Below are 65810 nucleotides of genomic sequence, written 5' to 3'. Positions count from 1 at the left end.
ACACACACACACACACACACACACACACAGGAAAAAACAGTGCACACAGAATTTACTGCCATACATGGTTTTGGGCATCCCCTGGGAGTTTTGAAGGATGACAAGAGACGATTTCAGAGGCGTTTAGGAGCCAGATCTGCCAGGTTCCCTTTGTGGAATCTTCCTCTGGGTGTCCCATTAGATAGCTGTGAAATAGAAGGTCTTCCTTCTCCACATTTGCCTTCCATTTCCCAGGAGAGCGCTGCCTTTTCCTGCGCCAGCATGTCTCGACTTTCCGAATTATAAGCACATTTATATTCCTAGGTAATTTTTGTCCACCACTGCAGGAACCTTAAATATTCATTTCTGCTTGACACATTAGCGACTATAAGTATAAAACAGTACAATTTAGTTTAAATAAACATGGTTCATTCTGGTGAATTTAGTAATTTAAAATATGAAGACACATCTTGACACCATTTAACAAATGACACATACTTCTAAACTGTTTTAATTTAATTCTTTGAGGGAAAGCGTGATTCAACCGAAATGTTTCTAAAGGATTTGATAATGCACAACCACTGCACTGGCCATGTCAGTTGTAGATTAGGCCTGACAGAAAGATTAGATTCCCCAGGTACTCTGTGGAGAAATCAGACATGGCTTCTATAAGGCAATGGGTGAGGGCCAGGGGAGTCAAGATGCCACAGAATAGCCAGAGTAAGGGGCCCCTCTAAGAGCCCTAATATTTGACGGAGAGTCATACCACATCTTCCAGAAGACCATGCTCAGCCCCCAGGAAGAAGGCTAGAGGCAGAGCCCTGATGCAGGTGCCCTAACCGGAAGTCTCCAGGCCCCGCTGTCTGGTCCAGACACCTCATCTCTCTCAGCGTTATCAACATACAACATCTGACCACAGAGTCCGGGACAAGAAGTACACCAGGCATTAACCTAGACTACTGTGCCCTGAGCTGAGCTCACAGGAAGTTAATTAAAAATCAGTGTCTCATTCATCTCCAAGAGTACTGCTAATATTTATGTTGAATGCCTATATTAAAATGTACTTTGAAATACAACCATGTGTTTCAATATTAAAAATGGTTATTAAAATGCTTTCATCATTTGAAATCATTGCCTTCATAAAATTAAACTGGATTATTTTTAAAATTTTGAGTGTTGATTATAAATAATAAGATGACACAGTTTACAGTAGACAAGCAATACATAGATTAGAAACAGGCTTCATGCTCAATTAATGAAATCATAGGAGAAATAAGATCATTATTTTACTTGCTTGTTTTTAATCACAGATTTTAAATGTTAGTAAGACCTTGCTCTATTATATAAAAATCACCCTTAGATACTTGCCATATTACAGCTTTATCACAAATTATTCTGAATTAAATTTACAGTTTTATTTACAGTCTTCAGCTCTTTATTATTCTATTCTTAAATATTAGCATAAACTGTCTTAATGTTTCATGACTGCGCCCAATGGGTCAATTATAGATGTGGATTAAACAACATATGAGTAGCTACAAATCAACTTAAATCTGAGTGATAACATCCCCTCCTGTGTGTAATTGTCTTACACATATACAGAACATACACCAGTAGACTTTGAATCTGATGCATTTAGAAAGAGAAAGTTCAAGTAAAGTGTTTATTCACTGGGACATAAACAGTCCCACCTTTTGGATGTGCTTCTGGCTGCTCTAACAAGAGGGGGCACACACAGCCCTGCATGTCACGTGGCACAAGCAGCAGTGACTAGCCCACCTCTCTGAGAGAACCTGTGACAGCCCCCTCTGTCCTCCAAACTCCCCCCTCCTCCGTCCTCGCCTGCTCTCTAACTGCTCTCTGCCTGACCTTTTCCTACAGAAACAACTGGCCATGCACAAGCATTTATTCTTGGTTGCTCCCTATAAATACTCTCCCATATATTCTTTACCTGACTCTCTGTGCCTTTGCTCTGGCTGGATCTCCTTTTTGGAGCACCTTTGCTGAACGTCTTTGCCCTGTGAACACCATGTGCTAGGGCACGAAGGCAAGAAACAAGAGGCACATCTGAAGACAGCAGGCAGCTCAGAAAATAGCACAAGTGGGTGCTTGTGAAGAGGAGATGGTGAGGCCTGAGCTGCAGACAGGCAAGAACCTTCCTGCTGTGGTAAGGGCTTTCATCAAAAACTGAGAGGCACTGAAAGTTTTTAAACAGAGGCATGATATGCTATGGATTTGGAGAAGTCTTTTTGCTCTCATTTAGCAAAAAAGACTGCAGTTAGGTAAATAAGTTACCAAAGACCAGAAAATGGGTAGTAAATGTCTGGAGTAAGAAACAGCGATACGAACAGAGAGAAGCAGGGAGTCCAGAGCTATCTTGGAGGCAGAAGCACCAATACAGGTGATTTTTTTGGTTTTGTTTTGGTTTGGGTTTTTTAGTACGCATTAATTATACAGAATAGGAGGTTTGGTTTTGATGTATTTTACATGCATGTAACATACTTTGCTCACTCTTCCCACCGCTATTCCTTTTCCCTTTCCTATTTCCCATCCCCTTATGCTTCTCTGACGGTCTCCCTCTATTTTCATGCATCTCTCTTTTATTCATTTGTTAACTTTTTCTTCTAGATTCTGAAGAAAGTGTTTGAATCTTTTTCTTAATTGACACATAATACTTATACATGTGTCTGGAGCACAGCACGGTAGTCTAACCCACAGCTACAGTATGTAACTATCAGATCAGGAAAGTCGGCACAACTACCACCCCAGACACCTGTCACATCTTTATGTTAGAAACCTTCACCATTCCTCTCTGCAAGCTAGCTTGGAACAGTTAATGAATTGCTGTCAACCATAGCCACCTTACTGTGCTTTAGAATGTTAGAAGCTACGCCTCCTATCCAACTGTACCCCTGTACTACTCGTCATCCTCTCTTCACTCCTCCTCCCTCCCAACCTTCCAACGTTCTGATAACCACAGTGTTACTCTCTGTTCTGAGATTGCCATCCTTAGCTTCCAGACAGGACAACATGAGCTATTTGTCTTCCTATGCCTGGCTTGCTTCTCTTAATATGATGTTCTCTAAGATGATCCATGTCAGTAGCAGAGCTCTGACCTGGGAGACCAGAAATGAGGAGGAAGAGCAGGTTGAAGAAGATAAGCAAGAACCTTTGGAGGAACTGAGTAAAATAATCATGAATCTATACAAGGAGATTTGTAGGATAGAAGGAGTGAAGGAAGATGGAGGAAAATATAAAATAAAAAGAAAGAGAGACATTGTGTGCAGACTGATGATGATCAGCAAGCAGCATGATTAACACCGTGTTGGCTTTGGGGGTTATTTTTGCAAGGGGAACAATATAATAATGAGGAAGCACAATTGTCCCGGCCTGCGGGTACAGTCAACGAGGACCCTAGAAGGGGAGTGGGGATTATAAAGGGACAAGAGACATGAAGAATGGAGACAAGACAGGATTCTGATCAAGTCTCATTTATTGGCGGGAAGTACCGTGCTTATATAGGGCACTGAAAAACGCGGAAGTTCTTAAGGCGGGAGTAACCAAGTAACCCGACAAAGGCGGGAGTAACTAGGTAACGGTGGGCAGCCCTAGCCCCAGAGGAGGGAGTAGTTAGGTAATGGTAGGCAGTCCTGACTTAAAGGGAAAGGCGCATCTAACAGAAACTTAACTCAGACAACAGAAACTTAATGCTTAAGACGGCTACTAATATACAATGGAGGTCAGCCACGGTCTCCTACACACAATATAATAGAGGACACATATTTTATAAGGTTATTTATAAGAGTCACCCAAAGAATGATATACAAAAGAGCGCAGGAAATCTGTCCACACACTAAGACCAAAGAGGGCCTGGATCCCACAGAAATGCCCTGTATGAGTCCAGCTGAAGACCTAGAGCTCGTAACAATGCCTCCCACGAATCCAGCAGCGAGGTCCTGAGCCCCTCCGATGATCAAGATGGCTGAGTTCCCATCAGGGAAGCCAACACAGCCAACTTCTCCAGGAGACTGAGCAGTGCACAATCTTCCCCTCAGGAGCCAGGAAGCGACGCTCAAAGTGAGGACCAGAGCTCCTCCAAAGTGAACTGAAACCATTCTCAGTGCCAACGAGGTCCCAAGCTCCTCAACAATCTGAACTTTACATTTTTCAATCAGTAACTAACTAATTAACCAAAAAAAGTGTGTGTGTGTGTGTGTGTGTGTGTGTGTGTGTGTGTGTGTGTATCTCAAAATGGGATTTTTCTCCTCAAATTAACCTCTGTGTGGTACATGCATAAAGTCTTCTGAGAACACTCCATTGGCCTTTGTCAGAGAAGACTTTTTAGAACCCACAGCCTCGTTCAGCACCCACTGAAACACTCCAGCAAAGCTGAACGCTCCTTTTCTTAGCATTTGACACAGATGTACCTGCTTTTACCACGCTGTGTTTGACCAATGCATATGATTTCCTCACTAATGTGTAAGCTCCAGGAAAGCACAACCTTGTTGATTTTGTCTATTATTTTACTCTGCAGCATCTCAAACCGTGTCCAACACATGGTAGGTATTCTATAAAGAACTGTGGAGTGAAGATTTAAAATAAAGAAGAATGAATGAGAAAAACCAACCATTTAAACTAAGCATTTAGCTGAGTAGCACCTTCCTTTCACTAACAGAGAAATCAGAATCTCCAACCCTGATAGGACCATTGCTTCCTGAGGCCAAGCAGACAACACTAGCTCTTGTAATAGCAAAGCAAGGAGAAAATTAAAGAATATTTAAATTTAAAATACATTCAACTATCATGCGTTTGCATATTCTGTTTTGCCTGGAGGTCTGTGTTGTGGGCTTTCCATAAAGACACAGGAGGAGCCCAATATAATAGAAGAAGCAGTGCTGGAGAGCGAACTTTTCCCATCTGGACAGATGGTAATGGGAGCCTAAGGTTAGTACAGAGGTGGGGGAGAAATCTGCAAGCTGCACTTGAAACCAACTTGGGGAACCATGAAGGCCAAGAGACTGGGCGTTAAGGACAATAGGCTGGCAGGAGGGAGCAGAAGGATGCTGAGATTTTATTCATGCAAAATTTATGCAAATTGTAGCCAGCTTTACAAAGCTGATTGTGGAAACAAAGAATGGAATCACATGGGTGAGCTCCGACAGATTGCTGGGCTAGCTCATACCCAAGGCAATTGCGGCCTGAAGGAAGACAGCAGCCAAGGCAAAGATAGAGAAGGAGGTTCTGTTACTCCCCTAAAAGCTGCAGCCATTAACTGTACTGCTGATTAAGGAGGCAGGCTAGGTGTGTAGGCTGCGGGATGAGTTCAGTGTCTTTGCTACACCCAGGGCTATCTGTGTGAACTTTCATGCAGCAAGCACCAAAAAGAGGACTGGAGCCCTAAAGAGATTCTAAGCAGGAAGTGAAGATTGAAGCATCATGGATGTGGATGAGATCGTCAAGCAAGGGAGTGCAGAATGCAAGAAAATTAGATTAGGGGAAGAACACTGAAGAAGGCCTGCAATTAGGAATAAGAAGAGGGGGCTGGGAATTTAGCTCAGCGGCACAGCGCCTGCCTGGCAAGCACAAGGTCATGAGTTCGATTCCCAGTACCAGAAAGAAAAAAACAAACAAACAAACAAAAAAAAGGAATAAGAAGAGAAGAAGGATATAGAGCCTTCAAGAGAAAGACAGAAGCAAGAGTGTAGAAGCCAGTCAAGCAGGTGATCAAGAAGGCAAGGGTATTATCAGATGCTACACAAAGGCTGGGCAGAGAATTGCTGAGGAACAGCTTTGGGGTATCAGTAGGAACCCCAGGGAGATGGTTCCTTGGAAGACGTTGTAGGCTGAACAAGGCTCCCAAAGATTCAGATATAACTGACTTTTGGCTCTGGCGGTCAGTGGATTATCTTGGAGAATTTGGATGTGTCCTAATAACAGCCACCAGGGTCTTGATAGAAAGGAGGCAGAGGGAAAGGTGACACAGAGCAGAGGAGGGGAGTGCAGACCTCAGGAGAGAGAGAAAGATCTGAAGATGCTACGCTCCGGGCTTCTAAGATGGAGGAAGAGGCCATGATCCCAGGAAGGCACTTGGCCACTAGGGGCTGGAAAAAGGAAGGAATGCTGTACAGGGGGCCAGAAAAGAAAGGAAATAGACTTTGCCTTAGCATCTTCTGAAGGAACATGGTCGTCCTGACGCCTTGGTTTCAGCTCAGTGAACATATTCTGGAATTCCAGCCTCAAGCACATAAGAGAACAGATTTTAAGATATTCAAACTGTGGTGATTTGTTATAGTGGCCTTAGGAAACTCATTCATTAGGGAAGGTGAAAACAATTTGTAAATGCTTGGAAAGTGAGTAAAATAGGAAGTGAGGGTGGGTTATACACAAGGGAATCTCCAGAGGCAGGCTAGGTGAGTAGGGCTGCGGGATGAGTTCAGTGTCCTTGGTACACCCAGGGCTACCCATGTGAACTTTCATGCAGCAAGCGCCAAAAAGTGAACTGGAGCCCTAAAGAGGATCTAAGCAGGAGACAAAGACTGAAGCATCATGGATGTGTTAGGATTGCATTCTGAGGTCTAAGTACTTCAACACTTAGATTTCATGATCAGCCGTGCCTCAGAAGTGATTTGTGATTAAGACAACTGTTTAAATCACCATGGTCAGTATTAAAATGCATAGTAATATGACTTCTAAAAGGGAGACACGATTAAGACTCCAAAACTTGGGCCATCATCTAGGAAAATTCTGCCCGCACAATTTGCAAACTTACTAAGTCGGAAGAGATTCTCTTCAGCCTAACCCTACTCAATGGTTTCCAACAAATCCTAACAAGTTCTTTCTCAGGTAAAATGCTCATTTGCTCATATTAAAATGATAATGGTGTTATTGGGCCAGGTTGTAAGTGGTTTTATATGTCAAGAAATGGATGTGTGAAATGCTCTGTGATACTTACAACTCATTGTTCCAAAGCTGTTCAAAGACCAAAACACCTTAGTAAGCTGAGAGCATTCTCAAAGCTACACATATGCAGAAGGGTTTCCTTTTCTCTGAATGATCAGGTCAGGGTGGGGATGGGGTACTGCAGCCTTCTGAAGAGCCTCTGCCCAGAGACATTTTGGATTTGTGTCTTTCCCCATAGAAAATGCTTGGGAATTGAGAAATTAAAGGGATAACATAGTCTGCACTTGTTTGTATACAGAGGTGCCCCTCTTAGCTCTTCCTGCAGAGAAAATAGGTAAAGTTAAAAACCCATAGTGAGAAATAGGAAGCTCATGACATGGGTAGTTTGCCTTCTAAGTTCATTACGGAGCTGAGGAAGGGAGCCAGGCTGCAGGATCGAGACACTGAACCGTAGATGGGTGTTGGAGACCGAGCTATGCGGATGGATGTTGCTGACCGCAGGGATCTGAAGACAAGGTAACACCACAGCTCAGGCAGCCGAGGACATGGGCTCTCACTCTAATTCTTAAGACCACAGCTGCGGCCATTGGGCTCCTGCTGTAAATGCCAACCTGAGAGATAGGAAAGTTCTCTTAACTGGCAAAATGTACTGCTTGGAGAAGTCTTTGATCTAAACTTCCCAAGGTCCTAAACTTCCCTAGTGCCTGCCTTCCCTCAGTATCCTTTTTTTTCTGAAACCCAATAAATACAAGTTCTCCAGAGAACTCACAGTCTTAGCTTCCAGTGAGTTTTGACCTTCCTGGACCCTACAAACCATAATTGTATTTGTCTTTATTTAATCCTTTTCCATACACTTGTCCCTAAAATCTAAGACCTGGTCAGCTCCTGATAGATGAGCTAAAAAAGCAAAAGGACCAAGAGGCCTAAGTGACCCTACAGAAAGACCTTCCAGACCTTATTTGCCTTGAACTGTCAATGCCAGCCACTTAGTTCAAATCAGTTATATAAATTAACTGAAGGACATTTGCATCAGACCTTCCTATGTGATCTATCATCTCTTCCTCACCTCCATTCCCCCCAATTTGGCTTTTATTTTATGCATGGATTGACACAACAACCATTTATTGAGCATCTTCCACTTGCGTCACCCTGTGCAGGACTTGGACTAGAATAAGTACACTGGAGAAGTCCCTGGCTTCAGGAAGCCAACAGGCCAGCAGTGGAAGCAAACAATAAACAAATAAAAGTAGCCTCACATAAATAGACCTTCAAACTGAGAAAACCAGAAGACAATGTGAGGGAGATAGAATGCAGTGTTGGGAGCTCAGAGAAGATAAAGAAATAGGAAGGAGTTAGTGAGCTGAGGAAAAAGGGAAGAGGTTTCCCAACTCAATAAGGGCAGCCTGTGTGAAGGGCTGGGGAGCAGGAAGGGGCTGGCATGTTCAAGGCCTAAAGATGAGGATCAGGGCCAGAACACAGTTGGCCAGGACAGGAGTGTGGGTGTCACGAGGTAATGCTCAGGGCCACCTAGAACCCTCAAGGGGTCTTCATTCTCAGAGGGTTGCTATTTCCCATCAACTGTTTGTGCTGGCTGCTGGCCTGGTGCAAACAGAAGCCCACACTCCACCATGTACCATGATGCCATGCAACTGAGTGAGGCGAGGATATAGAATGGGAAGCCCGGGGAACTGTGCGGCCTGTGAGGAGAGAATAAGTTCAATTGTTGATAGGTCAATGTGAGAGGTCAATGAGACATCCATGTGGAAAGGTTAAATTGGTCTTTGGACTTGAAGCTCAGAAAAAAAGACTAGGCTACACTGGTCAATCTGAGCACCATGGCAACAAACAGACAAGAGAAAATAACTCTAATTTAAACAATAAAGCAATGTATAGAAAAACTGTGGACAACTCAAAGAATTGCCAAGATGTTTGAGGGGACAGACTCAGAAAATAAACAGAAACCACAGCGTACTGGTCTGCCGAGAACACAGCAAAAACATACTATGGAAACCCTCTGGTGTGGTCATGACAACCCACTGCTGGCCCAGACACTGAACGTGGTCACGAGTACCACTGGCTGCCCCTGGAAGATGGACTTGGACGCTGCTTTTTCACACCCTAATGCACTTCCACGCTCCCTGCTTCTTCGATCTGCTAACCTATGATTTCAATCCCCGCACAGGGCCCTATTGGTTAAGCCCATATTCCAACTGCCAATAGAGAAGACGGAGTCAAGTATCAGGAATATGTACCCTGAGTACAGGGGAAAAGGGCCTACAGGAACAACTGAGAGCATCTGGGGAGCAAGTGAGAAAGGAAACGAAAGGGACAGGACAGAATGGGAAGACATCAGAAGAGAAGAGAAGACTTAGGGGTTAGGAGGCCTGCAGGGGGAGGCCTAGACCCAAGGCTTGGGAAGCTCCAGGATGAGTTTGCCCAAATGAAAACTATTACCACCTAGTCCATGATAATACACTCAATCCCAACTCTACATAATGTTTAAATTTGAAAATTAGTCAGGTGTCCTTTGTTGGAGCACATACCTGGTTTTAAGAGATGAGTCTGTAAGTGAATCCTGAGAATCCCAGTATAAATCTGGCATTTTCCATGCGACTTTGCCAACTCCAAAGCCAACTCTAATTAGATGTGTTCATAGGGCTGTTAAACTAGTCAACCGTCACAACAAAAAGAAAAAGACCTGATAGAAATTCATACGAAAATGAATTGAAATACCATATGTATTGTCTGCTTATTCTTCTTGAGTGTACTTCACTAACCTGTGACTCTGAGTAATTATCTGCAGATCTTTAACAGCAGTGAGAATTTAATCAAAGATGAAGAAAAAGATACGCTACATCTTTTGTGGTAGGAATAAAATGGAGTCTTACACACTATGGGAAAAAATGACTTGGACATTATGGTGATAATTACCAGGCAACAAAGGTATGTGTGGGCTGGGGCTGGGGGAGGTGGAGCACCCTCCTGCTAAGTACACGTTTTGCAGAAATAATACTTTCACCATTAGAAATATATCCTAGTTAAATTGCTGCCTTTAGCACACATTACCTGCATGTCTTAGTCCATTTGGTGCTGTACGGCAGAATACAGTGACTGGGTAATTTATAATGAACAGTTATAATGAACAGAAATCATTGGCTCACAGCTCTGGAGGTTGTTGAGCCCATGATCCAGAGGTGATATGGTTTGTGTCTAGATGTCCCCCCAAAGCCTCATGCAGTCATGGGGTGGATTTCTAGAGTCTGTGACTGATCCATGGTCCAATGCTGGGATTCTGGGTGTGAGTGCTACACCCGCCCTGGGGCAGGCAGCCTGCATACAATATAAGGGAGGGAAAGAGGCTTGTACTCTTCTGCTCCTCCCTTTTTGCTCTTGCTGTTTTGCAGTCTTCCAGTGCCATGAACTGTTGCCCTCTGCCACGTGCCACTCTGCCTTGACACTAGCTGAGTATAGACTGAAACCTCCACAAACTGTGAGCTAAATACACCTTCCCTTCATTAATTCTGGGTATCGGATATTTTATCTCAGCAATGAGAGAAAAGTAACCAAGACAAGAGGCCAACCCCGGGTCGGCCGGCCGAGGGCCTTCTTGTTTCATCCTCATGCGCCAGCAAGTGAAAGGACGAGACAGGGCGTGGGACCTCAGTGCTCTCATTAGGCCCTGCCCATGTCCAGAATTAAGTTCCCAACCTATGAATTCCAGGGGACACCAGGGAGAGACCATTTTGCCTCTGTTTGGCTCGTCCATTCAGAGCCATATACTGTGGTTCAAAAATGGGTTTCTCCAAAAGTGTCCAGAACAGACATTAACATTCCTTTCTACGACAGTGCGACCTTTACATTACCTGTAGCCTTGGCCCTTGCCCTGTGGCTAGGATGACATACATCACCAGCTTGAGCTGTCCCGGAGGAGGTGGAAGCACACCTGCTACGACCCTCCCTAGAATTCCCTCCCCGTGTCTTCCCACCTGAGCTATATGTAGGCTCTAAAAAGCCTGCAGCTCTCTGCCTTCCCCAGATGCTCTATTCCTCTCTCAGAAATTTGCCCACGGTTCCTCTCCACAGTGCACTCTGATCTGAATAAACTCTGGTCTTTCCTACATTCCTTGACTGCTGGTAAATTCTCTCACCAACCACGTCCCTAGACCTCCACTGCCATCTCAAGCTGTGTATCTCATGTCACCCATCAGTTCTTACCAGTTCTTACCAGACGGCTTTCAGGAAAGGAGCAAGCCTGGCCCCACCCATGCACTTTCTCTCTGCCTTTGTTCAAGTTCTTTCAGTTTGCTCCTACAAGGGACCAGCCATGACATATGGCCATGTCCCAAGCTCCTCAGAGGCCAAACAAATGCAGCCACATGATCTTTGACTTTGAGCCTTCAAAACTACAAGCTAAGGGGCTGGGGATTTAGCTCAGCAGCAAAGTGCCTGTCTGGCAAGCGCAAGGTCATGAGTTCTGTTCCTGGTACTGGAGAAAAACCAAAAAAAAAAAAAAAAAAGAGTAAAAACTATAAGCTAAATAATCGTTTACTGTGTAGTCAGCTGTCTCAGGCATGTGCTTGTAGTAATGAAGAATGGAGATAAGAAGTTGAAAATGTGGAGCTGGGGATGTAACTCAGTGGCATAAGCGCCTGCTTGGCAAGTACAAGGTCATGAGTTCAATCCCCAGTACCGCAAAAAATAAATAAATAAATAAATAAATAAAGTTGAAAATGAAACAGTAGAAATTAACTGCATAACAGACAGAGTAGCATAAAAGAAAAAAATTTATACAGTTTCACATGTCAGTGAGACAACTGCAACATGCTTTATGTCATGTCTTCCAGGGAAAGAAGAGTATGGAATGAAAATATGTTTGTGAAATTTTCCTAAATTTGTCTGGAGACTGAAACTCGCAGATAAAAGAGAGAAGCCACAAACAAGATAAATCCAAAGAACGGTTGCCCTGTATACCAGAACCGCATAAGAAAAAAACTTCTTGAAGGCAGCCAGGGAAAAACAGCACATGGATGCTACAGGAGTAAAGATCCAAATCTCTGCATATTTCCTTGTTAGTCACTTTTCTGTGGCTGAGACAAAGCATACGACCTATACAGTTTACAGGAGGAAAGGTTTATTCCGGCTTGTGGTTTCAGGGATGTCAGTCCATGGCTGGCTCCAAAGCGGAAACAGCAAGGTGAGAGGGTCTAGTAGAGGAAAGCTGCTTACCTTATGGCAGCCAGGAAACAGTGTGAGAGGGAAAAAGCCAGAGAGGAAGGGGCTGGGGACAAACATACTTTTGAAAGCGTGGCCCCAACCCCACTCATCGCTTTAGGCCCCACTTCCTGCTAAACCCAGCGAGTTATAAACTCACGATCTAATCTCCTCTCTAGGCATCTCTTAATCCAAACAAGGCAACAGTCAGGATTAACCATCACAGTTTCTCATTGTACATCGTGGAGGTCAGAAGGAAGTGGCATCATGTTTTTACAGCACTGAGTGACTGTAAATATAGAACTCTATGTTCGAGTTTCATTTCCTTTTGTTATTACCACTTAATAATTTTAGAAAATATTGGGTTTCAATGCATATAACCCATTTTATTCATATCCATCCCCCAATATCCTGCCCTTGCACCCCCTCCCCCTGCCCGTATCCCTTTCCCCTTAATAATAGTCTCCTACTTTCATGTCATGTTGTTTAGATTCCCCACATTAGAGAAACCATGCATTATTTTTCTTTCTGAGTCTGGCTTGTTTTGCTCAACGTGATAGCCTCCAGATCCAGCCATTTTCCTACAAATAATAAAATTTCATTCTTCCTTTTGGCTGAATACTATTCCATTGTGTTTATATAGCACATTTTCTTCATTCATCTATTGATAGGCACTGACATTGTTTGCATATCTTGGCTATTATAAATCATGCCACAATATATACAGGTATTCATGTGTCCCTATAAGTATACTGACTCTAATCCTTTTGGGTGTTTACCAAGGAGTGATATAGCTGGATCAAATGGTAGCTCTATTTTTAGTTTTTTAAGGAATTCCATACTGATTTCCACAGTGATTGTACTAATTTACATTGCCACCAGCAGTTGTAGAAATGTTCTTTTCCCCCCACACCTTTGCCAGCATTTATTGTTTTTTATATTCTTGATGAACAGCCATTCTAACTTGGTGAGACAGGATCTCACTGTAGTTTTGATTGCATTTCCCTAATGGTAATAATAGTCTTCAGACATGGAGGAGAAATAGAAACATTCTCAGAAGAAGGAACACTAAGAAATTGTTAGCCAGCAGGTCTTCTCTAAAACACCTGCTGAAGCAACCTACCTGACAGGTGAGAAATAACACTAGCAGGAAACTTGGAGCAATAAGGAAAAAAGAGCAGTGACAAAAATGGTACATATCTTGATGAAAATAGCCATGATCTTCTCAAATTCTTTAAAACTTGTTTAACTATGGAAAGCAAAACTGTAATTTCAATTGAAGGGGTTGTATAAGTATCATATGTAAGACAACTATAACATAAAGTGATGGGTAAAAAAAACCCTGAAAGATAGTAAGATTTTACATTCCAATTGAAGTGGTAAAATATTAACTTATAGCTTTTGTTTTGTTTTGTTTTGAGACAGGGTCTTGCCATGTAGCACAGGCTGGCCTTGGATTCACTATGTAGTCCAGGCTTGGCTCAAACTCATGGCTATCCTCCTGCCTCAGCCTCCCAAGTGCTGGGGTTACAAGTGTGTGCCACCATGCCTGGCTCTGATTTAATTATAGTGTGAAAGTTATTTAGGCATTTTGTAATCTCTAGTGCTAACACTTTAAAATTACATAAAATCATGTAATAAAAAATCATTTTAAAAATAATAATAGCTAAATTAAAATAAAATACTAAACAAGTTTCAACAAAACCCAAAGAATTCCAGGAAGAAGGAAAGGGGGAACAACAATGAAAAAACCCCAAAGGAACAAGCAGAAAACAAACAAGAAAATTGTAGTTTTATACCAAGTATACTAATGAATGCATTAAACGTAAATGTTCTAACCATACTAGTTAAAAGATATTGGTTATCTGAATAAAATTTTTAAATAACAATCTACACTCTCTGAAATAAATTCACTTCAACTATAATTTCATAGGTATGTTGCAAACACTAATCAACAGAAAAGGAATGTCTGCATTGATATCAAACAAAGTAGACTTAAGAAGACAGAAAATTATCAGGGATAAGACATTATATTCCTTATTACTAAAATGACCAACTCACAAGAAGGTATAGTAATCTTAGGCATATATCCATTTAACATTAGAGTTTCAAAAATACACCAAAAAAACTGACAGAATTGAAAGGAGATACACACAAATCTATAATTATATTAAAGAATTTGACTCTTTTCCCTCAGTAAAACTAGAACTAGTAAACAGATACTTAGAAAAGATATAGAAGAGTTAGATAATGCCACCCACCAAATGGCTGTAATAGACACTAATAAAACTTTCAAACAATAATAACACATTGTTTTCAAGAATACATAAAACTTTTACAATGGTATGCTATGTCCTGGGTGATAAAACAAATCTGAGAATATTTTAACAATTGAAACAATAGTATAATCTCAGACAGTAATAAAATTAATCTGAGAATCAGTAACAGAAAGATAACAAGAAAAAGCTACAGACATTTAGTAATTCAGCAGCATTTATAAATGGTCAAGCATCAAAAGGACAATATAATTCATATTATACTGAATGGCTGTGGGGAAAGAAGTTGCATAATAAAACTAATAGAATGTATAAAATATCCTTTAGAGGGAAATTTATAGCAGTACATGTTTATAAAAGAAAAAAGTCTCAAATCAATAACCTAAATTTGTATCACAAGAACAGTAAAAAGCCAAATAAAGCCAAAATAAGTGGAAGAAAATATTTAAAAACAGCATAAATCAATGATATTGAAGACAGAAAAGCAATAGAGAAAATCATGGAAACCAAATGCATGTTCTTTTAAGAGTTCAACAAAAGACTGACAAACCTTTTGCAAGAAAAGAAGTGATAACAATAGAAAATACAAACTGCAAATGTCATAAATAAAATGAAGCCAGTCCGGGAGAAGAGAAGGAGGACCAAAACTCAGGAGGAGCTGAGTGTAGAGGTTAAACATAGCTGAGCACTTACCTGAAACCAAAGCCAATGCAGCTCTCCAACTGGCACGCTGGGACACAACTCCAGAAGAAAGTCTTACTACAAAAGCCACCCTGTAAAAATGATAGCGGCAGCAGGTCCACTAGAGGCTCAAATACCAGCACAGGAAGACAAGCAGCATGAAAACCAAGGAACCATTAGAGGGAAACACAGGTACAATGCCTCAGGATATTGGTCTAAGCAAAGAGTTTTTTTTATATAACCCAAGAAGTAGAGGAAACATAACCAAAGTTTGAAAAGTGGGATTATCAAACCAAAACCTTTTCTACAGCAAATAACAACAAAGTAAAGAGATGACCTTCACAATGGGAAAATATTTAGAAACTATTTATCTGATGGGGGATTAATTTCTAGAATATACAAGTACAGCAAACAAATAAATAATCATCCAACAAACACAGAAAAGAAAAAAAAATCAAGTACTCTGATTTTAAAATGGGCCACTGACCTGAATAGACATTCCTCAAAACAGATAAACAAATGTCCAGCAAGTGTATGAAAAGCTGTTCAACATCATTAATCTTCAGGGAAATCCAAATCAAAACCACAATGAATAGCACCTCATTCCAATTAAAACAGCTATTATCAAAAAAATAAGCAAAGTTAGTGCAGAGAAAACGGTGAGTTCAGCCACTGTTGGTGGCTGCTATTATGGAAAATAGCATGATGGTGCCTTTAAAAACTGGGAAGAGAACTGACAGATGATCCCACAACCCCACTATTTGGTATATATCCAAAGGAACTGAAATCAGTATGCTAAAGAAGCACCTTCACTTGCATGTTTACTGCAGAACCAAACATAATAGCCAAGATATCAAATTAAACTGAGGGTTCATCAATGAATTCATGAACAAGGAAAATGTGGCATATGTACACAGTGGAACATCCTTCAGCCACAAAAACAGAATGAACTTCTGTTATTTGCAGAAAAATGGATAGAACTCAAAGACCCTATGTTAAGTGCAAGAAGTCAGATGTGGAAAAATCAAAACTGCATATTCTCACCTACCTATGGAAGCTAAAGAAAGTTTATGTTAAAAAAATAAAGACTGGAATAGTGTTTATCAGAGCCAGAAAGGTGAGCAGGGAGGACAGAGAATAGTTAACAGGCAGGGATATGATTAGTTCCACAGGAGGAATAACTCTAGCGTTCTCTAGCCTAGCAGGAGAACTGTGTGTATTGGTCAGCTTTCCTTGCTGAGCTAAAATACCCAGCCCCTGTAACTTAAAGGTGCAGAGGTTTAATTTGGCTCAGAGTTTGCAGTCCATGGTCAGCTGGCTTCAAGGCAGAAAAAACATCATGGTGGGAAAGGAAGAGGAGCACAGAGGAACAGCACCAGCAAGAGACTCTCCAAAGGTGTGTCCCCAGGACTCCGTTCAACCGGGTCCCGCCTCCTGACAGCAGGTTCTTGATTCGCTGAGGAGTATGGCATATGCATAAGCCAGCCACCTCTCAGGAGTCAATTAATTAAATATTCCAAATAGCTAGCACAGAGAATTTTGAATATTCCCAACATAAAGAAATGATAAATGTCTGAAGTGACAGATAAACCAATAACTCTGACCTGATTATTATATATTGTGTGCATGCCCTGAAATACCACACTGGCCCACATAAACATGTCAGTTTCAAACAAAATATTTGTAAAAAGAAATTAAAATAAAGACTATGAACACGGAATTCACAAATATAGTTTTCTCTTCCACTGTGGAATGAACATGACGCCAATTCTGTCTTTCCATGAACTTATGTTCCACCTTCTAAGATAAGGGCAGGAACGCAAATGATAACAATGATGATTTCCTGGATGGATGATTACAGGTGCAAATGGAATTTACTCATCTATATTCTTCATGTCAGAAACTTTTCCCGGGACTTTGGCATTTTCAATCAAGCTATTCATTGGCCAAAGTTCGCTTCTGCAGCTATAACAACACTGGCTACTTCAGACCTTCACAAAGACATGGCAGAAGTTATGGTATGATTTAAACTATTATACAAATTTTTCTTTCTCTAAAATTTTCATCCCATTGACTTACCCAACTAATTTACTAAATTTCTAGCACTGGAATGCTTTACTTTTTAAAAATATTCTATCCATAATTCTCCAATTAAAATGCAAATATGGTAGGGGAATGGGGAAAAAAAAGAAAGTTATATCATGTACAGGTACTAATTCTCTGTGATGAATGTGATCATTATGTATATCTAAAATGTACCAATAAAATTTGATTTTTAAAAAGGTGTAAAATCAAAGAAAAAATGAATATGTTAGTGACATTTGTATCTAATATTCAATTGATTTTTTTTTGGGGGGGGGGGACCAGGAATTGAACTCAGGACCTTGTGCTTGCCAGGCAGGTGCGGTGCCACTGAGCTATATTCCCAGCCCCTTAATATTCTAATATATCCTCAAAAGTGACCTATGAGATACCTCTAGCTCTCATGTGATAGGGAAAAAAATGATCACAAAACTGGAATACAGGCAAGATATAATCATGGAGGTGGTTAGCATTAAATCTTGACCATCAGGAGAGAACAATTCTGCTAACCCTCACCCTAGAAGCAACAGGAAACTTTAAGGGAAATGACTGTGTTCTCTTCAAGTTCACAAAACCATGAGGGTTATAATGAACGAACCCAACTGTACACCCTATGAATTATCAATGCAAATATCAACAATAAAAAACAACTAAAGATTAAAAAGGCCCTGTGGACACAGACTACAGGAAGGGAAGAAGGCACAAATAGATTGAGATGTTTTGCAATAAAAACGCTAAAAGGGCAAACGGTAGAAAAGGGCAAACACAACTAATGAAATCAATTTGTCTGTAAGGAAAGTATCTAATTAAATGATAGAAAGAGGGCCATGCAGCCAAAGAAAATACCAAAGAAGGATAAAAATCTTTGAAAATAGTCAAAAAGGGAAAATCCACAATGTGCAGAGATTTGCAAAAGCTGGTACAAACAATAAGGGAAAGACACGCATTTTCAAAAGGTGAAAAAAAAAACACCAAGGTAGGAATGGAACCAGCACTTGGTGCAGATGGTAAAATGCTAACAGATGCAAAAGGAAGGCAAAACACTCCATATTTTAAACACTCCATATTTTTTCTAAAATTCTTAAATCTATTTCTTTCAATTAAACGGAAAAGGGGGTGGGAAATCTGAAAGGATGGAAGCCAAGGTAGGTAAGGAATTAAGTCAGAGAGTTTATTTGGTTTAAAGGATCTTCTGCTTGAGTTCAAATGAAATATATTCCAATATACTAAAAAGAATGCAGGTTTGACTGAGCATCATGAAAAATGGAAGTGAAAAAAGTTTGCAAAGCTTTTACCATTTTCAAAATGAGGGGGAGAAAATAAATTGTAGATACAATATGGAGAGATAGCAATTAATTTTCCAAAAACTTAAATTATTTTTGTTGTTGTTTGTTTGTTTGTTTGTTTTTGAGACAGGGTCTCACTATATAGTTCAAGCTGGTCTAAGCCAGACACATAAGTGAAGTTTATTTTTTTTTTTTTTTTTTTTTTTTTTTTTTTCTCCGGTACAGGGAACCGAACTCACGACCTTGCGCTTGCCAGGCAGGTGCTTTTGCCGCTGAGCTAAATCCCCAGCCCATAAGTGAAGTTTAAAATGAAAGTTTTAACCAAAAGGACTCTGTAAAAATTTACTCAATCATAGATCACAAAACAAGTGATTTCTTTGGTTTGTGTAAAGATATGAAAGGCTTTCCTCAGAATTCTGCATAAATGTTCATTTCCAATCATTTAATTCTCAATTCAAATGCTACTTCCTCATAAGCATTTTCACGGACCACACAGTCTAAAGAGCTGCTAATCACTCCGTGTCAAGGTGGGAGGCACTTTGAAATCATTTCAGTACAAACTTCTGGGCCACCAACACAGTAGGCACTAATGTGCAGATGTCCCTGGAGTTGATATTAATGTATCCTAAGAAGACATAATTTTTTGGCAATCATTTGATCCACTGGCTTTTAGGGAGCCCATTAAAGTCCTGAAATCATGACTCCATGAATGGCTGCTAAGTAGCAACATCCACTCCCCCCATGGTTTGTGCAGTTATTGGTTTTGTTTCTGGAATCAGACGCATACACTTATATTCAGCCATATTCAGTTAAGATGTCATCTAATCGATAAAGATGTAAAGCCCGTGATTTGGCCCAGTGATGTCTGTAGTTACATTTAAAAAATAATCTACTAGCACAATGAGGGAGAGAAAGAAGAGCGCGCTGCAGTGATCAGTGTGCCTACGGGCTGAACAGAAGGTTTGGGCCCATGTCCAGTAAATCATGAGTCAATAATGAGATATGGCAAGGAAATTTAAAACTGCAATCTTAGAGAATGCATTAACCCACTCATAATATCAAAATGAGAGTAACAGTCATGTTGGAGAATCACCCATGTGTTCATTTCTGACAACAAAAATCTTAAAAGGAAGAAATAAGAATTTCAGTTGTTAAATCCCTGTATCACGTGAGGCAACGTGTCAGGAAACTAGAAAGAAGGCTCAGGATTCATGGCATCGTACTGTATGAAGAAAAGCTTCTACCTAAAAATGGAATTGGGCTAAGCCTAGGTGCAAGTATATTTCTAGCTCCGGAAAGGTCCGGAGTTGTAAACCAAACTTCACAGCTCTGTGGAGCAATCATAAAGCAAATCATTAAGTCTTTCTGCGCTTAATTCTCCATTCAATAAATACATGAACTGAGCACCAGGGATGCACTGAATAATTCACACATGCTGTCTGCCCTCCTGGAGATTATAGTCATGTAGCAGAGCCAGACTTTAAATGAGTTAATCAGTAATTTAAAACATCCTTCAAGTTATAATGGCTGCCTGTCCAATAAAGGAAACCCAATAAAGCTGAGTGCGCCACTTCTTCAGAAAGTAAAATCAGAATTAATTATTTAATTACTGCCATCTTGAAATATAATGGACTGTATTACAAAGGCAGTGAGTTTTCTATCACTTATGTGTTCAATCAGAAGTTTAATAATCACAGACCAATAATAATGTAGTGAAGAGTTGTACATTTGGTGAAAAACTAGACCAAACCTTTTGCAGCGTTTTCAGCTATAGTCCCCTTACTCTGCTACGATTTCTATATTCCTCTTAATATGTAAACAACCGCATGTTGTACTTAGCACCACAAAACCAATGAAAAAAATAAAATGCACTACTTTAAAAATACGTTGGAGTGAGGTAGTATTCAATTTGGTCAATTGGCCAAGTACTTATTTACTATATTTATCCTTATATTGTCATTTAAAAATCTGGTTAGACTCTAAGAATATTTATTGATAAATTCAGCATGACAAGGGAAGGAATTGTAAATTCAGTTATTCTTTCGTTAGCTCGCTCAGAAAAACTCCTTCATCCATGCATTTATTCATTCAGAGTGACCATGAGCATAGTGCTACATACAACAGGAGGACCATAATAATGACTCTCAACTCCGCTTGCCCTTGAGTAGCTTCATCTATAACATTTTCAGCTTCTAGGGGTAAAGATTTTGAGCCTTTACATTTTATCTTTTAATTTGAAAATCTGATTTAGAAAGGTAATAACTATGTAAAACACGACCATCATCAAACAGAGAGGACATCTCTCCAGTTACAAGTAGTTTAAAGGAAATATAAGCACAGAAGAATTAGAAATTAAATTCCCGTGGCAGAGAGAACCCATCTAAATCCAGATAATGGTATATTCTGTAAAACTAATAATCTTGTTTCTCCAACAATTTAATAGCATGAAAAAGAGGATGGCTGGTCATTACAATCACAAAAGATTTTAGTTCCCAAAGAATAAACTTTAAATCCTAATTAGAATAATTGAATGATAAAATCTAAAAGTTCAGCTATAAAATGACTTACAGAAAATAATTGGGGAGATTTGATTTACAGGCTGAAAATTACATAAGGTGAAGGACTCACTATTCATTTTTCTAGTTACAGTAAGGCACCATAGTCATTTAAGGAAAAAGAAATTAGCAGTTGGCGGTGCATACTAAAGATTTTACAGAAGAAATGTCATGTCAGGAATTTGCTTTAAGGTACTCTCTAAAAACTCCCCCAAAAAACAAATAGTGAACGGATAGGTGAAAGAAGAGCTACGAAATTGTTATAACGGCCCTGTGGGAATTTGTGGCTCAGGTTTGGAGTGTGTTTGCAAAATGCCACAATAAAAAATGTTCTTTAAAATACGCCTTCTTTGCAGAAATTAATACATTTTTTAAAAAACATATTTCACTTTTAGTTTGGGGGAGCTCACAGAATGCTGCACCCTTTTCAGGGTAAGACATATTGACATAGTGAGAAAGACGAAACACTGAAGGATAATCTCAAGGGAGAGCACTGTGGGTAAAGAGAGAAGAAATCACCATGGAGATGAGACAAGGTTCAGCTCTTTGAAATCATCAGAAGCAGGACCCAGGTTCCCCCAAAAGCAGAGAAATGGCAAGCAAGCCTGTCCTGTGACCTGTGCAGATTTAACTTCTACACTTGCAAAGGGTTGGAAGGAGGGAAGGCTACAGAACACAATAAAATTCAGCAGGAAAAGGAAATGTGTGAGGTGCAAGGCTAAAAGAGAGGAACTTCAGTCAGCAGACCCTGTTCCTCCCTCAGGCATTGCATTTGGAAGCTCTCGGCTCAAGCACATCCTGGTTACAAAACCAGAATCGCTACAAATGATATTCCTGAATAGTTCTGGGGTGTGTGTGTGTGTGTGTGTGTGTGTGTGTGTGTGTATCTCTTAAATTCCAAAATACTTGCTTATAAAGAAATTCTTTTTAAATCTTATAGAAAAGAAGTATTTTTATAAAAACCAATGTTTACTATCTATTTTAATGTATTACCTACTGTTTATCTTCATGGTAGGATATATTTCATGTTGCTTCACAGCTGGTTTTAAGGACAAGCATGGTAGTGTTTACCTGTCTGAATCTCTCATGTGGTCTGCAGCCCTCCCCTAAGAGCAATCCTTCACTTAACTTATTCACCTTTGAATCCCAAGTTCTTAGCATAGTACCTGGCTAGTGGGTACACAATAAATATTTGTTGAATTAAAAAATAAATTAGGTCGGGCATGGTGCTGCTTGCTTGTAATCCCAGCTGTTGGGAGGCTGAGGCAGGAGAATCATCCTAAGCTTGAGGCCAGCCTGGGCTATACAGTGAGTCAGGCCAGCCTGAATTACATAGTGAGACCTTGTCTCAAAAAAAAGGTAAAATAAAATAAAAATAGAAAATAAAAAATAAATAACGTTTACTTCTAGGAATGGTAGGCTGGTTAATATAAACTAACCCTTCTGCTAAGGACAACTAGAAAACTAAGACACTTTTTTATTTAAAAAAAAAATCTGTCTGGAGGCATTTGACAGCAAGAAGACCGTGAGGAAGTACAGCATGAAGATCTCCGGGGGGCATGCATAGCAAGCGCATGGTTACCTCTATGTGTCAACTTGTTGAGGCTAAGGGAAGCGCAGATGGATGGTATAGCCATTTCTGGACGTGTCTGTGAGGGTGTGTCAGGAGAACAGCACCGGAATCAACAGGCTGAGGAACAAAGACTGCCCTCATCAGCGTGGCAGGATCACCCCACCTGCTGAAGACAAACTCAGGCGCGAACTCAGAGGAAGTGTGGATTCTGTCCCCCTTGAGCTGAGGCAGCAGCTCCTCCTGCCCTTGGGTCTTGCTGTTTCCGGTTCTTGAGCTTTCCGGTCCTCTCCAGTCTTGCATCACCTCCAGTGCCCCTGCTCGGGTCTTCAGACTCGGAGCAGGACTCACACCAGCAACTTTCCTGAGTCTCAGGCTCAGTTATACCCCTACACCGCCTGGGTCTGCAACTTGTAGCTGGAGCTTACGGGACTCCTCTGCCTCCATGATTGCATGGGCCAGGTCCCATAGTACATCTCCTGAGCTATATTACACACACACACACACACACACACACACACACACACACACTAACTCAGGAGACCCCTGACTAATCCAGGAGGTAAAGACAGAAAGAAGGACAAGGAGCTGTTCGCTACGATAATCAGGGCACTGGTTAGTCGCAGAGCAGGAACACAGGCTGGTGAGTTGAAGCAGGTTGAGGAACGCTTTGGTCATGCTCGGTCTTGATCAGTGTCTTTAACCTTGTTTGCTTTGTGAGAAACCATGAACCCCTTACACTGTACATCTTTTCGTTGTGCATTTACCAGCACATTTGTTATATTCTATACCAAAAAGGCTTTAAAAATACTCTTAAATATAAGCAAATGAGTCTTGGTAGTGTTAAGCTTCGGAAGTGAGAAACAGTTCAGAAAGTGTGCAGACATTAAAGCAGGTGACAGCATTTCATCCCTGTCATTACCTTCTCCTGTCTGCTTCAGGGAATGAAGCTCTTGGGCTCTGCGCGGGCGGCTCCGGCCCACTGGAGCCACCTCTACCCAGCGTCCTGCAGAAGGGCATATGAGGGCACCGAGGGATCTGAAGTGCTGCTGAGATGAGGCCCTTTTTTCTTTCTGCCTCACGCCTAACAGAAAAAGAAAATAGATTTGTCTTCAGACAGAGTCAAAAAACAAGCGTTCCAGACTATCATTAGCGCTTCCCACACACTCAGAACAAGCCTGGCTGGACAGTGATACTCCTCAGAAAAGCAAAACTTCCCAGGTTCATGGAAGGCAGAGTTTTCTGTTCACCTTCCAATCAAACATGCGAGGTAGAGGAGCACAAGCGCCCAGAGCTGTTTCTGATCCGCAAGGCGCTTCTGTGGGGAAAGCCTGCAAATCCATTAGCTGCTCCGAGGCGGACTTTGGGAGAGATTTCATTATCTCTGTTTTGACTGCATTAAGCAAGGGGCTTTGGAACGCCTATTAGAGAGCTTTACAGAATAATCTTTTGACAAGCTGCACTTCTACTGGACTGTGGAAAACCCAACCAAACTTTGATTTTCCATTTTGATCCCTTTTTGGTTTTGTTCGTGCGCAGGCTGCCGTTTTTTCACCAGCAGTGAAGTCCTGCGCAGCCCATCGCCGCCCTCCCTGGAGCTCTGCAGGGCTTTTTGTCTTCGCTCGGACGCAGGGTTTAGGCTCCACCGCGGACTGGCAGGCACACACTGCCCCCAGCAGGTCGACTTACTCTGCACATTAGATTCTTTGGAAGGAAAAAACTGAACTGAACGCAGAGAGTACGCACTGAAAAGCGGACAGCTTGCAAACCTCTGGACCCCACCTACCCCTAAAGGAGCTCATTTCAAATGAGTCGTTCTTTAGATCGTTATTTAGATAATTAATTCTCAGCACTGACTGTAATTCTGATACCACACACCTGACTGTCTTACACCCTCGCTTCCAACTCAGCAAACTAACTTGGGAGAAAAACTGCCCTTTCTGTTCTCTCCACGTTTTGCTCCTTAATTTTTTTTTCTTTTATGACTTCAAAATTTTTGTTTATGATGACAATGCAAGTGCTGGGGAAATAGTGTAGGAAAATTTAAAAATTAAAATAAAATTCTTAATGCAATCCAATTAACAGATCTCAAATGGAATCTAACTCATTTTACAATGTCAACGTTGGTCCATACTTTTAAACAAGAGCTACATCCTTTACAACTTTACTTTCATAAGCTGTCTAGAAAAGCTGGATTTGATAAATACGTCACTGAAAGCAAAGGGAAAACTGGTAATATTGATGATATGAATTTACTCACTAGGAGTATGTTGATTTTTTGAGAGACAGAGTGAGACAGAAACAGAAAGACAGAGAGGAAGCTCAGGACTGTAAATGCTGCTTTAGTATTTGCCAGAGGAAGTTTATCTATATATGGCAGTACATCAACTGCAGCAGGAATTTATCCATGATGTGAGCCAAACTGCCCAAGATACATTGTGATCTTAAAGAGATTCTTGTAAAATAAATGCCCCACCTGGCTACTTGAATGCCAAAACTTTCCACATCAATTATTAGTATAAGTCTGCAACCAAATCTAAGTGGTGAGGTAACACATTAAACCTCCTAATCTATCTAGACATAGGTACTCTAGAAGGAAAATACACAAAACAAGTTTTAATGGGAGAGAGAAATGCAGAAAGGGTCAGTGTGGTTTGGTAGCACCTTCATGATATTTTCTCTTGCCTGGAGTGATTTGCCTAGAGAACTCAGTTATTTTTAAAATTATAATTCTGTTATCAAACCTTATTTATAATATTTCTGTCCATTGAAATGGCACTTATCTACTTGTAGATAGAAGTTTCTTGAATGTAACATGTATAAGTACATAACTTTAAAGTCAATTGGCTAGTGAACTGTCACAAAGATACTCACATAGACAGCATCCAAATCAAGACTTAGAATAATATTACCCACTTAGATATCCCCATGTCTTCTTGAAATTCCACCATCCTGAAGAGAGCTACTGCAATATCAAACATGAGAGATTAGCTTTGCCTGTTGCTGAGTTTTATTTAAATGGAATTCTGTGACAGATTGTGTTCATATGGCTAATTTTCATTCAAGACTCTTCTTGAAGAAATATCCATATTATTGTGTATAGCAGGAAGTCTTGACCTTGCCCTGCTGTAGAATGTACAGCCGAATGGATACACCACCATTCACTAACCCGTTATACTACTAATGGATATCTGGATGGTTCCCATTTGGGGGCTACTAGAAATACTGCTGATATGAATGGCCCACTACAATTCATTTGAACAGATTTGTGTTGATCATGTATTTAAAAGTAAAACTGCTGAAAATCCATCAGTAGCAGACATGGCCAGTTTTCCAAAATGAGTATAACAGCTTGTATTCCAACCAGCAGGGCTCAGGGACTCCAGCCGCTTCATAGCTTTGTTGACACTTGACATTTTCCACTTTTGCTGTTGTTGTTGTTGTTGTTGCTGCTGTTGCTCCTGGGTTCATACAGCCATGTCATCATAATTTAGTTAGGATGTTGAGGATGATTAGTAAGGTAGAGTACTTCTCATGTTTATTGGAAGTTTGAGTAGCCCTTTTTGTGATGTGCCTACTCAGGTCCATTTATTCTTAAATTCCCTCAACATGAAAGGCTGATTTGTAAAATGTCTTTATAGTCAAGATGCATGTCTAATCATTACAAACATCTATCTGTATCAATTAAAATACCAGCTGATTTAGTCTTTTGTATATATCATAGGTACCTTATTTTTAGTACATTTATTTTCTCCTGTTTTTCCTTTATTGCTAATGCTATAGGTGCCCTGATGGAAAAATAATTGCCTAGCCCAAGATCATAAGAAATTTTTACACAATATTCAAGGAATTTTATAGTTATACCTGTAAACAACATTCTACCTGATACCAACTTTGTTTATGGTACAATATGACTCAAATTTTCTTTAATTTCATCCATTTAATATCACATCTTTCCTGAAGATCATCCCTTCCCCAGAGGCCTTCCATGACACTTTTGTTATAAATCCAGTGGTTATGGGTAGTTCTCTTTCTGTACCCCACTCTGTTCCATTGCACTAGTGGCCGACCCTGCTGCTAATATTACTTGCCACAGCTCTACGTATCAGTGTGATGTCTCTACATTTGCTGTCCTTGTCCTTCTTTAGAGCTGTTATTTCTTTAATCCAGTCTTGTTGTAAAAAATATTTGGAATAACTTTTAAAGACATGTAAACCACACATGGCCCAAAGAATACACACATAAAGATAGTAAAAATTCCCTTAGCATCCAAGCCTCCTATCAATAACCACACATGCATGCACACACACACACACACATACACACACACACACACAAACACAAAAGCCTCAGAAAGTTGCCAGAACATCCAAGAACCAAGATCCCAGAAATAAAGAAGAACATTAAAATGAACCACTGGCACTTTATTGCTGCTTTTCTTCTGAAGCTACTCATTTATTTATAAGCCACATAGGCTATGAACTGTAGTTGCCCTTCTAAAAGTACTAAGCTGAGATGTCCAAAAGCTAAAGAAAACACTTGGCAGTCTTGCAGAGATGAGGAAGTAAAAGCTAGAATTCAAGTCCCAACAAAGTAGCTGGGCACTGGTGTTAATCCAGACCTTCATCCCTGAAAGACTACACCACAGGAACAAAGGCATGCTAGAGTACACTGGGCCTTAGAAGACTAAAATACGGTCTCACATCAACTCTTCCCAGGTGCTGCACTTTTATTTAAACTGCTTTCTAGAACCTAACACTTCCTACAGAGCCTTTACAATGTTTATGCACAATTTATAAAATTAATAAGCCTATCTAGAAAACCAAGACTAGGAGAAAAAAATAAAATTGGGACATAGGGACGGAAATTATGGTATTGAAGTTACTAGAAATAGAATTTAAAAGAAGTGTTACTGAGAAGTGACATCAGCAAGATCACAGAATAGGAGATTCCAGGCTGCATCCCCCTACAAAAACACCAAGTTAACAACCATCCAAGGGTGCAAAAGCCTTTATGAGAGTGCTACAATCCAAGTGAGAGGTAATAGCACCCTGGTGGAGTACAGAAACGACCAAAGTCACATGGAAAATGGTAGGAAGACACATTTTACTTTATCTGTGTCTTCCCTCCCCCTAAGGTGGCAAGAAATGCTCTCACCCCTCAAGTTCTACAAAAGGAAAATATGATATAAAGTACTATGCTTTCGATGTGGTCTGTCCTTCAAGGGCTCATGTACTGGAAGAAGAGTTATCAGAATGACAGTGCTGGGTAATTAAGACCTGGGACCAAGCAGAAGGTGGTGGGTAGGTCATGGGGACACAGCACTTAGAAGAGATTAAAGCTGGTCAGGTGGAGTGAGTTAGTTCTTGAGTTAGCACAAAGTTGTTGCATGAATCTCTGATTTCCCATTCATCATGTGATCTCTGTCTCCCTGATGTTCCCATGCTTCTACCATACTTCCATCTCCCATGCTGACAAAGCCAATGGGGTCAACATCAGAACTGAACAGATGGAGCCACCTGATCTTGGACTATCAGCCTCCAAAACTGTGAGCCAAATAAATCTCATTTTTTTACAAAGTTCCTGGGTTTAGGTATTTAGTTACTGCAGTACCAAACATACTAATACATAAGGTTAGCATCAGACTTTCCTCAAAAGAAAAGCAGTCCACAGTCCCTGGCACAAGGCATGTTCACCTACCCACAGACCCTGTAACTGGACCCTCTGCCTGCAGATCCTATTGGCTGATCCACTGCAGGCCACCAAGAATCCCTGTTTAAGCTGACTTGTGAAGGTCCTTCCTTATCCAAACCACTCTGGAATAGCTGGGAGACGTAGCTACTTTTTAAAATGAGCAGATACCAGTGCAAAGATCCAAAGAACATGAAGCATAAAGGAAATATAGCATCCTGAGCATATAAGATGAAGCTCCAGTAATATAGCCTAAAGAAAATGAAGATGTGGAACCACCTAGTATTTAAAATAGCCATCTTAAAGAAGCTCAGTGAACTACAAGAAAACACAGCCAACCAAATAAGATATGGAAAATAATATGTGAACAAAATGAGATGTCAAATGAAGAGACAGACCCCATAAGAAAGAGCCAACAAAGTCTCAAACTGAAGAATACAGTGAATGTACTGAAAAATGAAGTAATTTCAACAGCAGACTTGATCAAGTGGAAGAATGGATCAGTAATCTCAAAAGCAGGTCATTTGAAATTATTCATTCAGAGAGGTAAAAAAGAAAAAGGAATGAAAGAAGAAAGAAGAAAGACTATAGAATGTGATCAAATGAACCAATCTATGCATTGTGGTAAGAAAGAGGCAAGAGGGTAGTGCTCAAAATGAAAGAACAACTGGGATGAGGGAAAAGAGAAAAAGAAAGAAAGCAATAAGAAGGAGAAGTAGGAGGAGAAAGTGGAATAAAGGAGGGGAGAGAACATGATGGAGAAAAGAATGAGGAGGAAGGTGGAGGAAAAGAGACAAAGGAGCAGAAACTTTATTAAAACAAATAATGTGCAATTATCCATCTCATCCCCAGAAAGAACGGCTATCTTTAAGAAATCAACCAATAACAGATGCTGCAGAGGCTGTAGGGAAAAAGGAACCCTTCTGCACTGCTGGTGGTAATGTAGATTGGTGAAACCTCCATGGAAATAAGTTTGGAGATTCCTCAGCAAACTAGGTCTAGAGGTCCCATTCAACCCAGCTATTTCCTTTCTGGGTATTTTCCCAGAAGAACTGAAAACATCATATCACAGTGATATATGTGCACCCATGTTTATAGCAGTGCAATTTGTAATAGCTAAATCATGGAAGCAACCCAAATGCCCATCAACTGAGGAATGGATAAAACGTTGTGATATTTTTATATAATGGACTATTACTCAGCTATAAAGAAAGATAAACTCAAGGCTTTTATAGGTAAATAGATAGAATTAGAGACCATACTCATAAGCGAAATAAATCAAACCTGCATGTGTAAACACCATATTGTCTCACTAGTGTAAGAACCTGAGAGAGTGAATAAAATCAAGGAAGTACAATAGATATTGTGAAAGGGAAAGAAACAACTCAAAACAAAAGAACAATTGGGATGAGGGAAAAAAGGAAAAGGAAGGAAGGAAGAAAGGAAGGAAGGAAGAAAGAAGGAAAGAAAGAAAGGAAAATATGTTTATATGGATACACAGTATAGCTAAGATAGTTGTACTACTGATTTCTATTGCTTTATTGAAAGAACAGTTAATGTTTGATTGTTTGATCAATCTTACATGCCTATATTTGTTTATCTAAGTAACCAGTTTCAAGATAGCAATATATAATATAACAACCATTGTTAATTTCCTGTCACTTTGTCTGAAATTCTGTATTGCTTGTATTGTTTTTGTGTTATTTTGTAAATTTACATGTGTTTGTTAGTATGTTTTCATTCTTTTATCTTTAAAAAATAATAATAATGTGAAATCTAGAGAAGTGGACATCTAGAAGCATAAAGCTCAAAGGACCCCAAACAGGTTAAACCTAAAGAGGGCTGCATTACAATTAAATCATCAGAAGTCAAAGTCAAAGAGAAATCCAAAAGCAGCAAGAGAACTATAACTTATATATACAAAAGTACCTCTATAATTCTACCAGTGGATTCCCAGCAGAAGTCTTACAAACCAGTAGAGAGTGGAATGATATATTCAAAGTACTTAGATAATAAAAATGTCAATCAAGAATACTATACCAGGAAGGCCATCCTTCAAAAATAAAGCAGTGATAAAACCATCCCAAGCAAACAAAAACTGAGGAGGTTCACCCCAATAGACCAACATCACAAGAAGTGCTAAAGAGAGTTATTCAAATTGAAATGAAAGGATGCTTGACAGAAACAGAAAAACATATAGAAGTAGATCTCACTGGTAAAGGTAAATTTACAGAAAAATAAAGAACAATGTGATACTGTAATGTACCATATAAGTTACTTTTAACCACAGTATTAAAATTCAAAGACAAATATATTATTAAGAATAATTATAACAAAAAATGTTTTTATGGATACATAATATAAAAGAAATACATTCTGCTCCTTAAAATATAATGTTGAGGGAGAGAAAGGTAAAATTTTCCACATTAATCAAGTAATATATTTGAGATTTGTATAGACTTTCACAAGCCCATCATACCTTAAAGAAATAAAAATAAGTAAATAATATTATATTTTCAAAGAAATGTATGCTAGACATTTGAAAATAACAAGTTGAAATTCTAGAAATGAAAAACATAAATCTTAGACTAACTCAGAGATGGTGCAGCAGATTGGACCCAGTGGACGAATACAAGACTAACAACCTGGAAAATAGGTCAGAATAAATTTTCCCCCACAAGGCCCAGAAAAAGTGCTATAAATATAGAAAGATAATAATACATATAAAGGATATTGAAACTCTAACATACATGTAAAAGCATTCCCAAGGGGGAACTATTTGTGATAAATAATGTGACTGAAACAATATGTGAGGAAATATGGACTCAATTTTTCCTGAAATGATGAAAAACATCAAGCAAATATTCAACAAGTGTGATAACCCATAATCGGGATACATAATAAGGTAAACACTCCTGGTCACATTAGACTGAAACTGGTCAAATCTAAAGACAAAAGGATGTATTAGGAGTCAGAAAAATAAATGTACAACACTGTCAAGGAAGCGAACATAGGGCTGATATCAGATACTGAAGAGAAATGACAGAAATAAGAACCTAATAGAACAGTGTACTGTCAATATACAATTACATATTCTGAAAAACAAAGGCACAAATGCAGCAAAAAGATCAGCACTATACCCTACAATGGAATTTTCCTCCACAGAGCCATGTTATAGAGATAGCATTCAAGTGAACAAGGCTCACAAGCAGACTTTTTGAAAGGCTAGCTAACCTCACTGGGGAAAGTAAGGCTTTTAAAAGGACAATTATGCCCATAGGCTAACTGGATAAATGTCACGGAGATCTCATCAGCTCCTGATTATATGATAATTATATGCAATTATCAAAATATTCCACATAATTTCCAAGCCCTAGAGAACATACTTAGTCCAATAAGTATACTTACTCAAACACAAATACAGTCCTTCTTGGGCCAATAAATCTTAGTCAAGACCTTTGTTCATGGTCCACTGAATTGAGTTTAGAAATATAATTGCCAAAAAAGCCTTTAATTCAGGGTCAAGCTTACATGTATCATATCTCGGTTGTGAATGAATTACATATAAAATGTGCATTGATATTTGCCATATAGTATAGTATCAATAATAGGTTTTTAAGCATTTCCTGATGTCACATTGTAAATCTTGTGTCTAAAATAATGAACTGGCCCCTTTTTATAATTTTTGTATTTTGTTTCTATGTCAGAAGATGAAGGAAAATTTCAACATCCTATTTGTAAGAATTTCTCCCCAAATAAGATGTTGTCAGTGGAATATCCTTATTCTCAGTCAATGACAGGACAAATAAATTCATCAGTACATTCTCTCTTTTAACATTGTTTATTGGTAAGATTTCTATATTCTATGTAAAAACTTTGATCAGATGCCTGCCAAATTACAGACTTAAAAAAATCGCTGGGCAGTAAATTCTCGTATCGTGACTCTTAGGGTTTAGTGTCAACATCCCTTAAGTTTTCAGACTTTCTCAGTGGTCAGTTATGGGTATGAGTATGAATTAAGCCATATATGTTTAACAATAAAATCGAATCATTATTGCATTCTTCTGATCTCCACTAATTCATCATATCTTCAGTAGAAAGAAACTAGGAGGCTTCCAAACCAAAGGGAAAGAAAAAGTTTAAGTAATTAATTCATTAAGATGTATAAACCGCCCCCAAGAACACCCTCAGGTAAGCACTGTGGTAACTGGAACACTGCCCTGCGCTGCCTCAACAAGCTAATACACCTGCCCTGCTTCTGTTTCTCTTCTGTGAAATCCACTCCCCAGGATGTAATCAGCCACATTTGGACTCTTAGAACTCACCTTTACTTGTCACTCCTCTCACCAAAATTTCAATAGCTTTTTATTCTCTCAAACCTTCCTTCTGCATTCCATTCACGTAAACTCGGAACAAGAGGCTAACTGAAGTACTTGTGGTTTCTTATACAGAAATTCTTTTAAGAGTACTGGTCCTTAAGAATCAAAGTTGCACTCCACTGGGAAAATTGCTAGCTGTGCACACCAGATGTAGTTTCAATATTAGTAAAGCAGAAATATTAGAGTCAAAAGGGCAAACAGTAAAACTCCCAATCATTGAGGACATTTTAATACACCATCATCAGTACCCAATAGAAAGGCAGACCAAGATCTAGTAAGGATATAAAAGATTTAATAGTAGGACTTAAAAATGAACTGATGTATTCAGAGTATTGTTTTCAACAACTGTAAAACATAGTCTTTTTGAGTGCATAAAGATCATTTACCCGCATAAACCCTAAACCACTTTCAGTATTATGAGATATTTGTCTACAATTCCTGGCTCAAAACTCTCAGAGCCCTTATTATTTCCTATAAGGCTACAGCAATAAGCATAGCTTTTGTATCTTATCTCCTGTGTTTGGTTCCTACAGAAACTTCAGGACAGCTTTGGAATTATAAAGCTGAAAGATGATAATGTGAGGTGAGTTAGACCCAAGATGCAGGTCTCAGAAAGTAACAATCTATCCCTCTCCCTCCCACTCTGACATTCTCCTGACCTCCTTTTCCCTGCTCATATTTTCCCCTAAGCCAGGTCATAAAAAGTATTATTTATCCTCCCAAGGAGTTACAGAAGATGAAGATATACTCTAGTCTTTCCTCACCATTGAGCTAGCCATAAAGAAATTCTCTGGCCTGCCTTGTCTTGGAGATGATAAGGCTCCCAAATTCCAGAAGAGGTCCTGGCCCACACTTGGGTCAAGAAACACTACACAGGGAGGCCAAGGAGAATCCTGGAGACTTCCCCACGTAGACTATGAGCATCCAACCGGACCCTTCTGTTCAGTCACAGTTTTACACAGCTGCAGCTGCCCCTGGGCAGAGGTTTCTCATGCAACCAGCAGGACAGAACTTCATTTAGGTCTCCGATTGTTGGCTTTCTGCTTGGCAATGCAGTTGGAGTCAATGGGAGCTTTTATCTTCAGAGGCATGAGGCAGTTTTGCTAAGGACTGGAGACTCACCCTGGAAAAGTTTTGGTCTTGATTGTCTTTCTGCCCTGGAGATAGTTAGGATTCAGTTCCTACGCCATACACAGAGTCACTCTTCTCCGTTCTCCATTGCTCTGCCCCTGAAAAATAATGCAATTTACCACAACAGTGTTCTATCCAAGACATTTCTTTTCTCTGAAGCTGCTGGATTCCAGTATCAAGTTTCCAATCGTGAGCTTCCTCCTCCTTGCAACCCTGCTATAGTGCAGCTGACTAGCACCTATCTCTGGATCATATTCTAAAAGCTGATCTAGACTTAATTCTCAAGCTTTTGAAGAATACATGTAAAAGTTTTAGTCTAACTTTATCAGTCCTTCTGCCCTTAGGCAGAACTCTAAGTTAACTCCTTTCACTTCCCGCTCCCCTCAAGAATGCTGCACTACAGAGCGGATGACTGGTTTTTGTAGCACAGATAAGTTCACTGATAAAACAAAAAATGTTCCAAGGGACTCTTATGAGTGGAGTAACAGATTTAAACAGAAACAGGAATTAAGGAATAGCCACAGGCTCAGTCCCCAGAGGACTGCCTCTCTCTTGTCATGACCTTTCTCTACAATATCTTGCCAGTTGTACTACCTGAGGCTCTGAAAGAAGAAAGCCTATGACCAGTTATGGTCCAAGGGTCACAGGATCACAAGGAAGGGGGCCCCAGCACATGGTAAGAGCAGGGCTCCAACCACTTCCTCAAACCTCCAGTTCACCACCCCTGATGCTGGGCGGGGTTAAGTCCAGAGGATGCCTTAGACTGGGCACAGAACACAGCCAGGGATGCCTGTTTCCCCTTGTTTTTCGTTTTTCCAAAATGGGGAAAAGCTACCACAGGTAGACATCTGCAGCAGGGCAGATTGGTGCCTTGGCAGGCCTTCTTCCCCCACTGTTTGGAATCTACACTTAGCTCCACAGAACACCACCGAGTCTCTTTCTATACCCACACCTGGCCTGCACACCGCCTGGAAGTAGTTAATATTAGCTTCAACAGTCTGTCCCTTTAGTGGGAACAATCCGATGTGGCTGTCAAAACAGCATTTTTGGCTATCAGCTGTGACTCTCAAACAACCGTGGCTATCACAGCAACAGTGAGAAACCTGCATAGCTGTCTATTTCAATCAGATTAACAGTCTGCCTTAAAAACCAACTCTGCTTTCACAGGTGTAAAAGCTTTTTATTCCTTCTGACTCTTATTACAAGAGGTCTCTGTTAATCTACCTATAAAAAGTTCCAACTAGTCTATTTATAGTTATAAACCTAAAAACTGTAAAAGGGTTATTGTAATTCAACTTGGCCAAATGCACCTGAGAATGCAGTCTAATTTAAATATAATCATCTTGTGTATGTCTCTCTGTTCAATGTTAAGCCAGTTAAAACACCTGCAGCTGCTTCATTTAAAAAAAAAATTGAGCTCAACAATTTTTTTCTTTTTTGGCTCTTTTTGAGATTTCCATGGAAAATCATTTGTGTAGGTTTTCAGGGTAGCCAAACTTACTTAAAACATTAACAGATGAGAACTGATAATCTCAAGGCTTACAAAGAATTTAGAAACAAAGTTTAATAGTGTAAGGGTCATATATGATAGGGTTGCTACTTATGGTTCTGTGTGTTAACTTTCAGGTATATTCTATTTTAGTTGGTATATAGAAAAGTAAACACTTATAATATAGTAGACACTCATGGTATAGCCCAAATACCTTTTCCATAGGGTTAACGATGAGTTAACAAGATAAAAATGGAGATGTCTTTAAAGTTGGTACTATATTTCCATCCAGGTTGTTAACTAACTGAGGTAGCATCAAAAGATTGGTTTTATAAATGCAGTGTCTATTGCTGTCTGTCTACAATTTAAGAGCTTTTCCTTGGTGAAAAGATATTATGTGCAAGCCTAAAGTGTTTAAATGTTATAATTTAGTTCTCATAAGTCATTTAAAGCAATTGTTAAGATATATTTAAATTGGCTATAATTAAAAGGTTAAACTTTCTATGTCTAATAATAAAGTTTTCCTAACACTAAAATGCTCTTGGTTAAACTTAGAAAATTTGACTTAAAAACAAAAGGTTTTATATTTTACTAAAGTAAGTGTCTTGTGTTCTCATCACTAGGATTTTTGGTTACTAAATAATGGAGTTTATGAGTTAAAAAGTTTTTGCTAACCTATGAAATGTTTTCAATAATCAGTGCATGACTGGTTAAATAAACAACTATTACCTTAGTTTATCACATAACATATATCTGGACATATGTGTATGTATACATCTAAATATAAGCCATGCTGTGAGTCTAAGCTTTAAGGTGAAATTTATAGATTTAAGACTACATAAATTTAATATGTATAAAGTAACTAATAGATGTTTGGGCCTTAACCATACAAAATGATCAAAATTTGATATGTGTTTAAATCTGGTCCTGATAGTTAATCTACATCTACTGGTTCTGACTAAACAAACATTTTGTTATTATATAAATGAGATGCACTTGTATGTTAGGTAATAAGTCTACTTGCGGTCATTAAGACTGTTTCCTCAATTTATCAAAGCTATAAAGATGCCCTTAATTCTTCGCAATATTGTTTCACCTCATATTAAATAGCACATTTTTATTTCCCCGGTATATGGGCCTCCAAAGATGCAAAACTAAAAATATCCTACTGGTGAAAGTTGTTTATGGCGGTAAACCTTTTAGGCTCACACATCTGGCATTCCCTTACTTGTGTTCCAGCTACTTGTAATGATACGTACATGCCAATCCCGCTTTCGGCAGCCAACCAAATGATGCAGACACATTTTCAGAACTGTGCTTGTGCCATCATTAGGTGATTGTATTGTGACAGTTAGAGGTACCTAAACACTGTGCAGTCCAGACAGTGTCACTCTAATGATTAGAGATTAGACATTAATAGTCTTAACAGTGTAACGATAAACAAGTACATTCTTAGGGGCTGGGGATTTAGCTCAGCGGCAAAAGCGCCTGCCTGGCAAGCGCAAGGTTGTGAGTTCGGTTCCCGGTACCGGAGAAAAACCAAAAAAAAAAAAAAAAAAAAAAAAAAAAAAAAAAAAAAAAACAAGTACATTCTTCTTAAATATCACTCTAGTAACAAAAAATGGTTAAAAGATAACAAATTTAGGTAAAAGTTTCTTTATGTCACTTAATATCTTGTAAGTAGATAACTGACTAAAATGTTATTTTATACTGAGATGGAAATTTAAATGTGTTTCAGAGATAATAACAAAACCTAATAACGTCATCATGATTGTTAGGCTAAATTATAACACTCTGAGATCAAAAGGAAGAAAAAAGGTTGGGAGAGCTCTTTAGGTTTGTTACAGGAAGATTATAATAAAATAAACAATAGAATATGGAGAAAGCTGTAAGTACAAAGATGTATTTTCCTTGTGAGATTTTGTGTGATAAGGTTTCTGCCCTCCCAAAAAGAAAGAAGAGAGAGATAGTAGCAAAACTGAAGGCTCAAGAATGTAGAGAAAAGGCTTGTGGAGGATGTGAGTTACAAGAAATATGTACATTTGATTATTCTGAGGTTTTGCTCTTGTTGGTTTCTTTGAGCACAGGTTATTTCTTCTAAAAGCTCCCTGTTGCTCAAATCAGACTAGAGGGGCTGTGGCCTCAACTCTTAGATCACCACTCACTCCTCCCCAGATCCCAACTCTCCTCTTTAGTCTAACTGGTGCTTTCAGACAAAGACTGTAGCTCTCATTTTTAGATTGATACTAGACATGAGCCTTTAGACATGAATAATTGAAACACCTAGACTAGTGACAAAAAACAGGGCAAAGCTGCCTCCTTGGGTAGATCCAATCTGGTTTGGGCAATCTGCACATGTGGCCTAGTCAAGTTTTCTTTTCTTTATCTATTTCCAAAAGTATAACTATGAGTAATTCAAAGTCAGTCTGCTGTCACTGAAATACTGATGTAAGTGATCTTCTCTTCTGGGTATTCAACAACTAAAGTTTGAAGATCAAAACTAGAAAAGTAACTGGGCTACAAGTGTTATCTTGTACCTTGTTTCTCAAAAGTGGCTCACTAACTGCTATGATGTTGTCTAGATGTCCCCTCAAAGTCTCATGTAGCCATGTGTGGGGCTTTTTCAGAGGTGGGTGAATCTAGAGTGTGTGATGCTAAGATTAAAGGTGTGTGATTACTAAATCAGTTCCCTGATTGATTTGGCACCACCCTAATCCTGGTAGTATAGACAGAGTATAAAAGGAGCAGAAAGGAGATGCCCCTTTTAAGTCCCTCCCTTGGTTTGCTACCTTCTGCCTGCCATGAACTGTTTTTCTTCTGTGATGTTTGTCTGCCATGCCACCCTGCCTTGGAACCAAGCTGACTATAGATTGAAATCTCTACAAAATATGAACAATTTCTATTTCTTGGCTCAAGAAATAGAAAGTTCCCTTAACTTTTGGCATTGTGTATTTCGTCTCAGCAACAAGAAAAGTAACTACAACACCAGAAAAAGTTACTGGGTTCTGAATAGCTCACCTCTCCTTCTGTATGTGGATTCCAAATTCTTGCCTCAAACAAACAATTGAATGAAACAAGCAAATAGCAGTGGCAAGGTGTATTCATGAAAGCAATAAATGAACAGTGGGAGAGAAACTGGCTCTTCAGAGCAAGCTTGGGCCAAGAAATAGAAAAAGTGGGTCAGAGCAAAGATAAAAGTACAAGGTGCATCTGGGAAACACAGTATGAGCTATCATGGAAAGGTATGATAATCAAGTCTTCATAGCACTGATGTGTCCTTTTATGCTGTCTAAATCTCAAAGAAACCCCCAAGAACTTCTACATATGAGTTCTGGGAGGCAGTGCTTGGATCTCATGCTTCAGGCTGATGTCAGGCCTAGGACATCCTATTGAAAATCTGCTCAAGTTCTCACAAGAAATCCACATGCCAGATTTTGGGAACTGTTCTGCCCATGTGTCCAAAATCTTGTAATTGACAGGTCATGCCTTCTTTCCCAGCCAGCTTTTGCCGCACCCTAGTCCTCTGTATCAGGAGGACAGTCAATATTTTGTCCCTAGCCCTAAGGTCAATGAAGACCCAGGACATGAGGGAACCTTTTCTACAGGAGCCTACAACTTTGGTGAGCCACCTAATCTCCTGAGCAGGGAGATTGTTGGACCCCAGAGGACAGAAATAAATCAATATACAATGAGCCAAAAAGGAGGATCACCAAAGAGGGAAAAATCTCCCATGCTCTCACAGAAAACAACATGGTCGAGCAAGACTGTGACTCATCCTGGAAGCTGACACTGACAGAGGAGCTGGGAGGCTCTGTACATGGTTCCAAAGTAATGCCTGGGGAGACTTAACTGATCGATAGAGAGCAAGAGGTTACTTTTAACACAGGTCTTACTTTAACTTGATCTTAAACACCCAGTAGAAAAGTACAAACAAAAGATGTATGAAAACAATACCATAGTAATAAAAGCTAGACATATAAAAAGGTGCTCCAATTGTTGACCCCTGCTGGAGGTCTTCAGATGACCACTGTTATAGTTTACTAAGGTTAAAAAACTACACTGGAAGCTATAAAAGCTAAGCAAGAGTCCTTAAATTCCTTAGCTAAAATTATCCTTCAAAACCTCCAAACTGTCCATCTCCTTACAACTAAAACTAGAGGGACTTATGACAAGAATTATCAGACTTACAGATAACCTTCATTGGTGGAGGGGTATGATAGCCAACTGGTTACAATCACTATCTCAGTCCCTTAAGAGCAGTTTCTGAATGTGGTTCTTTCCCCAACTTGCCTTTCCATTCTAGTGCTCATGCTCTGATTATACATGTTCTAATTTTTTGGAAAATTTGTTTATTCTTGACTAGAGGCTGTCAAACTCCAAATGTTCATGCAGATGGAACCAATAACAAATGTACCAGACTCCTTTTACCAGGATCCATTAAATGGATCTTATAAAGAGGGTTCATAACTGCTAAACTTCAACATGACTTCTAATGAAGGCCCATTAGGTTAGCTCTCTGGAGAAGTCCCCTGACTGCATTCTCCCCTGCACCAACCCTTCTCAGCTCAGAGCAGCTAGATGGAAGCTACTCCTTCTCCCCTAATGACAGTTAGGGATACTTCTTCAGAAGGAGGAACATTATAGACAGCTAAGTTAGGTAGATATATTACAGGCAGTCAGACAGGGCTGGGTCCCCCAGGGATTCAGTGAAAAAGTGTTAGAGGCATTATAACTGTGGCTAGAGGAACATCTGAGGAAGATTAAAGTCACAATGGCCAGATTTACATACTTCCCTTAGGGATAAATGGAAGTTTGAGATTATTGGTACCACCTATTTGAGACTTCCCATATAAATAAACCATTATCTCATTAGGGAGATACTCCCACCCACTAAGACTGAAACAACTAAGACTAAGACTACTAAATCTAAGAACAAAATTAAGACTAAGCCTATAGATTGTCAACCATGGTTAATGATGTCATCCATATGCTTTTGACACTATCGGGTCAATATTAGCTAAGCAGCTATATTTATAAATCCTATTGGTTGATTACAGTTTGACCTGCATTGTACCCACCTCATGACTTTGCTCTATAAAATTTCCTTAGAAGTGGGCTCATTGGCAACCCACTTAGAACTCCTCCTGTCTCTCAGGAGCTATTTCTGTTTCCCATTCATATCCCCCAATCAATTTTCCTATTCTTAAAACAATAAATAAAAAGTAAAAAATGCAAGCGACAGAGTAAGAGAAGCTGGTTTCAATATGTATATTGGACAAAAGTTTTTGTGCACATGACATAGTATATAGCAACTCCCACAAATTAATAAAAAACAACTGAACATTCAGCTTTAAATGTGGACAAAGACTGAACAGGAGTCTTAGAAGGGGGAAAAGGATATGCCGTGACTAATCAGCATATGAGGAGATATTCGGTGTCACTTGTTATAAAGCAAATGCAAATTAAAACCACAATTAGATATCAGTGTCTACTCAACAGAATAACTAAAGTGAAAAAGAAAATGCTAGTGAAGACAGAGACTACCTTGGAGAATGACTGGATAATAACTGTGTAGTAGAACAAGAGAGAATGCTAGGCAGTAATGCTCTGCTTCAGATCTAGAAATGGTTAAACAGGTGTAAAAATCACCTTGAAAATCCACTGCATTTTATTCTTAACATCTGTGCACTCTTCTACATATGCTTTTCTTGAAATGAATGTGAAGGGATTGTGTGAGCCAAGGTTGAAATAGATAAAGATGGATAATATGTATAGCTAAGGAGTAGACAGACAGGTAGAAGAAAGTACTTGTATGTTTTGCTTGGTTTTGGATGAACAGAAAATGAGGCATTGTCAGTTAGAGCATTTCATTATCCATAAGTTAAAATCCTGCTAATTATTCAGAAGTACAAATCTTCTGGGGATTAAGAGAAGCTGAAAGTATCTTTTACAGATTCTCACCCGAAAAAGGGCACCATGAGAAAGGTGATAGTGCATCCCCAGCAATGTGATTTGGTCTCATTTTGTGGTTGGAAGAAGTGAGTGAAATTACAGCAAAGTGCAAATGAAAAAACAATTTTGTGAGCACTGTGAACTGTCCTGCCTTCTGCTTCCTGGCACTTGCTGTATATATCTATCATACCATTTACCTCACTCAGTTTTCATCTCCTCATCCAACAGCACCATGCCTTTCACATCACACATAATCCATAAAGCTCCCATAACTGAATACATGAATGGATAAGTGGGGGCTGGGGATTTAACTTGGCAGCACAACGCCTGCCTGGAAAGCGCGAGGTCATGAGTTCAATTCCCAGTACCGGGGGGCGGGGGGGATACATAAATGGATAAGTGAATCAGTGATCCACCTGGCACCCAAAAGGGGGTGAAAAGAAATGAGGGGAAACAAACTATGTCTGCTTCATGGTTTGGCAGTAGGCAAAAGCTTTGACATGTATTTTTCAACCTAAGACAGATATTACTGATAAAGACAGATATAAATGACCTGCAGCGCCATAGAACCAATTTAGAGATTGTCATTTGTTAATTCTATGCAGAAGCAAGCAATATAACTTCACAATACATTTCTACATTGGCATGCTTTTAAAAACTTTCTTATTCTACCCTGAAAATAGCTACACTGAAAACAAGTCAGTATAAAATGTATGATGCTGTCCTAAAGTTGGAAGCAATTGAGGGAGAAACCGCTAGTTTAAGACTTTACTGCTTGAGCTAACTTCAGATTTTGTTCTGCAAACCTTTTTTCTGGTAAAAGTTTCATTTCTTTACTCCTCCTCACATTTTAGCCCAGTCTTTGGCTCAGCTGGCAGATGACAGAACCTTCTTGTAGCTATAATTGCATTTGTCACTTTGGTATCAATGTGTCCTGTCTCTGAGGATTGGTGTAGCCTTGTCTCTAAGTGAAACTATCTGTCTTGTATTTCCCTTCTGAGTGAAATTTATGAGGTAGAGCATTTGAATTGCTCATCTTTCTCTAATTCAGTCATCATTCTGACACTGCAGTACCTCAGAATTTTCCCTTTTACTGAAGAAAAAATAATCCCTCTCCTTTTTGCTGTCCTGACTTTCTGTATAGAAAACAGGCAGCAGAAAACAGGGCCAGAACCAGCGGAGCACCTATACCAACACCGTGCAAACATCTTCCCAGCTGAGGCTAGATACATTAAGAACACTTCATTTACAGCTGATTCATAATCTTTATCTTCTTAGGCCTCTAGTTTTACTGAGTCAACTGACTAAAATGTGAAAGCTCTTAAAAATAGTGCATTTAGTCCAGTATCTTCCAAATCACGAGTCTCAAGCAAACATGTAGCTCATTAATTATGTGGAAAAGAATTCAAATACGAAGCCTTCATGAGGCAGACCCATGGAAAAGATCATTTCCATCCACATGGAAAGATCATTTTCAAAAAATAAGAGCAATGTTGTATAGTCTTCTTTTATTTTTCCTTATTTCCAATTCCAGGAATGGTTCCTTGAAGTTGGAACTATCTTAAAAATAAGAATAATAAGTATTTTTGACTGTTTTTTTAGACCAACTCCTGTATAACTGCTTGCTTGCTGTGCTTTCTCTAGTGACTGGTTTAGACTATTAGGAAATAATGTGATAGATGAGGAAAAAATGTGTCTGTTAAAAATTTACAACTTAAAATAATATCAAGTCCTAGACCAAGATCTAGATGTCAGACAACCCAGCCTTTACTTGTAATGGTATGGGTTGAGTTCATTGAGGCCTGCACCCACCTGAATCTGATAAAATGAACTCTACAATCTCTAATATTTTTTCGAGTCCTAAAATCTAGTTATTCTCTAAATCCTGTAAGGTCCCTAAGTCATAAGGAATTAGCACAAGTAGCCGGATAAATCATACTTTCTGCTTCTATTTCCCACACATTAGCCTTAGGAGCGCCTCAAAATTAAAAGTCAAAAACTCAAGAATTATCGTTTCCTGCACTCCTTTCCACTTCCATATCCAGTCATCGCAGGTCTCATGCAGAGGAGCATTAACAGTTCCAGTTATCTGCAAATACAAGCACTTTCTCCAATCCAGTTGTTTGTTTGTTTGTTTTATCATAAAGCTCAATTAGTCTATCTGTCCCTGATTCCCATGTCGGTCACCCAGCTAGCCCAAACTTGGGCCTGGGATGTGAGGAAAATCATTTATTTCTTCTTTTTTATTTTTTTAATTTGAAAGAGAAAAAATAACAAAAACAATGATACAAAACTTCAAAACAAGATAATAGGAGAGTGACAATGGTTAATGTATTGCATATTGCTGTCTTCAGATTACAAGATATAGGCATGAAAAACTGACCAAACAATATATGCACAAACCTTTCTTTTAAATGAACTAATAGAAATTAGTAGTATAACTATCTTAACTATTTCATATTTTTTAATATTTATTTATTTTTCCTTTTCCTTCCCTTTTTTCTCCTTTCCCTCATCCCAGTTTCTCTTTCCTTATGAAACAGTTTCTTCCCATTTCCCATTATTTCTTGTACGTTTTGGGGGAAATCATTTATTTACCACAACCATAGTTCAAAATCTCAACAGGTACTATCACCTGCCACCTTCGATTGATGGACGGAGAGGATCGCCTAGGTAGTGGTCATTTTTCTTTTGTTATGTTTTACCTGATGTTTCTTCAGTGTTGATGGCAGAGATACCCCTTCTGCATATGGACCAGCATATGCTTCCAAAGTCCAGACTCTTCCTACACCATCTTCAGAAAAGAGCCTCGCCCTGAACCCTATTGAGATTGAGAGAGATAAGGCTTATGTAGGGCATGGAAGCTTAGAAGCATCGCCACACACTTCATGTTTGGACAACACAGATAGCTCATCCAAACCTTCTGAGTGCCTTATCTTATTTTTACGGGTATTTGATAGTGTTCATTTCCAGATGATAAGTAAAATATTTTTTCTTTGTTCAAAGGTATCAACAAGGTCTATTTGTGATTTAACAAGGTCTATTTGTCTAATCCAGAAGATCCAGATCATAATGTCAGTTTAATGATACTTGATGAGCCAACCCTTGGAGGAAGTTCTGAGATGATATCTCTAGGAAGCACAGGGAAGAAGGATTTCTATTTTCTATGATGATTTCCAAAGAGTTCCTATAATTCTGGAGCAGCTGCTATGAAAAGAAACTCTGTAATTCAAATCTGAGACACCATAGTGGAAGTTCCTCCCAAATTAAAAAGTAGGGAATCACAGAGGACAACAAAACCTTATGCATTATTCATACTTGTACTTCTGGATCATGCATACCTATCATGAAAGCTGAGGATGCTTTCAGTTTATATTACAAGTGATTTAGATTTTATATGCCTATTTATAAAATGCCATATCAGCTCTCAGAAGCAGTATGAGTTTGATGGCTTCATTTTCTATGAGGATGCTTTATAACATTGATTATTCTAAGCCTTAAAAGGTACAGATGATAAAAGCACTATAATAATTCTCGCACAAAGCAACAGCTGGAACAGCTTACCTCAAAAGTTGTTGGTCTTCTTTGCTACACTGCAAAAGAAAGATGCATCATGAGTCTGTTTCCTGAGGACTGGCTCTTCACCACACCAGCCAGATACGCAACATCTGTGTGAAAATAAAAATTATAATCCCCACATAAATGTTCTCCCCAAAGAAAGGAGAAGAAATCTGAGATTTTAAGACATTTCATACGGGAACTTGAGGCTACAGAAAGAAACTTAGTAAAGTGAATGAAAAATGAGAAACTTGGGCTGTGAAAGGGTCATCTTGGGGAAATTTGAACCATACGGACATGTAAAAGAAAGAGATTTTGGTTTTAAAAAAAATTTGAATGAGATATACAGTCACTGATAACTTATAAAGCCACATAGCCTCGCATCCCTGCTTACATTTTTCCAATGGTGTTGCTCAAGTGCGGTGCAAATGCAGATGCTCCTCAATTTAGGATGACTTCACTCATTCTTTTTCTACTTGATTCCAGTGTGAAAGCAATGTGAATCTGGTAGACACCATACCTTGAATTTTGAATTTTGCTCTTTTCCCAGACTAGCAATAGGTGGTCTGATGTCTCTGGTGCTACCACCCAGGGAGAGCCACAGAGTCAAGTCAGCCATGTGATCCCAAGAGGAGAAAACTTCTACTTTGCAGAGTGCCGTGTGGCTGGGCTGGGACATTCAGGAGGGCTGGGTGAATTTGATGCCCTTCTATTTAATATATTCAATTTATGATAGGTTTACCAAGTTGTAATCCCACTGCAAATTGACACACATCTGTGCATGGATTTTAACAACCCTGAAGAGCCAGTCAGTTATGAAGAAAGCACAGACTGAGTGATCTAGTGTTTATGCCACTTATGGTGGTAGGAGGCATCATTTTGGCTGTGTAGGATTCTCGGGGTAGGCAGTGGCAGGGCATGCAGCAGAGGCGGGGAAGTTCCTGCAGAGAAACACACTGGTCTGCATTTGCTGTATACATCATTTCCTGGAAGCTGGACATTACTGATGACTCTTCTACAAGGAGGCCGCAAAGCAACCCCAAGCCATGACTCAACCCTGACCTCTGGGTCCCCCGATTGCCCAATGCGAGCAAAGGGCAGAGACACCCAGTGTTACAGCGAGTTTTCCCTCTTGGTTTGTTTAAATTCTGGGCCTAATTATTTTTCAGGAAAAAATGACAAAAACGAAAACAGAACACAATCAAGAAAGCTGGTCTCCTTTCCACCTCCTTCAGAACTTATCCCCCATTTCCAACAAAGTAAAACCTGCCATTTCACAGCAGTAATCCTCCAATTGTCTCTCCGTTTTAAAGCTTTTCTGATCTTTCAATGGAATTGATTTCCATAAGAACCAGACTGTGGTTGGCAGGTAGTTCATGCTTCACGGCCCTGCCTGCATTGGGTTGCCTCCTGCTCATCCACCCTGATCCTTTCAGGATACTTGAAAAAACACAAATATGCCCTTTGTCAACAGCATAAGCTACTGCTCCAACAAGTCTGTAAGTAGCAGGAAAAATCGGAGCCTAATAATACAAACCAGGCCTTTTTTTAAGCCCCGGAAATAAAGTCAAACACTGGTAGAAAGAAAGTGTTGTGTGCTGTCACACTTGCGCCCTTAACTAGTCCTGCGCTCTTCAGAGTGTTTCTGCCCAAACTCCTCTGATCTGATTGATGGCAGCCTCCTCACTTCCCCAGCTTCCTGTGTGGTCCATTTTCCCACCCCGCTTAGCATTACCTATAGACGGAACCCACCAACACATGCTTAAAACTGAGTCTACCTTCCTGGAAAAACTCATTGTTTCCAGCCAGTTCAATATCATCTACACCCTGATCAGTGACTTTGCCCTATAGTTGATTTTTGTCTCTAAAATAAAGGTGCTGCTCAGCCGTAGGGAAGGATAGACTTGAGACATTTGTGGGTGGATGGATGCACCTTGAGACCGTGCTCCTGAATGGAACGGATCAGACAGAGGTGTGAATATCACATCGTCTCTCTGGTGTGAGAAACTGAAGGTGTAAATGGGGACCAGGATGTATAAGAGATGTTGTGAAATATGAAGGGATTGTTGAGGAGGAGGGGGGAGCTGGTAAGGGGGAAGGGGAGGAAAGGAAAAGAAAACCATGAGTAAAGAAAGATAAAATGAAAACAAAGCTTTGTAAAAAACGAATGGAAGAGGAGTTGAGTGAGGGGAGGGGAATGGAAAAGGAGGAGTCAATATGTATACACCATGTACAGGTACAAATTCCCAATAATGAATGTGATCATTGTGTTCACCTAATTGTACCAATAAAGTTAATTTTAAAAAAGGATACAGAATAAAAAAAAAATCTAGGTTCAAATTGCAGTTCATCCACTTATTAGCTAAATGAGTTTGATCACACCATTCTCAACTCATTCATTGCCTTGGGATATTGCTACAGGACCAAAATCAAGGGTCTTTTAGCAAGAAAGGAAGAAATAAGAAAGCAGCTCAAAAGTACCTACCACAGCTTTTCTTCCACAAACCCCTTGATGTGATTTGTATTATTTTAATGGGAGTTTCTTGTTGTTGGGGGATAAAAATGCAATATCATTATTCGTACTCCATCTCTAGGAATTTCTTCCACTATGGAGGCAGGACCTTGCTGATGAAGCACTGCTATACTTGACTTTTCTCCCTGATCCAGTATGTGAAAATAGGTCAGAGACGGTTTGGGGACAGGGGCTGGGGGTGGCCCTGAAAAAAAGACATTAAAATTGCAAAACATTCAATTAACTGAAATAGGAACTTTTTATTTATTGTTATCAGTGAGAAATCAGAATTTAGAAATAAAGAAAAAATAAAATAAAGGTGTTTCTGCAGCTGTGATAAAAATATTGGAGAAACAAAATTTGCTGTTTCATTTAGGGAGTAATAATGTTCTATGATTCAGTTGATCTACTTAAAGGAAAAAAAAGTAATAGTGGCTTATAAACTCTAGATATTTACTTCATTCTCTAAAATGGAACAAGTGATCATGGGTTGGAGTAGCAGCTCACAGAGGCAGTCAACTATCCACACTGCACCTACATCTCATGCCATTTGTCAAATATGGCCTTTCCCTAATGGTCCAAGATGGAGGGTGAAGCTCCAGCCATCACATACATGTTTCAGATAAGCTTGAGGGAGAAGGGTCCTCTTCTACCTCTTTTCATTTAGGCAGACTATATTATCTTATGTGCAAAAGAGATTAGGGCATGTTTAACAGCGATGTGCCAGCTAAAACTCTGCACTCTTTTGCCTAAAAGGGAACAATGGATGAGACAAGTTATGCAGCACTTCTCGTCACACACGTCTCATACGAGTTTGGATAACTGACTGCTACCTATGCGATCCTCTCCACCCCTCATCGAAGGTGGCAGGCACTCTTCTCTCTGTGCTAAGTCCATTACATTTGTGGTTCCATTTACCCTCCCAAGAACAGGGATTATTAAGGCTGGGATTATTATTAATCACATTTTACAAATAAAAAAAAATAAGTGTAGAGAAGTAAGTTTCTCAAGGTCATAGTGCTTGTAAGTCACAGGAAATATAAGCCTAAGTCTTTTATGTAATTTCAGAGCCTGAGCCCTTCGCAAGTTACACTGTGTCATGTAGAGAAACCCTACACAAGTCACGGTGACACTTTTGAAGTCAGTGGAGATTAATGCCAGTAACCAATCTCCTATAGTATAGTCAAAGTAAATAAAAATTAACCTATTATATTAACCACCAACTGTGACACATTTTAATTAGGAGCAGATAACATGTAAAATAGCAAAGCCCGAGAATATACAGTGTCATCATGAAATGAAACTTACAATAAAATTAACATTTAAAATCAATAAACATGAGTGAATGGCATAGAAACAATTTTCAGAATCTGTCTGTTCTTATTTATAAAATAATAAGCATTTAAATTATTTGGAAAAACAGTTCTAAGATTTCTCAAGGTGTCAACATTATTATGTTTCTGTGTAGTCAAAACACTGAGATAAATCAGCATTATGAGCTGTTTCTCTTTTGCTACCTTCCTAGTCTAAGCGTGACAGACATGCTAAAGTTGCTCCATCACATTCAATCAGTAGATGCAAGATTGCATATTTAACATTTACCTTAGTTCCATTATTTCACTATTCTAAATCGCTAGATCTATATTGAGCACAAATGAGAAAACTGCTAGGCCACTCTCCCGTAACATCTCCTTCTTTGTTAGTGGTGCAGTTTTCATCATCAGTGTTACCAGAGGCGGCCCTGGTGCCACAGAGCCACTGGGACAGCTCAGGTCAGCTAATGTTCAGGAAAGCCAGCTGCTCATCACTCTCAGAGATGACAAGACCACAGTCTCTCCCCAAGAGGAGCTCTGAGGCCAGAGGCGGTATAGACCTGTGACATGCAGGCTGCCAGTGGAAATCACACAGAGTACACAAAAGAAGGCATTCAATCCGGCCTTGGCATCAAGCAAATCTGCCTGGCCGGAAACTTCATCACACACACGTATCCGTGTACACGAGAGGATGGACGTCCTGGGCCCAGCTTTCTGACCCGTGTGCTCAGTATGCCTCCACCATCCTCTATCAAGGCTCCCTGTGTGCCTGAGCATCCTCCGATTCTCTGCTCCCCTCTTACTTCCCAAGGAGTCCTGGACAAGAACAGGCACACGAACCAGAGAACAGCTAGCTACCTGGCACAGAATGCCACACGACCACCAAAACTTCCCGGCTGCAAAGCTGTGAATTGTCAAGAAGAGGAAAAGTAGCGTGCTGCTTACCAGAGCAGTGGCATGTGAGAGAGAAACCAGCCCCTCAAAAATGGTGCTGGGGTCTCCTGTCCCAGTCTGGAAAGAGAATGAGGGAAGCTGAGTCAGTAGAGGAGAATCTGGTTGACGTTGATCATGGAAAATTCAGTCTTCCTTAACCTTAATCTTCCTTGATCTTAACTGGAATCAAGGGATCAAGGACAACCAGAATGATCTCCCAAGCTGACTTGAGTGTCAGGAAGCATGACCAACAGACACACGAGACCATTAAAGTTGCTTTGCCTCCTAGACTGGCTATGGTAGAACAACCTCAGGAACTTTGCTGATACATAAATATCTCCATACAAGTGCAAAGGACTTACACTCTGAAGTTGGAACTAGCGCAGGAACTCATTCATGTTTGTGAAGGATTCCACATTAGTTTGAACTAATTAGTTTGTCCAGTGCTGAATTCAGAGGCTCTGAGGCTGCTCTCCAAGCATATGTGACTGTGTATTAACCTTCTCAGGCCATTGCCACTTATTCAGTGTTACCGTTTAATAAACCACTACTCTCTGAACAGTGATATTATGCTCTGGGCCACCAGCATACTATTTCCAAGTTACCAGTACATATATGTATGAGTCTAGAAATTCCTACCTTCTTATCTGCCTGTGAAGCAGAAAGGCATGAATAAATGTTTTGCTTTAAAGTGTTTTGTAAGAGTCCTATTATCTGTGAACTCTTGAATGTACCTAAATAAAAATACATGATAAAAATAAATTTAAAATGACACATTTTAGTTAGGAGCAGATAACGTGAAACAGCGAAGCCTAAGAATACAGGGGTAATAGAGTGAGTTTCACTCCAGTGAAACAACAAGTGAGGGAAAAATTGTAAACATTTATTTCAACTTCAATATAAAGTTGATATATAATGTTCAATATAATGTTGTCAGAGCTCTAGACCACCTCTCGGCATTTCAAACAAACCCTAATCAGCAATCTGGGCTACCACAATAGGCCACCGAAGACATGACCTTAAATAGCTCAAAGGATTTTAGTTATCTTGCTCTTCAATATGTTTCGTTACTGTGTTTATGGCTGCAGATTTTAGGAAGGTTGACCCAGCACGACGTCTTGCATGGAAATTTCAAGGTTGAGGCCTTGAGGAGCAGAGCCAGGGCCAGGCAGCCTATTCTTTTAATACTGGGCAACCAGAAAGATCTTATGGAAACCCACCTTTAACTATGAGAGTCGATACTATGCTGGTTTCCCATTGCTGCTGCTGCAGACTACCACAAACTTCGGAGCTTCCCACCGCACAAGTGTAATGTGCCACAGTTCTAAAAGTAAGTCCAAAACAGGTCTCACTGGGCTAAAATCAAGGTGTTGGCAGAACTGTGGTCCTTTCTGGAAGCCCTAGGTTAAAATGTGTTCTCTTGCCCTTTCAAGCTTCTAGAGGCTGCTGGGACCTCTTAGCTCCTGCCTCCGTCCCCTTCTCCAAAGCCAGTCTATCTAGATTGCTACGTGACAACACTGATCTTTCTGCCTCCCTGTTCGTATTCTCCCTGCTCCATATTCAAGGGTCTTTATCATCACATTGTTGTAGGCAGCTGAGTTAGATAGAAATATTTAAAATATTATAGGCAGTCAGACAGGGCCAGGCCCTCGAAGGAGCCGGTGTGGAAGATGAGATACCTTGCAATGGTGGGGGAGAAAGACAGCTCCAGCTGTGGACAGAAGATTAAAGAGATGAAAGCACATACTTCCTTAGGGATGGACCTCAGAGATTGATATTCCAAATAGGCTGCAATCACCTTGAAAAAGCCAGGAAGAGTCACTAGCCCAACCCCCTACAGGAAAGGGCCCTATTCTGTATTCATGCCTGCTTGATACATGACTTGCTTCCCTATTTGAGCCCAATTTGATCAATTTTACCTGAACAATTATGCTTGTAATCTTATTGGCTGACCATAGTTTTGTCCCACCTGTTGCTCATCTAGCAAGTTCCCATGTTTTCTACCTTGGACCTGCCTCTCCTTGTGGCTTTGCTCTATAAAAGTCCCTAGAAAAGACACGTTGTTGGGCAACCCACTCGAGCCCCCCTTCTGTCTCTCTCTCGGACAGAAGCCCTCTTTCCCTCAATAAATATATTCTGCTCTTAACTTCCATTGTTCCTAAAATTCATTCTTTGATTTTAGAGGACAGGAGTTTGTCCCAGCTATCTTTCAGGTTGGGAGTTTTTTCCCTATATCAACATCAAGCTCGCTTTGATAACCCAGGATAATCTCCCTACAATGACGAGCACCTTAATTTAACCATCCCTGCAAATGTCCTTTGCCATAAAAGGCAGCGTGCACAGGTTGCAAGATTAGCATACAGGCATCCTTGAAGGACTGTTATTGTGCTACCGTGCGCATTGCTCCTAGCCCCTCAGGGATGCTTATGTAACTAAGGTGTTCTTCCACATACTGATGGGGCGGGGGGAATCAAAGCTTTATTGGCGGGGCTGGGGATTTAGCTCAGCGGCAAAAGCGCCTGCCTGGCAAGCGCAAGGTCGTGAGTTCGGTTTCCGGTACCGGAGAAAAACCAAAAAAAAACAAAACAAAAAAAACAAAAAAAAAAAAGCTTTATTGGAGGCTCAGGGTCAACCAAGAAGCTAATGCCTCAGCAGTGCTCCAGCCAGTGCCCCATGTCAATATGGCACTCAGCCTTGCTGGTGACCAAGCCTGACAGGGTGAACGTGTCACTTCCAGCAGTGATTTGCTTCTGGTTTGCTGAGTCATTGTGACGCTGTGTCCGCCATCTTGGTCTGAATCCGTCCTTATACAAATTAGATTAAACTGTACTTCAGCGAAGCAGCCTCTAAGACAGAAATTAGAGAAATACAAAAAAGTAAGGAGAAAGTTATATCTCTGCTTTCAGCTTTACTACATTTTCTTTTCTTGTGACTGCATTTTGTAAAAGAGGTTTTTAATCAGCCTGAGTCTACTGGCTTCCTTGCAAACCAAACAGAACTGTTCTCCCTTGTAAAATCAAATCCAATAAAATTTCTTCATGAATCCACTCTACAGGGAAAAGGTTCTCCAGGGTCTGAAGAGAGCATGTGACTGCAGCAGCCTAAGTAGATGACTGCAAGAGGAAATTACGGGCCATCGTGCGAGTGTGGACATTTGAAATAGTTCATCAAGCCAGAATGGAGGGGGGACCCAGGGAGACGTCCAGCATTGAGTGGTAAAAGACCTTTTCCCCCAAATGAAAAGGAGGCAAGTTAGGAGTCTGATGGAGGAAAGCATCAGTTGCACACAGAAGCATCACCCCCAGACTGCAGGAAGGACTTGGTGCTGACTCCCCCGTGAATGTGTGGAGCTGTATAATCTTCAGTCTTCCCAAGATCAGATTAGCCCCAGAGACAGAAAGAATGATAGAGGTGCAGGCACAGAAGAGGCAGAGCAGGAAGGAGCATCATCCCAGCAGAAGAGTTCAGATGACCATGTTATGTCCTCCTTGGCAAAGGAAACATGATGACCACTGCCTTAGAACCCCTGTGTTCTTCCCCAGTGATGTGACCCTCACTCAGCGAGTGACATGAGCTAGAGCACCGCAGTACTGCTAACGGACAATGGCAAAAGATGAACCAGGACAGCATGAGTCCTGCTAGGGTACGACAAACCAGCCTGCCTTTCCGTTATGGCTTCTGAGTATCCTGAGTTGCTTTAACAGCATCTACCAATGTAAGGTGCTTTAAATACTTTTTTAAAGAATACTTTAATGGTATGTTAATACTTTAATAGCTTCCTTGTTTACATTATAATCTTGAACAGTGTGCAGAGGCTGAGCTAGGGAAGGAACCTGACCAGGGATGTGGAGCAGAGCATTGCTCTATAGAGAAGATTACAGAGAGGCAAGGCAAGGGTCAAGAGAGATTAATGCTGGGGGGTGGAGGTAGTGCAGGCACAGAAGTGTGATGGCGGATGGACAGAAATCCACGGCAGAGCTAATGGCGATTGGACTCATTTGTACTTAGTGATCAGTTGAACAGAAATGGCATGGATGAAAAAGACACCCATTTTTTCTTTCTATTTAGGTAAAAAAGGTCATAATTTGTTGAGATAATATAGGATAAGGGGTGATTTGGGGAAGATGTATCATATGTTCAGGTTTAGACAAAGTAGGAAGTGGGAAAGTAAATAGAAATGTACCTTGATATGAAGCCCTGGAACTAATCGAGTCTAGAGTAGAGATATAACTTAGTTAACACATAGTTGAAAATTAAAGACATAAGAATAGATTAAACTATCCAGGGGGAGTGCACATCATAAGAAAAGAAGCCATAAAAATAATGCAAAAGTCAGAAGTGAAATAATAGTGTGTGACTATAAACATGCAACCTTTATATTCAACCTGTCATTATTTGAAGCCACCTCTTATTGTCAATTCTGCTGCCAGTGGAATCATCTCACTGAAGTCCACTAAGCTACTGACGAGCTATAGATCAGGAAAATCATCACCATCCTAACCAGGTGACAATTCCAGAGGAAGAATCCTACACATTTTCTGCAAAATCTCTGATATCAACACACTGTCAGCTCAGATGCTGAGCCAAGAAAAATTGAAGCTCAGAAACTACTTTCCTTGTACAGATTTTCAGTAATAGATTTTGGTAATCTAGTAGAATTATACATAGTCTATTGGATTTCTAACTTAATTGCTGTTTATATGCATCCCAAATTAAATATTTTAAGTATTCTTTGGTAATTTGATTGAATGCAACCATGTGCAAATTGAATTCCATATATTCAAGAATACTGGAGAACTGATTTTTCCATCTAAAAATTCAGCCATTGCAAATAAACGCTCTTCACTTGTTGAATCAGCTTGAACACAGTTTCCCATTAGAAAGCCCATCAATAGCAGTTTTATGCCCTTACCCTGTTCTAAAGCCCAAACACTTTTTAATGGTTTATTGACTCTATGTCCTTAAGTAATTTTTTTCATTTCAATCCTGTCCCTGTTACGAGGTGATTATGAATCTTCAGAATTACAAAAACATTCCAAATGTTGTAAGAGAAAACATGTCATAATATTTCTGGCAGGTTTTTTTTTTCTTTTCATTTTTTCTTCTTTTTTCCCAGAAAATTTCATAGATCTATAAGATCTATAAATCTTATAGATCTTCTAGGATTTACCCAAATCTCACTGTTCTATGGGTCTTTTTATGTTTTTTCCATCCCTAAAAATATAGTGATGTAAATCTGCGTATCTCTTATCTGTCTTTGCCATTTTCTTCGTTGCTTTCTCTTTCAGGTAATGTAAGTTCCAAACCCTTCTGTTTTTCCCCCTCCTTCTCTGAAGATCGACAAGAAACAAAGACAAGGCTGTCTTTCACCAGAGGGCTCAATACATAACAAATAAAAGTAGACATCACATTACTTTTATCAAATGCCAGCAATAGAACTTTTCTTTACACTTAACACGTGATAAGAGGAAGAATGATTTTGACACATCTCAATATACAAGAAAAAACAAGTTTCCTTCACATACCAAAGACGTAATGCTTTCCAATGTTCTTATTATCACACTTGATATTTGGTTAAGATATAATGAGTGGTCGTGGAAGGCTGACCTCTGTTTTATCACCTATGTTTTATTTGCTTTCTGACATCCTTGAGAATTTACGAGCCCTCTGAGGGGGAAATAGGGTCTGTACGATTATAGGATGGAGGCAGGCCACATTCGGGTTTATCTCATTTTCATTCATCCACTGAATATTGGAGCTCCTGGGGGACTGGCCACAAGCACACTTCTCTTCCTCTTGCAGCTGACTCCTCAGTGATCTCACGGAGTTCTGTGGGTTAAATAAAATCTGGAAACTCAGATGCTGGTAACATAGAATTGAAAAACCCTTCCATTTCAAACTTCTACAAATACTGGACAGAATGTGCACAAATCATTTTAAGTGTCTGAACTGGATTCTGAATAGATAAAGTGGGAGGCCGGATGTTAGCAAGTGAGTCAATGACGCAGCTTCTTTAGGGTAAAATTATCAAGTATTGCTGTAAAAGACCTAAGAAGGGAACATCAAATATACAAATGAAAATATGGCAGAAGAATGAGAGGAAATTGACATTTCAAAAGATGTGAAAGGAAACACCGAAATACCTTGCTGTGCTGCTGATGGGTCAAACAGAAAAATAAGTGCAGATATAAAAATCTGAGCATTATTAACAAGGTTTACATGTATATAACCCTACCAACATTTCGAGAATACATATTTTAAGGGGATAATCAAACGTTCATACAAATTGACAGCACACTTGCCTTAAACCACATTTCCATGAATACAAAAGAGACTATTTGATACCAGTCAAATTACATTGCCACAACACATTAAGATTGGAGTGCCCTGAAAAGAAGGAAGAAATCCACATGCTGAACACATAACCACATACTGAAATATCAAGGAATCGTATTGGAAACAATAAAGTATGTATAGGGAAAGACAGTGTTGATCAGAAACAGTGGGACAGAATGAAGTCTCTGGGAATAGAGAAGACGAGAAATATTGAAACAATGCTATGTATCACTTTTAAATGTTTGGAAGGAGATACTGAAAGTAAATTAACTTGTAAAATAAATGGATGTGCCTGCAGGAAAGGGAAGGAAAACTAGGAGTTGAGATGTAAAGCTGGAATATCAGTCTGGGGAAATGAATAAACACTGGAATGACCAGCTACATCAGAAACATATAAACTAGAGTTTCAGTGTGCAAAGACAGCAGTCCATCTGAGCCAGCACTATCTGCTGTGCTGTCTAACAGACCCCTTTCTCTAGCAAGCCCAAAGCCTGGCCAGCAGTGACACCAGAGAAAGTTGCGATGTGGGTATACAACTCCCTGGGAGAAAACATGAAACAGAAAAAAATAAAATCAAAGTCCAAAGGAAGAGGGTAAGGAAAATTTTCTATGCAGTTATAACTCTCCAGAGGGTGTTAGGTAAATAAACAAACAAGAGCTTCCCTTAAAAGCCATGCCAAAGGATAAGCCTTCCATGATAAGCCTGAATCTTTGATAGCCAAAAATGCACACGCTAATAATTGTAATAAAAGTACTCAAGGCTATAAATCCTCCTCAAATTGTCCATTTAGCCTCCTCATACAAATGTTGACATGTACTACTTCCATTTCTACCATGTTCTAAGAAGTTTCTAATTTCTGTTTAAATTATTTGTAGTTTTCAAATTTTTCATAGAGTTTTTTTTATCATTTGCTGTTTATTTCAGATTTAATTGCACTGTCAACATAAATTACATAGCAGTAATTCTTTAATATTGTCTCCTAAAACAAGGTCAGTTTTTCAGAAATGAGTTATGCATATGTTCACATAAGTTCATACTCTGCCCTTATTTGTGCAGCTCTTCCATCTCATGACCAGTACGGTTGATCATGGGATGCCATTTTCATTCAACATTAAGGAATAGATCAAGGTATTACCAAATTTTCCTGAGCTAAAGTAAAGAAGTAGAATAAATTGTTTGGGAAGTTCATAAGAAACATTCTATAAACTTTAGCATCTATTCTTGATTTTTGAAAGATCACTCGGAAAAAGTAAAATGTAAGGAATTTCTGTAAGTTTATGAAGGTCATATTCCACGAATCTGCAGCAAACAGGTTTAATGAAGAACCATCCTAGGAGTTCTTTTCATTTTCAGGCATAGTCCCTACCATCCTCTACAGGTACCTTTCCTACCCTCCCAACCTCAGGTGACAGCCATAGTCACCCTGTCACTCAATCTAAAACTCTGGCAGTCACCCTTGATTTCTTTGTTTCCCCTACATCTGATATGCAGTCCACAAGTGGGTCTCATCGGCTGCCTCTCCCAAGTACACCTCAAATCTGTTAGTTTTTATCCATCTGTGGCTGCCAGTGAGTTAGGTCTGCACTACCTCTCGCATTAGCATAACCCAACCCATATGTTCTTCCTTGTGGCCCATTTGCCACATACGTGCTAATCAGTTTGCTCTAGATGGAAAGCAGATTGTGAGCCACTGCCACTCAGAATCCCTCCAGACCTTCTGTATCACTTTTAATAAACTCAAAACATCTGACCATTGCTGCAAACCCTTCGTGACCTGACCTGGGTCCAATGGGCAGACTCTATCTCTGACATGGTCACCTGTGTTTATTAAACACCAATCAAATTAGTCCTCTCTCAGCTATTTGATTGCTCTATGCTTTTTTTTTTCCTTTGGGACTAAACATTTCTCCTCTCTCTGCCTCACATGCTCAGGTTTCCACTAAAATGTCACCCTTTTAATATGGCTTCACTGACCATTACTTTGTCTCATTACTTCCTCCTACTTCCTTCATTATTCAAAGTGAGAGTCATTAGTCAAAGTCACACTGTTCATTGAATTGTGTGTTTGCTTACTGTTCACTTGTCTGGTTACCAAGCAGGCCCTTGGAGAGCAGGAAATTCATCTGTCTTGTTTATTGCTAAATGCCCTGCACCTCAAACATTGCCTGGCACACAAAGGAACCCAGTAATTATCTTTCAATGCAGAAATAAGCCTAACCTAGCACTGTACAATGCATGATCTACAGGCCACAACATTTTTACTACTGATCGTCCATGAGATAAATGTGGAAAGTGAGAATAAAGATTTAGGACTCCAACAAAAATTTGATATGCTTGCTTGATGATTTCTCCAGTACTTTATTTTTATAGTGCTTCACAAAAGTGTTGGTGTGCATTGAATTAGAAATTTTTAACATGGTTCTTCATCATAGTTTGAGAAGCACTAGTCTAAACAAGGAGTAGAGATTAGTTTTCTCCATCTGTTTTTGTATTATTGTAATTATTTAACATCCAATAAATTGCTGAGTGCCTAATGCAAGGCAAACTCTGACATGGGGAAGCAAGATGAACAGCTAACACCACCATTTTCCTATCCAAATCTGAGTTGGGAAAAAAACCATTATTCAATTTACAGAGTCAAAATCCATGACTTTACACTTCATTTGCCTGATTCCCCAGACAACAGCTTCTCCTTGATTCTGCACTTGCTCCTCAGTGAATTGTCAATGATCACATTCACTTCTGCTACTATTTATTCCCCTCCACCAGAGCAGCCATCAGAAGAGCCATGATATTCCCCAAATCCTTAATCCAGCAGTGTTCAAGGGGATCTTTGAGATTTCAATACCCACTGCAAAGGACTGGATGCTTTTTTCACATGCCCAGAATGGTCACATGAACATCCTCCATCTGAAAAAAAATTAATATGTTGAAATTCTGACCCCAACATAATTGAATTAGCAAGGAGACCCTTTGAGAGGTGCTTATGTCCTGCAAGTAGAGGTTGCATGGATAGAACTACTGCTCCTAGAAGAAAATACATGACAGCTTGCTTTCTCCCTCTGCTTTCCACAAAATGAGGATACAACAAGAAAGCAAAAATCTGTGACCAAGAAGGGGCCCTCACCGGATCCCCAACCATTATTCAAAAGTGATGGTATCCTAAGAATCATGTGCTCCTGGTCCTCTGGGTCCTTTGTTCCTTCATTGCACTAACTTCTACATTTTTGTTACTGCCAGAAGGTAAATTAAATTTCTCAGAGCCAGGAAATAGCAAGGATCTCCTCATAGGTTTAAAATCGAAGACAGAAAGATGGCATCACAATTACATGAAGGGAAAAATCAATAATCCAGGGAAAGAGAGGGACTGGGGTACATGGAGAGCAGTGTCCTTCCGACCTTCACTGCAGAAATGTTTCTATGCAAACTAGTGTTTGTTTGCAGAGGACAAGGCTAATCACTTCCACAAGACCCAGGCCTCACTGTGCCCAGACCCCAAATCAAATACCTGGAATCACTTAGAAGGAGGGCCCAGAGCCCACTCACTCTAATACACAAAGAACTAAAATGCTAAGAATTATTTTGTCAGCATGAATGGTGTTCCATGCCCACCAGGAAGGAACAATTGTTGATCATAGTTTTTCTGTCTGAGGGAAGTCATCTGCACTAAATAAAAACATATTTATCTACTTTAGGATAGCAGAATTAATAGTGATTTTTAGCACTGCCTTCAAATCTTTTAAAAATAATCTCAGAACTGCTAACACCAGGGTTCACATTTGGGCCCTCCCTGCACATGCCCTGCGCCATCCCTGAGGTACTAGAGCAGGCAGTCCATAAGCTGCTGGCACCACAGTTCCCATCTGAGCTTTACTTGCACCCTGACCTCCTGGAGGTCACAGACACAGGTGGTTCGTGATCACCACCAGTGCAGCCCATGTCTGGCCCCTGTGTGTGCCCTGAGCTGCCTGGAGATGCAAAATCAGGTGGTCCAGGACCTGCTAACATCACAGTTCTCAGCTGAATGCTGAGAGAACCAGGTATATTTCCCATCTACTTCCTGGGGGCAGAGCAGGTGACCTGCGACCCTGTCACTGTTACAGTCTGAGTCTCGGCCCTCCATGTGCCTGGTGCAGGCAGGAGATCCTCTCTCAGAAGACCCACAAACTGCTAACACCACAGTTCACCTTTGGGCCCTCCCTGTGCATACCTTGTGCCACCTGAGGTACTAGAGCAGGCGGTCCGTGAGCTGCTGGCACCATGCTTTGTGTCTGGGCTTTACTTGTGCCCTGACCTTCTGGAGGTCAAAGACACAGGTGCTCCCTAATCACTGCCAGTACAGCCCACATCTGGCTCCTGTGCATGCCCTGAACTGCCTGGAGACACAGAATCAGGTGGTCCACAAACTGTTGACCCTGCAGTTCATGTCTGGGTTCTGCCTAAGCCCTGAACTGCCTGGGGACACAGGACCACTGGTCCAGGATTGTGCCACCAGTGCAACCCGCTTCTGGGTCATACACATGCCCTGAGCTGTGAGGGGACACAGGATCAGCTGGCCTGCCATCAGCTGACATCACAGTTCGCCTCTGAGACCTGGGAGAACTAGGTACACTTCACCATCTGCTGGAAGACCCCAAACTAAGCAGCACATCTCAGCGGACACTGAGGCACAAGCCTGACCACCTGGAAAACTAGGGACACTAGTGACCTTTGCTGAGCTGTCAGGAAAGAGGGAGACTGAGCATTCTGCATCCGGCATCAAACATGACAAGACAAAGGACTAAAACAGAACTCTACCCTACTCAGAACAAGTCCAGGAGACATAAACATAGGAGAAATTGGTAAACAAACACCTGAAATTGTTGAAATGACTGCAATGGAGGTAAAGAAACAACTCTCTCAGGCCATAGAAGAGATCAGATCAGAAATAATCTCTCAGGCAAAAAATGAAACAACAGCAATAATGAAAGACTTACTCAGCACATCTAAAGAAGAAATACACAAAAAAATAGATGAACATAGGCAATGGACAGAAACATCAGATGAACAATATAAGAATGAACTAGAACACATGAAACAGATTCAAAGAAACATCCAGGAAATCAAAGCTTCCATTGAAAGCTGGCAAAACTGCTTGAATGAAGCCAAAGATAGAATTTCAGATTTTGAAGACAGCATGGCAGCTAGCGATCATGAAGGAAAGGATCTCTTAAAATCAACAAGGAATCAGGAAAAATCAATTCAACAGCTGCAAGATGAGGCAAAGAGGAATAATGTATGACTAATAAGAGTCAATGAAACAGCACAAGGCAACACAAACGATATAAAAAGAATATTTGCAGAAATAATAGCAGAAAATTTTCCAAGCATGGAAACAGAATCTGATATACAAGTAAATGAGGCATATAGAACTCCAGTTAGTCATAACCAAAATAAAACTACACCCAGACATATAATAATCAAGATCCCAGATCTCCAGCAAAAGAACAGAATATTAAAAGCTGCTAGAGAAAAAAAACAGATCACCTATAAAGGAAAGCCCATTCGAATCATGGCAGGCTTCTCAACACAAACCATCCAACTGAGAAGAGCTTAGAGCAAAGTATTACAGGTCCTGAGACAAAACAGCTTCCAACCAAGATTGATGTACCCTGCCAAACTATCCTTCAAATTCAATGGAGAAATAAAATATTTCTGTGACACAGAACAACCGAAGAACTTCATAAGTGCCAAACTATCCTTACAAAGAGTACTAAAAGATATTCTAGACAGAGAAAGAACTGACTGCAATTTCAAGAACAACAGTACAAAGGAACCCTCAAGTAGAGCAACCAATTAAACAGGTAGAAAATGTAGGAAACCAGCAGTAAGTAAGTAACATGACAACGATCAGTCAACAAATATCAGTTATAACCATAAATGTAAATGGCCTCAATTCACCAGTCAAAAGAAACAGACTGGCAGAGTAGATTAAGAAGCAAAATCCAATGATATGTGTACAGGAAACACATTTACTCAAAAGGAAATCCATAGACTAAAAGTCAAAGGATGGAAAACAATCCTCCATGCAACAGGAACCCAGAAAAAAGCAGGTGTAGCTATTCTATTTGCAGACAATGTAAACTTCAAACCAACAACAATCAAAAGAGATAGTGTCACTACATACTTGTTATGGGAACCTGCAAGAGGAAGAGATAACAATCATAAACATGTGTACACCTAATATCAGAGCACCAAACTATATAAGACAAATCTCAACAGACATGAAAATCCAAATAATTAATAACACTATTGTAATAGGGGACCTCAACAACACTTTGACACAAAGAGATAAGTCAACTGGACAAAAAATCAGCAAAGAAATAACAGATCTGAACCAAATCTGCAAACAAATGGACTTAATAGATGTATACAGAGTGTTCCATCCCACAACATCAGAATACACATTTTTCTCAGCTGCACATGGGACTTTCTCTAAAATAGACCACATTCTAGCCCAAAAAGCATACCTACCTAAATGCAAAAGAATTGAAATTATCCCATGCCTATTATCTGACCACAATGCAATGAAATTGGAAATTAACGACCAAAGGAACTCCAAAAGCTCCATAAACACTTGGAAATTAAACAACAACCTCCTGAACAACCAATGGGTCACAGAAGAAATTAAAGAGGAAATTAAAAAATACCTCCAAACAAATGACAATGTAAGTACAACCTACTGGAATCTGTGGGGTACAATGAAAGCAGTCCCCTGAGGGGTGAACTCACGCATAAGAAGAACAGAAAGAGAACAAATAAATAGCCTAATGCTGCACCTCAATCTTTCAGAAAAAGAAGAACAAGTCAAGCCCAAAGCCCAAAGAAGGGAGGAGATTGTGAAGATCAGGGCAGAAATTAATGTAATTGAGATGAAGAAAACTCTACAAAAAATAAATAAATCAAAGAGTTGGTTCTTTGAAAGAATAAATAAAATTGATAAACCCCTAGCCAACCTTATCAAAAAAAGAAAGGAAAGAACTCAAATTCATGCAATAAGGAATAAAAAGGATGAAATCACTACAGATCCTGCAGAAATTCAAAATATCATTAATACCTACTTTGAAAGTCTTTACTCCCATACGATAGAAAACTCAGAAGAAATGGACAGATTCCTAGACATGTATGAATTATCAAGGTTAAATCAAGAAGATATAAAAATCCTGAACAACCCAATATCAATTAATGATATTGAAAATGTGATTAACAACATACTGTCTTGGTTACTTTTCTCTCATTGTTGAGACAAAATACCAAATGCCCAAAATTAAGGAAGGAAAGGTTTATTTAGCTCACAGTTTGTGGAGGTTTCAGTCCATATTTGGCTGGCTCCGAGGCAGAAGATAGCAAAGCAACAAGAGCAAAGAGGGGAATGGCAGTGTGTGCAACCCTCTTTCCCTCTCTTATATTGTAAGCAGGCTACTCCCACCCAGGGGGCGGCATTCACACAGTTAAGCTTCTAAACTTCTCACATTGACACAATGAACAACAACCTAGAACAGGAAGGGCACGTCCTTTGCGCCCCAGGATATAGAACTGCTGAGTAACTTAGACAAACCTCTAGACTCCCCAAGTTGAAACAATGTATCAACCATAACACATACCAACAATGAAAAGCCCAGGCCCTGATGGATTCACAGCAGAATTTTACAAGAAATTCAGAGAAGATTTAATACCAACACTCCTCAGATTCTTCAATGAAATTGAAAAGGAAGCAATTCTCCCTAACTCATTTCTGGAGGTCAGTATCACACTGATACCAAAACCAGAGAAAGACCCAACCAAGAAAGAGAACTACAGACCAATCTCCCTAATGAATATAGATCCAAAGACACTCAATAAAATACTAGCAAATAGAATGCAGCAAATCATCAAGAAAATCATACACCATGACCAAGTCAGATTCATTTCAGGAATGCAGGGATGGTTCAATATTCACAAATCAATAAATATATACCATATCATTAGAGCCAAAGACAAAAACCACATGATCATCTCATTAGATGCAGAAAAAGCTTTCAACAAAGTCCAACATGCATTCATGACAAAACCTCTGCAGAAAATAGGAATAGATGGTCTTTACCTCAACCCGATCAAAGCCATCTATGACAAACCAACAGCCAACATCATACTAAATGGACAAAAACTGAAAGCTTTTACTTTAAAATCAGGAACAAGACAAGGATGTCCACTGTCACCACTCCTATTCAATGTAGTCCTGGAACCATTACCCAGAGCAATTAGACAAGAGAGAGAAATAAAAGGAATAAGGATAAGAAAGGAAGAAGTAAAATTATCACTATTTGCAAATGACATGATACTTTACATGGAAGATCCCAAAAACTCCACAAGAAGACTCCTGAATTAATCAACAAATTCAGCACGTAGCTGGATACAAAGTTAACACCCAAAAATCAATAGCATTCCTATACACAAACAACAAACAGACTGAGAGAAATTAAGGAAACCATACCTTTCACAACAGCATCCAAGAAACTGAAACATTTAGGAATCAATCTAACAAAAGAAGTAAAAGATCCATTCAATGAAAACTACAGAACTGTGAAAAAAAAGATTAAAGAGGATTTCAATAAATGGGAAAATATTCCTTGCTCATGGATAGGAAGAACCAACATTGTGAAAATGACCATATTACCAAAATTGTTGTACAGATTCAATGCAATTCCCATTAAACTACCATCAGCATACCTCACAGATCTAAAGAAAACATTCCCTAAACTCATCTGGAAACAGAAGAGACCCAGAATAGTAAAAGCAATCCTGGGCAACAAAGACGAGTCAGGTGGAATCACAATCCCTGACTTGAAATTATACTACAAAGCTACTGTAATAAAATCAACATGGTACTGGCTAAAAAACACACCAGAAGATCAATGGAACAGACTGGAAGACACAAACACAACCATAAACACACTCAGCCACCTAATCTTTGATAAAGGGGCCAAACAAACTCACTAGAAGAACGATAGACTCTTTAATAAATGGTGCTAGAAAAATTGGCTTGTCACCTGCCAAAGACTGAAACTAGACCCAAGTCTATCACTATGCACCAAACTCAAGTCAAAATGGATCACAGATCTCAATATTAAAACAGAAATACTAAATCTATTGGAAGAGAAAGTAGGTAAAAATCTTGAAGACATAGGGGTAGGCAGAAAGTTTATGAACAAAAACCAAACCACACGTGAAATACTTCAAAGAATCAACAATTGGAATCTCATCCTACTGAAAAGTTTCTGCACATTTAAAGAAATCACCAGCAGAGTAAAAAGAAAACTCACAAATTAGGAAAAAATTTTAGCTGACTGTCCACCAGACAAAGATCTTCTATCTAAAACATACAAAGAATTAAAAAGCATCAGCCCCCACCCCCAAATTCAAAGACCCAATCCAAAAATGGGCAGCTGAGATGAATACACACTTCTCAGACAAGGAATACAAATGGCAAATAAATACATGAGGAAGTGTTCAAAATCATTAGTCATTTGAGAAGTGCAAATTAAATTTCTAGATGAAATCTCACCCCAGTAAGAATGGCTATCATTAAGAAATCAACCAATAACAAATGTTGGCGAGGCTGTGGAGTAATAGGAACCCTTCTCCAGTACTGGTTGGAATGCAAACTGGTGAAACACTGTGGAAATCAGTTTGGAGATTCCTCAGCAAGCTAGGTCTAGAGGTCCCATTCAACCCGGCTATCCCCCTGCTGGGTATTTTCCCAGAAGATCTGAAAACATCATATCACAGCGATATATGTGCACCCATGTTTATAGCAGGGCAATTTGTAACTTCCACATTGTGGAAGCAACTCAAATGTCCATCCACTGAGGAATGAATAAAAAAACTGTGGTACTATTATATAATGGAATATTACTCAATTATAAAGAAAGATAAATTCGAGGCTTTTACAGGTAA

The 65810-nt window shown here is 39.7% G+C and overlaps 1 long non-coding RNA gene across 1 annotated transcript; it reads right to left on the bottom strand.

The window, feature by feature from the left end:
• Positions 1-23476: 23476 nt before the first annotated feature.
• Positions 23477-43991, bottom strand: LOC106149964. Its single transcript, XR_001236462.1, has 3 exons — positions 43888-43991; positions 33733-33839; positions 23477-23624 (listed from the first exon to the last, which is right to left on the bottom strand). It is a non-coding gene; the product is annotated as an uncharacterized LOC106149964 (long non-coding RNA).
• Between the last annotated feature and the right edge of the window lie 21819 nt (positions 43992-65810).

Source organism: Chinchilla lanigera, unplaced genomic scaffold, assembly GCF_000276665.1.
Source record: "Chinchilla lanigera isolate Chin_1 unplaced genomic scaffold, ChiLan1.0 scaffold00001, whole genome shotgun sequence".
Classification (NCBI taxonomy): Eukaryota; Metazoa; Chordata; class Mammalia; order Rodentia; family Chinchillidae; genus Chinchilla; species Chinchilla lanigera.
Note: the sequence above shows the minus strand (reverse complement) of the source record. Positions and strands in the feature narration are given on the sequence as shown.